The sequence below is a fragment of the Cetorhinus maximus genome, chromosome 6 (assembly GCF_964194155.1).
Source record: "Cetorhinus maximus chromosome 6, sCetMax3.hap1.1, whole genome shotgun sequence".
NCBI classification, from domain to species: Eukaryota; Metazoa; Chordata; class Chondrichthyes; order Lamniformes; family Cetorhinidae; genus Cetorhinus; species Cetorhinus maximus.
The window spans coordinates 125,982,938-126,055,026 of NC_135884.1; the positions used below are offsets into that span (position 1 = coordinate 125,982,938).

The following is a 72,089-nucleotide window of genomic DNA, read 5'->3' on the forward strand; positions in this document are numbered from 1 at the left end:
GGCCTTCGCCAGTCTGCATCCGTTTGGCGGCATCGTGTGCAGTCTTCTCCTGAAAAGGGGAGTGGAGCATTGATTAGTCCACCCTGTACATGGATTCCCATCATATCCCTGCCACCCCAACCTGAGTGGGTCATTGCAGGGCTCCAGTGATTCATCACCCCGCAGCTGCCACACACTCACACAAAGAAGCCAAGGCTGGCCTCCCTTGCCCACATGCTGTCGCAATCACATTTGGCGCCACATGGTCTAACCTTGCAAAGCAAGGAAGCAGAAGAATATGGAATGCCAAGGTCAGCAGATGGATTGGTGCCCCGCCACCTGGAAGCTCCCCTCTCAGCGTGTTAGCACCCTAACTTTGACATGTTTTGCAGTTCCAGCACTGCGCCTAGGTGCAGATCCTTGAGGTAGCCCCCAAAACAGTATTCTGGGTGTCAGTCTACCATATGCAGAGGGTGCAGAACCCAGCTCAGCACAACCCTCTCAGGGTGAACTAGGCATGGGCAATATCTGTTGGCCCACCCAGCGAGGGGAACATGCCGTGAATTATTCAATGCTGTAACTGCACTCAGAGTTGGCGGGGGGTGGCTGGGGGGAAAGCCTACCTGCTGCGTTAAGTGACCTCTGCCAACATGGTACTCACCCTTCCCCTGCGCAAGAGGTCGTTGAAACGCTTGCAGCACTGGACCCACCTGCGTTGCACCACATCAGGGGAGCTGACCATGTCTGCCGCCTCCTCCCAGGCACGTTTGGTTAGGTGGGGGGGCCTCCGCATCCCATTCCTCAGAACGAGGATCTCCCACCGTGGTGCCACCTCCTCCAGGAGGGCAGCTAGGCACTCGTCAGAAAACCAAGGGGCACACTGCCCCGCTGCCCTACCCTCCTGCCTGGCCTACTCTCCAGCAGCACTCTGGGGAGCCCTTCTGTTGGTCATGATGAACAGCCTTCGCAAGGCTGCCTGTGCTCGATTTGAACAGGCTGCTGGATTGCTATTGGACCCGGCGTTCATTGCACTCCCGCCGCTGCCCGCTATCCTTGGGAGCCGCGCTTCACACCGGGCGGGCCTTAAATGGCCCGTCCACGTAAAATGGCGGCTCCACGCACGCCTGCTCCACGGTGTTGCTCATGTCAGGTTGGAGAATGTGGTAGAAAAGCTGAGGGGTGAGAGTCAGTGAGGTAATAGGTAGAGATGAAGTTACTCGATTGACTTAAATTTGCCAGGAATCAAGCAGAAATCTTTTATTTGCGCTATGAATAGATTTAAAGTGTGGTGAGAACTAAATAAAAGACATTTATTGGTGTTTTTATCATATACCCCTTCCAAGAAGTTTCAGACATCCCCTGTGCCAATCCATGCCCCATCTCATCTGCTACTGAAACCCTCATCCATGCTTTTGTTAATCTCCATACTTAACTATTCCAAAGCTCTTTTGGTTGACCTCCTATCTTCCATCCTCCATAGACAAGTTCATCCAAAACTCAGTCCATTTCCCATCACTCCTGTGTTTACCAATCTACGTTGGTTACTAATCCACCATCTACTTTAAACTTCTCATCCTTAAACTCAAATCCCTCCCTGGCCTTTGCCCTTGCCTATCTCTGTAGCCTCCACCCAGCCTACAACATTCCAAGAACTCAGTTCCTCCAACTCCAGACTCTTGTGCATCCATTACTCTTGTCGCCCCATTACTGGAAGACGTGTTTTCAGCTGTCTGGTCCCAAGGTCTCCTAAAATTTATCTGCTTTCTGCCTCACTTTCCTCCTTTAAAACTCTCACTAAAACCTCAGGCTCTTAGTCACCTCTCCTCATATCTCCTTCTTTAATTCTGTGTCAAATTTTGGCTGATGCAATTCTGTGAAGTAATTTGGAACATTTTTAGCATTAAAGGTGCAATATAAATGCAAGTTATTGTTACTGTTATTTTAACTTTATCCCTTAAAATATTCAATGTTCTTGTAAGAAGGGCCACAGCTGCCATTTTTGGCATTCCTTTCTTTTTTTAAAAATCGGCTACAGGATGATAAAAAAAAATCACATCAATCTAGTATTGTACAACTGTACAAATGTCACAGTGACAGTAATAAGACTGGCTCTATTGACTCAAATGAAATAAACTGAACATATTTTTCTGATTATGGGGCCCATTAAAGCCCATATTGTATGTTTTCTGAGCATCACAAAAACAGCTGGACACCAAAATGAAATTAGAAAAGAGAGAAATGAAATGACCTGGTTGAGTTGGAGGGACAGGAAAATGTTGAAACAGATGACATAAAAACACTGTGCCAGGCAGGCATGTGATAGAGAGAAAAGTTTTACAAAGTTATTTGATGGAGAGTAGGTCATAAAGATACTGCTTTACTGTTATCGTTACTGATAACTGTTTAGGTCAGCAGTTCTTTGTCAGCAGAAAACAACAACTGTGTGACATTAGATTAGTTACCCACAGTACAGTATAAATTGCAGCACAGACATGTCTGGCACAATATTCTATTTTATGCAATAGCAGATAACGTGACAGGTTAGCTCAACGTTGATGTTATTGAATCCAAAGTATTGTTTGATTGTTATGATGCCAGTGCATCTGAAGCATCAGTGTGCTACACCACAGAGCGGTCGGCATAACTATGATTCACTACATATATTTTTCTCAATCTTACCCAAGCAGCTGTGCAAAGGTATTGAAAAGATGGCAAGCATCTTCTCAGAGAAGGAAAGGAAAGTCAAATAGAGCTAATAGCCAGGCACTCTTGCTAATTACCATGTGGCACGACAACATTGTTAGGGTTTTGGAGTAGCTCTGGCCTTCTCTGCATTAGAGGACATAAGTACCTCCAAAAAAAGAAGGCCCCATCCATGGTTAAATTAAAACGAAGTTTCTGATCAAGTCAATGTTACTTATGAATAAAGCATTTGTGCCACTCTATGTGAGCACATCTGTGATAATGGTGTCATTACCACAATTATACTCTTTCCTCAAAGAGATTTCTTTCTATGCTGTTAACGTGGGACTTTTTGGATGATTGTTTCAGATTATAGGAGGGAGGAGATTTCTGTAGATGTACTAACAGCAGGCCTGACCCATTACACTGAAATGGATTTTCTCTGGGTATTAACATTATTAAGAATATAGCAGCATTTAGAATTGCAACATATTCAGACTCCTACCCAGATCTCATATTCAGATGTGGTGTAAAATTATCCAATCTTGTTGCTTCAACTAAGCATGTCTAATTACATTTCCTGATGGCGAAAGAAACATCGACTGGTAAATGTTATGAAACCTAGGGCAACGCAGATGAAGCAACTTGCACTGATGTAAATGGTATTAAATCCAGATTCATTGTGTTGAATTTCCACAGAGCAGCAGAGGTGGATTTGGAGGCAGGCATGCCAGCAATTTCACACTACCAGTCAGTGTGCCAATCTGCTGGCATGTTCCTGTCTCTGGTGTATGTTCATTCTAGCTGCTTTGAGGGGTTGACAGTCACCCGCCTGCCAGAGGCAGGTGAACAATTAGACGAATTAAAGTGCCTATTGAGGGGACTCATCAAATGCCATTTGGAACCTTCCAGATGGCAGGTGGCCCCCTGCTGAGGTGGAAACCTGGCCGATGGACGGATGCAGTTTTCTCATGGCAGACCTTGGTGGGGGGGCCAGCAATGCCTCAATTAATCTCCCAAACCCCCGGCAGCTGCCATTGAGGCCACAGGCCTTCCTATGGGCGGGGCTCACCTTCCACAATGATGGCTGGCAGCTGTGGCCACATTCTATTTTTAACAACGAGAGATCTTGAGAGGCCATCCTCTCGTTCTCCCGCTAAGATTGGTAACACCCACCTCTGACAGTGGGGCTGCAGGTCTTTCATGCTGGATGGTCTCCAATTGGCCCTCCAGCCTCAGGACCCACCTGCTGTTCTTAATTGGGCTCGGTTGCTGCCACTTAGCTGACTGCCTTCTCCAAAATCTCCCTTGGAGTCCTGCCAATGACATTTCTGGTTTCCTGACCTGCATTTCGGACTGGGAGCTGGAAATGCAAATTCATCCCATTGAGTGGAATTTTCCAGCCTCTCCCCCCGCGGTGGGGCCGATGAGCCATTGAAATCCCCGATCATACTGGCGGAACTGGAAGATCCCACCGGCATGAAGGGGTGGGGGAAATCCACCCATTGTGTCTAGAATATGACGACACGTTATACAATCCCTTAATTTCATGATTTGAAGCTTCGAAAGAAGCGCAAAAAGAATTCAAACAGATGTATTTTTGGCACCTAGTCTCTCATTTTTCATGCACCATTTAATCAGTTGAACAATTTCACTAGCTGGCTGACATTATTGCAGATTTGTTCAGCTTTCTGCGCCAGAACTTACCGGTGCAAGGACGTGGCAGCTTCTGCAAGCTCAGGCAATTTGAGTTTATTAATTCAATTTATATTTTTTGTAGTGAGATGGGGTTTCCCATCTCAGGATTTTTCAGAATTATTGAGCATGGTGGTTTTTTTCACGCTTTTTGGATCTTTGATCCTGTCATGAAGTAAACAGCAGGAAAATAAAACTAATTTACCATTAAGACAGGAACAGACTCTACGTTATTCTAAACAGTTGCTCAATTTGATATGCTATAATAGGGCGGGATTTCCTGGTCCCACCCGAAGCCAATGGACCTTTCGCTGCTCCGTCAAATTTTCTGTCCCGCACATGATGATTCCTGCGGTGGGCAGGACCTGAAAATTTAGGCCATAGTTACAGCACAAATAGATTAAGGAATAAATGTATGATTTTTTTTTTCTCCAATTTACTTCCCTTTTTGTGATCCCCACACAGATGTTTGATTCAGCCTGGTGCTGTTGTATCCTAGCAACATTATATTTTGTCTTGTACTTCTATTAGACCTTGGGCCAACAACATTATTATTAACAGCACCGTGTTAGTGGTATACCGAAAATGTTGCATGACTATTCATCAGGGGTTTTGTTTTTGCCATGTTTGTCAGCTCCACAATCTGAGTATGTTGATTCCTATTTTAAACCTTCCTTTGTGGAGCACAGCTGCAACCACTGAAGCATTCCCAGGGTCCCTGTGCTAATATTGACATACTTTTGGAAAACCGCAAATACTGACGCACTGCGTGGGACACCACCCCCCAACCCTGCAAAAATGGACACATTCTCAGGGACTCCAAGAAAATATCAACATACTCCCAGCAAACAATTGCAAATGTTGCTCTATTCTGTGCCCCACACGATATTCCTTCCATTGATAAAAGCAAAGAACTGCGGATGCTGGAAATCCAAAACAAAAACAGAAACAAAAATACCTGGAAAAACTCAGCAGGTCTGGCAGCATCGGCGGAGAAGAGCACAGTTGACGTTTTGAGTCCTCATGACCCTTCAACAGAACTAAGTAAAAAAGATTAAGGAATAAATGTATGATTTTTTTTCTCCAATTTTTTGTGATTCCCTTTTTACTTAGTTCTGTTGAAGGGTCATGAGGACTCGAAACGTCAACTGCGCTCTTCTCCGCCAATGCTGCCAGACCTGCTGAGTTTTTCCAGGTATTTCTATTCCTTCCATTGACTTTAGTGAAAGGGAAAATCCGGTGGGCCATATATTAGATAGTCTATTTGAAATTGCCCGCTTTACACTACCAGCTATCAGGTTAATATAACTTCCAAATCATCTTAGAGAAGAGAAATTTGGAGTTGCTTCTGGTACCTGGCAGTAGTGGGGTGTCTGTAGACCTTGAGACTATCAAACCCTACTTGGCAATGAACTGCAAGGCCTTGTGTTCTTGGAGCACATTCAAAACCAGGGGATTTGAGACCACAGAGGTACTGGGGAGGCATGTGGGGAATGGGAAACAGTCTGTTATCTGGTGAGTACAAGGACATCAGAGGAAGAGTCAAGACTGTTGTGGAAGAAATCTCCAGACATCATTACTATAGTTACGAGCAAAAACATAAACCTCAGAAGTATGGATATTTTTAGAACTATCCCATCATTGCTGTGACTTCTAAAAATTGGTTAAAAATAAGCACTTAGCAGAGGAAAGACATTGACTGACTTAACTTTGAAGTCACATAGCCTCAGACATAATGAATCATGTTTATGTTTCTGTTTATTCAGTTACGTACTCTAGTGACTAAGTGGATCAAGTTATTTTGGAAACAGGCTGGGTTGTCTTTGCAGGTTGCTGGCGATGTCATCAGTCTTAGCTTACTGCAGCTCACCAGATTTCACTTCCTGTGCATACCTGGGTGGAACAAAATCTATCACATACATGTTGCTAAGCAATTTCTGAAATCTTCTAATTCCTGGTGGTAGCTGGGTTAAAAAGAGTGTTTCTGAAGCTATGATGGAATTGTAATTGGATCAAAGCATTCACTTTTACTTAATAGTACAGTAGCTTTGTGACCAAGTGGAGTGAGGAGTGTGTCAATCAGTATATTCTTTCATGGAGAGTACTGCTGGCTCAATGCTATCACCATGGCCTTCCTCCATTGTGCCTTCCCTTCTTCCACCAAAAAAAGCAATCTCATTATGGTCTTTAACAAGAGGAGGGGAGGAAAAACACCAGAAAACACAAACTAGATGGTAAAGCAGCAGCCAGCTGTGAGCAAAATATATATTCTTTTCAAAATAATTCAGAAATAAGACCCTTTAAAGCTATATTTTGTGTGGCAACAATGCGTGGCCATTTTACATGGGGGTGAATTACATGATAGAAAATGGGATGTGTGGCATCATCATGTCATTTCTGCCTCCATTCATTAGAAGTAAAATGGCTGTGAATTCAATTGAATGGCCACCCATTCTATTTCACCTTGCTCTTGCTCCAATGACATCTCCTTCAGCTTTAGCTAGCCGGTGATTATTTGACGGTGGTGCAATACCACATTGTTTTCTGCCTTTAAAAAATGCTGCTCCATATTTACTGATCCCATACCTGCTGTTAATTTTAGCATGATTAATTTGTGGCAATTTTAGGTTGATCAAGTTATCCTGTGGACTTTAGTAAATATCCAGAATTTACTGGTGTTGCTATAGGCTTTAGCCAGGAGGTCAAACTCTACAGCTTCCTGTCACTTGAGCTTTACTCCAGATAGGTGAATATTTTTATCCTTGTGGCATGGTCGCATTGCTTTCCTTTTGTTTAAAAGTGACTATTACCTCACTCCTGCTTAAACGACCACTGTTACGCTGGCCCGTACCTTCCGGTGAAGATGCAATTGAGTCGGATTGCCACGCCGCTTGTAAATACTTACCTTGAAATCCAGTCGCTCCTATCTCACCCGACCTTCCAATTCGGGCTGATCGAGATCTGTGTAGCGCAGTGGGTTCCCAAGGCCTAGAGTCGAGGGCAGCTCAGTCGAAGGTAAGTAAGCCACGCCCCCTTTCTTATAGCACCAGCTGCCATAAACCAGGTAAGTTTAAAGGTTCAGCCACTTTGACAAGCTAGAGGGAAGGTAAGTGTATAAGGTAAATGGACAGGATTTTGGGTGGCGGGGGTGGGGGGGGTTGGTTGGTCGGGTCGGACCTAGGGGGGGTGGGGGTCGCATCTTTCGATGGTTCTCAGTGCATGGCAAGTTCAACTTCCCAGACAATTGCCGTGCAATTCTTACCTGGGAGCTTATGGAGAGGGTTCCCCAGCGCATCTTTGGGGGTTCCCCCCAGGTACACTGCCCTGGAGCTGGGAAGCTATGGCCCATAATCATGAAATAGTATTGAAGGTGATTGCAGAGCAGACACTATTAAACTTCTAACAGCCAACTGATGAAGGAGGAGGAGACCAGAAGTCAACCTTTCTTCAGTTTTAGATTTATTCACACAGTGAAACATGACAAGTGCAAAACCCTACTCACCACCCCAATGTCAATACGTGCCTCTTTACATGTACTCAAATAATAAATGCCCTCCACCTGTTTATTCTTACCCTTAATTTAGACAATTAACAGATAGGGTTTCAGGCAGTCCTCTGTTCCTAAAAAACAACTTAAAGAAAACAACTTGTATTTATATGATGTCTTTAATAGCTAAAATGTCCCAAGGTGTTTCATCAGCATTATAAAACTAAACATGACACAGTCACATAAGGAGATATTAAGTGAGATGACCAAAAGCTTGGCCAAAAAAGTTAATACTTCAGGAGAGTGAGGGAGAGAGACAGACAGGTGTGGGGAGAGACTTCCAAAACTTAGGACACAGGCAGCTGAAGGCACGTCCACCAATGTTGGAGCAATTATGATTGGAATGCACAAGAGGCCAGAATTAGAGGAGTGCAAACATCTCAAGGGGTTGTGGGGCTGGTGATGATTGCAGAGATAGGAAGGGGCATGGCCATGGAGGGATCTGAAAACAAGAGAATTTTAAGACCAAGATGTTGCTTGACTGGGACCCACGGAGGTCAGCAAACACAGGGGTGATGGGTGCATGAAACTTGGTGAGAGTTAGAACATGAGTAGCAGAGATTTAGATGACCTCAAGTTTATGGAGGGTAAAATGTGGGAGACCAGCCAGCAGTGAGTTGGATTAGTCAAGTCTAGAATTGGAAAAGGGTTTCAGCAACAATTGAGCTGAGGTGGGGGGGAAGTCAGGCGATATTACAGAGTTGGAAATAGGGTCAAAAATGATATCAAGGTTGTGACCAGTCTGGTTTCGTCTCCACCAGGGAAAGAGTTGCAATGAGTAGCTATGGAATGGAGCTTGAAGCAGGGAAAGAAAGAAATGGCTTTGGTCTTAACAATTTTTAAAATTTCTGCTCATCTAGTAGCGGATGTTGAATAAGCAGTCTGACAATTTAGCAAGAGTTCAGAGAGATGATAGTGAGATTGAGCTGGGTGTTGTCAGCGTACATGTGAAAACTAATGGTCTGCTTTTGGATGTTGTTGTTGCGGGGCAACATGTAGACGAGAAATAGGAGGGGGGCCAAGGGTAGATCCTTGGGGGCACCAGAGGGAACGGGAGCAAGAAGAGAAGCCATTGCAATTAATTCTCTGGTTACGATTAGATAGATAAGAATGGAACCACATGAGAGCAGGTCCCACCCAACTGGATAACAGTGGTGAGCCATTGGAAGAGGATGGTGGGGTCAACCACCTCAAAGGCTGCAGAAAGTTTGCGAAGGACAAGGAGGGAATGTTTACCTTTGTCACAGTTACAAAGCGTGCCATTTGTGACTTCGATAAGAGCTGTTTCGGCATTATGGCTGGGTAGAAAGCTAATAAGAGGGATTCAAACATGATGTTCCAGAAAAATGGGCATGGATTTGGGAGGTGACAACATGTTTAAGGGCTTTGGAGGGGAAAGGGAGGTTGAAGAGGGTGTGGTATTTTGCAAGGATGATGGGATTAAGAATTGGTCTTTCTTTGAAGGAAAGGGATAATGATGGCAGATTTAAAGGAGAGGGAATCAACACCTAAAGAGCGAGAAATATTAACAATATCGACTGATATGGAAGACCAGGAGGGGAAGTTGGATGATCAGCAGTTTAGCGTGAATAGGGTCAACAGAGCAGGAGGTGATTCCCATGGATTCCCAGAGAGGGCATGAGGGGAGATAGGAGAGAAATTAGAGAAAGATGCCGGATCAGGTCTTGGGCAGGGGAGAGCTTTAGAGGAAGTTTGACCCATTGGGCTAGGGGAAGATAGGGACATGGCAGAACTGATTGGATGACCTTGATCTCAGTGACAAAGAGGTCTGTGAGCTCCTCACATTTAGTGTTGGAGGTGAGGGTGGAGGAGACAGGGGAGAGGGGTTTAAGAAGACTATTAGCAGTAGAGAAAAGAATCCGGGGTTATTTGTTTTTTTTTTTTGCCAGGATGATCCTGGAATAGCGAATAGTTTTAATTGATGAAAGCAGCACCAGATAGTTCTTTGTGTGGGTCCAGCCAGAGCTGGAAGACAATACATGGTGGCGAATGTCTGAAAAGATTAGCTTGAGCTTCGTGCCATTCCATTGGGTAAAGAGCTACTTGGAGTACAGCGAGAATGAAGCATATTCATGGCCATTGAGGGAAGAAGATTTCTGCAAATATGTAATTTTTCAGTGTTAAATGAGGAGCTACTTGAATAAAATTATAAACCCTGGACTTATCTCACCTGTTAAAGGATGCTGCTGGAGTCTTGACATGTTTGGTGCAATGGTATAATCTCTTCTCTTCCAGTTGCGCTATCTACGTGACTTTCGTTTGCACATCCACCTTTGCTGTACACAACAGCCTCTACTATCATGCCCACCTAATGCAAAGTTGCTACAGACATCATGGGTACAGTGAAGTATATTATAGATCTATAGAAGGCAAAGGTAGCTAACCAGGGCCATTACTCAAGATTTCCACTACTGCTACCATCTAGAAGGACGAGGACAGCAGGCACATGGGAACACCACTGTGCGGAAGTTCCCCTTCGAGTCACTCACCATCCTGACTTGGAAATATATCGCAGTTCCTTCACTGTCGCTGGATCAAAATCATGGAATTCCCTCCCTAACAGCACTGTGGGTATACCTACACCACAGAAACTGCAGCGGTTCAAGAAGGCAGCTCACCACCATCTTCGCAAGGGCAATTAGGAATGGGCAATAAATGCTGGCCTAGCCAGCAATGCCCACGTCCCATGAACGAATAAAAAAAAAGGATTGACATTTTGAGGGCTGCTAAGCAATACCTTTGTACCAAATACTGCACGAAAGAAAGATAATGCTTTTAGAAAATTTAGAAATTGTCAAATTTATGAAGGAAAATTGTTTGCTTCCACAGAACACATTAGAAAAGTACAGAACTTCATTGTTTCCTGGACTTAGATTTACACGAAGTGTTTTTGAAACCACTGTGGTACTGTTAGTCAGACTGTAACTAAAACATTGACTGGAATCCACGTATAGGCCCTGGGGGAGGAAAAAGTTCCTTTCTGATATTTTTGTGATCTAGCTTTTCAAATAACAATAAATGACAGAAATTGTATTCAATTGTCAGAAATTGACACAATGTACAATGTGGATGGAAATTGTAGTTGAAACCCTCACACCTGAATTAAAAGACTTACACATGCAAAACTTTTCATTAAATCTAATGGGTTTCCCCGAAGCCACAAAGTGGAACTTTGGTAACCAGTAAGGTAAAAGATTTATAGGTAAAACAAAGGTGAGGTGGGTGGGGAAACATTCTTATTTATGAAACAATACATCATAATTTTCTTTTCTGAAGAGTAGGCACAGCACTCTCATGTTATGTATGAGCTGATAATGAAATTGTGGGATGCACAGTTTTAAAATTTACAGCTTCTGAGAAGGTGACTTTGTGTCAGTGAAAAGATGGAACTATCCTTCAGCCCAATTTTCAGACAGCTAATAAAGTACAGACTCTCTTACTACAAATATAAAAACAATTTAAAAGTTCATCTGTTGAGTGCACAACACTTATATAAAGTGGTTTTCCAAAGATTAAGAAAAAGAGCAATTTAGCTGCCAGGTCCTGCTAGACTGAATCACTGCACTGAAAACGATCATTGCAGGAGGTCAGCTCCAAGGAAGGAATTAAAATTCACAAGAATTGGGAACAGCAGATTTACTGCATTGAGCTTTCATCTTTAATTGGCACTGCTGGGAGATACGGGGCCGAATTTAGAATCCCGCGGACGGGTGTAAAATTGCGTGAGAGGATGTCGGGCGAGCGTCCTGACGTCATCGCTCACTCGTGCGATATTTCGCTCAGTGGGCGCGCGCAAAAGTCGGAAGAGCACCCACTGGCAATTAAGCCCATTAATAGTGCAGTTGACTCAGGTTTTTTGTGGCCCACCCAACCTTCTGGTTGGCAGACGGGCGAATCGGCCAGGTGGCCTTTGCATTTTTCATCAAACTTCACCCAAGGGCGGGAAGAAATTTCCGTGATGAAATAAAAAATAAATTTGTGTGGACAGAATTTTATATTTTTAGGTGATTGAGTATGATGCTTGGGAGACTTTTTTCAGCTTTTAAAACTTTTATTTTAGCTTTTTCAAGTCTGCAGCTCCCTGAGACGGCTGTCTGTCTTTAGGCAGCTTTCTTGCAGCATTCACGGAAACGTCATCACCCGCCTTCTCCCCACCCCCACTCTGGCAGCGCTGAGCATTTGAGCAGGCGTTTCATCTGGCTGGTGTTAATTGGCCAGCCAGCGTGAGATCACGGTTGGCAGTCCATTTCCTGACCGCTCCCAGCCCGCCGACTGGACATGCCCGTCAAAGGTCAAATTCAGGGCATGGAGTTAGAAAGATCAGCTTGGGGTTGATACTAAGATTCTGAAGAGACTCGTTCAGCCTGATCCAATGGCTGGGGAAGGGATGAAATTGGTAGCAAAAAAAGGAGTCTGTGGAGGGGACCGCTGAAGGCAATGATTTTGATCAGTCCAATTATTTACTGGAGGAAATTACAGCTCATCCAATATTGGATATTGTGCAATCAGTCTGATGGCAATGAGGCAGGGCAGAGATCAAAAGGGTCATCGAGAGTGTCTCTTGTGTAGATGGGGAAGTTGGCTTTGTGACTTGAGAAGATATCATCAATAGGACATAGCTAAGCCAGTACACTTTGGCGAGCATGAAGGGCAGGGAGTTGCCCCAGAAAGCTGGTGACAGGGATTGCACCAGGGCCCTCCTGCATACTGTGGTGGTGGGGGGGAATTTGTAGTGGTCATGGAAGCAATGGAAGCACACCAAAGAAGATGGAAAAAAATATTTAAGATCCTACTCTACTCTTCCAGCTCCCACCGCTAGAATATCTTCAGGCTTTGGAGACTGTTGATTGTTGTTAAACTATTGCTTTCATCCCCTGATCGCAGTGCAAATTGCCTGGGTCATGGAAAACGTGGAAGGAGTCTTCCTTAGAGGGGCAACGCACCTTCAGTACGCTGCAGCAACCAGGTGCACTGTTGTGCCCAGAGAGGAAATTTCATAATCTTGAATTATAACCCAAAACCTCAATTCTAAAGGCGAGAGAGAGAGTGTGTCGCCAACTGAGACATGCTTTCACCTAAATTTCAAAGTTATTTTCAGAAATACATGATGACTGAATATTGTCTACCTTTTACAGATGTTTGCAATATTCATAGGTTAATAAAATGAATTAAAATTGAGACAAGCATTGGCCTTTCTGCAATTAGGACGTGAATACTTCTGACCAGAAACATATCCTTCAAGCCCTGGTTATAACAATGGAGAAAATCTGAATGCATTTTAGAGAATTTTATCTGAGTTCTCACTGAATTAGAATTCTAGGAGTATAATGTTATACTGTCTTTCATGAGGAATAATTCTCCTTTTGCTGCAACTAAAACACCTGTCTACATTTAACAGGACAAACTAAGTAGGTGATTAAATGGGAGAAATGAAAAGAAAAAACAACTAATATTAGGAATCTGAAATAAAATCAGTAGTTGCTGGAAATGTAAGACTGATTAGTCATCAGCTGTAAAGAGAAAAGATAGCTTACTGTTCTGGCTAGGTGTCTTTCTTCAGAACACTTCAGTGCTTTGCTAAATGGGAGGGCTCTTTAGTATCATTAATCCTACAAATTTATTCACATTGTGATAACTTCAATTATTTGCCCTGTTATGACCTGTGCCTGAAAGTCACCTTGTAATGAATTTATTCATCATCTGATTTATACATGAGAGGAGTCCTAGACTTTATCAGTGAACACAAGAGGGAAAAAAAAGCCCCACAATAATTCATGTGACACTTGAACATCAACAGCAGTAATTTTATTATAGGATTAATTCAAGATCGCATGTCAGGAAAAGCTGAAGTGAACTCACATTATGTATGAGAGGCATAATACGCTGAGTCATGCGGGCTGATCATTGAATGGTTTTGAAACCCACTGTTTGCATCACTCTCCACACGCATCTCCTTTCACCCTCCCAACCCTACTTCCTTCTGTGTTCCACCCCTACTGGAAAAACATATCCCTTAATTCACTTACAACCGCACTTTTAAAACCCCTACTGTCTACCCTTTGCCCTCTGTTCATCACAACATTTCTATATTACATTTCTATAACTACTGATCTCATCAACCAGACCCTCTTCTCCACTTTTGATGCCCTTGATTTCCAATAAAAGCATTCCACGGTAACGCTCTGGACATTTTTCCTTGTATAGCCCTCATCTCCACTCCCCTAAAGTCTAAAGGATGCAAGCTTGAATGGATATGGCAGGTAGCTGGATTAGCTGAACCTGGCCCTTCTCTCATCTCAGCTGCCAAAACTGCTCATTATTCCAGGATCATCCTGGAAAACAAGGATAATGCTGGCTCGACTGCAAACCGTCTTCTCTAGCCCTACAACCCTTTGAGATATTTGTGCTCCTCTAAATCCAGCCTAAGTTGAGCATGATTTCAATTGTTCCACTACAGGTGCTGTGCCTTTAGCTAGTTATAGTAGTTATAGAAATGTAATATAGGCCTTAAACTCTAGAATTCCCTCCCCAAACCTGTCTACCTCCACTTTTCTTTCCTCCCTTAATTACTCCGTAAAAACTTACCTCTTTGACCAAGCTTTCGATCATTTGCCCTTATGGCTGGAATTTGACCAACACTTTGGAGATGGGCTGTGAGGTGGGAAGGATAGTAAAATGGCAGTGGAAAGTGCAGGGAGGGAAGCCTGATGTGACCTCACTACCAGGAGACATTACCAAAGGCTGGAGTGGAAGTGGCTTGGCTGTCTGCTGACTGGAGGTGTGTGGCCCATCAATCCAATTAATTACCTGTTGGCAGCCATTTTACCAGGATTTTACGAACCTCTGAAGACCCCCCAGCATTGTTGTGAGTCCACCAGCTGCATTGATGCAACCTCTGAGCAGCTTCCTGGAGGGGAATGGGGGAGGAGGGGGAAAAAGAAGCCTGGCCCCAACATATTGATAACTCACTTACTGCCCCTTTGAAGGCATCTGAACATGGGGGCGCCCTCTCCTTTTCCTCTACCGGTGGCGCTGCTGAGGCTGCAGAGCTGTTGACTCTCTGAGTCGGCAGGTCAGAAAGGCAGGCCGGTGTCCTTAAGTGGCAGCTTGGAAGCTGCATGTTGTCCAAATATCAGGACCCATGGGGTGCTGGTAAGATTCCAGCATACGTTTCTTATGTGGCTCAGTGTCAAATTTTGCTATGTAACACGCTTATAAAGAGCTGTTTTACTGTGCTAAAGGTTTTATGTAAATACACAAGTTCTTGGTGTATTTCTATTTTTGAGTTTATACTTTCGTGTGATGCGTGGAGAGTTCATGCTGTGTTTAAACAGGAAGTCTCATTCACAGGGTGTGATTTCCTTCGCTGCAAATGGCAATAACTTTGAAAACACCATTATAAAAAACACCTCAACTAATGACTACAAAGGTAGCAACAAGAGAATATCTATCCCTTTTAATCAGTTCTACGAATCTTTCTGTTCTGTTCCCTATCTTGCAATCTGCTTTAGAAATCAAGAACTATTCCAAGGCTATTGTTAGGAGAGTTTCCAAGCTTTGCATTTTTGGGTTCTATAATATCATAGTTCAAGTGCAACTAAAGGCAAAATCCTGAAGATTTTGGAAATCAGAAATATTAACAGAAAAGGTCATAAATATTCAACATGTCAAACAGCATTTGTGGAAAGAAAATCAGGGCTAAAAGGATGGAATCCTCCTAAACTTGTGGGGGCAGATTTCAAGGCAAGATTGTGAAGACTACTGCTGCCTCCACAGGTATGGCCACCATGTACTATATTAAAATTCTTATCTCTTCTGAGGGGATCTCAAGAGTGAGGATTGTTGTGCTTTTATAAACAATGTAAGGGATTATGTAAACATGTTGTGGGTTCATTTATTGAGACTTGGCACATGGGACAGCTATACAATGGCATAAAGCTTCAAGAAACCAGGAGCAGAGCTGAATGGTGTGCGCTCTGCTGAAAAAGCAAAAGTGAAACTAAAACTGGGTCACATGACACACTTTCTATCTAGTGATGTCATGCTGCAATCCCTTGAAGGCATTTTACAAAATCCCCATTCTTTTTAAAGATATCGCCCCCCACAACTTCCAAAGAGGTACAACTATTTACAATACATGTTTATGTTTAGTTACCATTACATAAGTGTATAGGACTGGTGAATCTATGAGTCTCTAAAGCGTAAAGGTAATCTGCTGGTACGCCCAGATCTTGCAATGGTAACCTTGTCTGGAGGTGTCTTTAATTGTTCACTGTGACCTTTGGGATTGTCATACTTGGATGTTGTTCCTGGTTGCATTTGGGATCTAGTCCTCGATGAAATAGGACTGCATGGTAATTGATGATCTGGAATGGATCTGATTTATCCTCGGTTACACCTCACCATTGCACCTTTGTGTGTAATGACTTCATAGACCTTGATTCTGAACAAATCCTTGTCAACCTGGCTGGTTGTTACATACCTTCTGTGGATTCTGGATGCAAACTTGTTGTGCCAACTATAAACTTGGAAATTCTGTACCACATTTTTATTGTGCACATTGGTCAACTTCTCTTGTAGTTTTAAAAGTTGCTCTCTAGTTTCTGAGGGAGTAGAATGGGTAAGAGTAGATAAACTGGTATGCACTGGTCAGCAAACATGAGCTCTGCTGGTGATGGAATGATTTTAAAGATGTTGCTCTCAGATGCAACATTGCAATGTGTAGATCTTGCTTGGTACTGTCTACATTTGAGAATTAGGGATTTCACCCTGTGAATCATTCATTCAGCTAGGCGTTACATCCAGGGTAATAAGGAGAAGTAATGTGATCGATATTTCAATTCTCACACATATCCTGAAATGGCTTACCAATAAATTGTGGACCCTTATACGTGATGATCGCTCTAGGCACACCAAATAAATTGAAAATAGCACTTAAGAGTGTGCACAACATTTGTGCTTCACATATTGTGCAATTGCCAAATATAGGGGTATTTGGTAAAGCGGTCAATGCTGACAATAAAGTCAGCGCCATGGACATGAAAAAGGCAATTTTGAAAAGGATGGGTAGGAACTTCATGTGAAATCAGTGGTTCTTTGTGCCAACATGGCATATGCTCGTGACATGGCTTGCACTTCTTGACGACGTCTTCAATGTCATTGTTCATACCTGGCCAATAGACTGTCTCTCTTGAGAGGCTTCTCATCTGATCTATGCCCCGTTGTGAGTGATGAAGTTGTTGAAAAATATTAGATTGCAAAGATTCCAGTATGATGACCTACCTAACATTAAAAATGACTCCATGGGAGATGCCTAGCTCGTCCCAGTAAGGCCTAAATAGTTTCATGTGTTTGTGGACGTGCTGAATTGAAGCAGGCCAATATTCAATGATAGTTTCCATAGTTTTTCTAGCGCGGAATCTTTCATCATTTCTTATTGTAGCTGTTGGCATTTGTGTTGTGCAAAATTTACCAGATCAATTAGATGTTTTGCAATTTCCTGTGGGTGTAATGTGGCAGCTCCCTCGAAACCACCAAGTTCAATGAAAAAATTCTGGATATTTTGATGTTAGGCTATGAACTGAGGTGATAGAAGTAGATAGGACTAATTCCATTAGTGTGAGTTCATGGCACGCATGTAGACCTGGGATTACTGGGCCTTTAGTCTGCATGATGTAGAACACGTGTGACACCCAGGAGGATTGATTGTACTTGCGCTCCAGGACTATAGAACGTGCACATGAAATTAGAGAACCGTTGTAAGCTAAAAGTTTCACCTTAGTAGTTTTTGTCATGGTATCCATGTCTGTGCATACACGTCTTTTAGAATTTGCAGGGATAGTATGTTGGCACTTGCCCGTGTCAATCATGGCCAATAACGAATAGTTACCAACTTTCTTAGGGCAGACAATTCGAATCTTGGTAAACACTTCGGACGGTGAGATAGCATCTATGTTTTCCACGAGATTGACTGCGTGAAACACTTTTTCACCAATCTTCGTCTTGTCGTGTACTTCATCATTATTTTCTGGTTTGTCAGTCACCTCATGTATGTGTGTCTGACAGGATACCGGATGGTCATTCTTTATTGCTTGAAGGGACCTGTTGTGTATGGTCTGTTTGGATCAGTGCACAGATCTTTGTAGCTGCATCAGCCTTTGCCATAGTGCACTGCCAGTGCCAAAGGCCCTTTCTGCCACATGCTTTGCAGGATTTATGGAAAGCTGGGCATTTCCTTAGTGCATGCAGAAGGCCACATCTTCCATGTCTTGCTGAGTTTGGGTATTCTAGTAAATGCATCAACAATTGGGGTTGTACTTAGGACTTGTAAGCTTTGTCAACCTGCAAGGATTGCTTCGTACTTACCTCCATTCTTGAAGTGCTCTTCGAACCGATGCGTTTTGGGCTTGACTAGCAGATCCTTCTGGAATGCCTCCATGGTAGTGGATGTGATCACCAAATAAACAATTCTGTCTGCTAGCTCTGCGTTTGAAAAATCACAGTACATAACCTTTTCTGTGCTGACAAAGTGGTCTATGGATTCTGTAGGCTGTTGTCGAAATGACATGAAATCTAGTCGATGAATGCAGGAACTTAACCTGATTCTGAACCAGTCTTCCAATGTAGTCCATATCTTTTGGGAATCCTTCAGTTCTTCTGCTGTTACCCTGATATGTTCAGCCTATGTAGACCTTCATTCCCAATTGCTAGGAGAATTTTTATGGCTTGCTTGTCTGGTTCAGACACACCTGAATCAAGAAACTATAGCTCTGCACACTGTTTAAACATTTTGAATTTGATTAGTAGGTCAGCTGCATCCCAATTCAAACTGGGGAATTTTGTGGACATTCTGACAATATCCTTTTGACCTCCTTTCTCCTATTGTACCTGGGATGAGTGTCGCTGTAGCCGCTTTCGCGCACTGTTTCGAAGCTCCACCTGTATTAATCGCAACATTCTCTGGCCCCACTTTTATGACAGTTTTTTCTGTGTTTTTTGTTTGACTCTTCCTCACTTGCTATCGCTTCAGCCCATGCCCTGGTCACTTGCCGAGTGAGCTACCCCGGCGCTGGTCCTCTCGTCGCACTGTCCCAATTACTGAATGGACAGTTACAATCTCACCACAAGAGATCGGTAGGCTTACCAGCCCTTTACTTCAGCACTATCCTGGCCCATGTTTTCAAAGCTTTTCTGTGCAGTCACCAAGCTGCAACTTCAACACTCTCTGATGCTGTGGCTTTGTTGTGGTCCAATCAAGATCAAGGATTGTCTGTGCCATGTGGTATGCTCTACGACTGTTCACCATCTCATACCTGTACTGAATCTTGTTGCCAGGCTGAGCACCATGACGTTTAGAAGGAACCACTGCTGCACACCATGTTCTGTTTTTATAATGATATAATGGCCCCAATTGCTCACAGGGATTATGTAAACACTTTCTGGGTTTCTTTGTTACATACGAACATATGAACACACAAGGCAGGAGCAGGGGTAGTCCACTGGGCCCCTTGAGCCTTCTTCGCCATTCAATAAGATCATGGCTGATCTGATTGTGACCTCAACTCCACCAACTCCTGATAACCTTTCACCCTCTTGTTTATCAAGAATCTAGCTCTGCCTTAAAAATATTCAAAGACCCTGCTTCTATTGCCTTTCGAGGAAGAGAGTTCCAAATACTCACGACCTTCTGAGAGAAAACATTTCTCTTCGTCTCTGTCTTAAATGAGCAACCCTTTATTTTTAAACAGAGACCCCTAGTTCTAGAACCACCCACAAGAGGAAACATCCTCTCCACATCCACCCTGTCAAGACCCCTCAGGATCTTAAAGGCTTCAATCAAGTCGCCCTACTCTTCTAAACTCCAGTAGATACAAACCTAACCTGTCCAATCTTTCCTTATAAAACAACCCACCCATTCCTGGTATTAGTCTAGTAAACCTTCTCTGATCTGCTTCTAATGTGTTTACATCGTCCTTAAATAAGGAGACCAATACTGTACACAGTAATCGAGTACTACAGTGTCCTGTACAACTGAAGCATAACCTCCCTACTTTTGTATTCAATTCCCCTTGTAATAAACGATAACATTTTTTAATAACATTAATAACATTTAATAATGTTAGCTTTCCTAATTACTTACTGTACCTGCATTGTGGCCTTTTGTGATTCATGCACTAGGACACCCAAATCCCTCTGCATCTCAGAGCTCTGCAATCTCTCACCATTTAAAAAAATGCTTCTTTTTTATTCTTCCTGCCATAATGGGCAATTTCACATTTGCCCACATTATACTCCATTAGCCAAATCTTTTCCCACTCACTTAACGTATCTATCTCCCTTTGTAGCATCCTTATGACCTCTTCACAATTTACTTTCCCAACTACCTTTGTGTTATCAACAAATTTAACAACCATACCTTCAGACCCTTCATCCAAGTCAGTTATATAAATCGTAAAAAGTTGAGGCCCCAGAATTGATCCCTGTGGCACACCACTCGTTACACCCTGCCAACCAGAAAAAGATATATTTATGCTCATGTTGTAGGGACTAACATATTGGCATGGATAGAAGATTGGCTGGCTAACAGGAAACAGAGGGTAGCCATAAATGGGTCTGAACCAGACAAGCATAAATAAATTTAGCCCCTACAACATGAGCTTTTATTTTCCACAATAACCTTTGATGTGGCACCTTATCAAAAGCCTTCTGGAAATCTAAGTATAGTACATCCACTGGTTCCCCTTTATCCACAGTACGTGACTCCTTCAAAGAACTCCAATAAATTGGTTAAACATAATTTCCCTTTCACAAAACCATGTTGACTCTGCCAGATTGCCTTGAATTTTTCTAAGTGTTCTGCTAGAACATCTTTAATAATAACTTCTAACATTTTCCCTATGACAGATGGTAAGCTAACTGGCCAGTAGTTTTAGCTTTCTGTCTCCCTCCCTTTTTGAATAAAGGAGTAACATTTGCTGTTTTCCAACCTAAAACCTTCCCCGAATCTAGGGAATTTTGGAAAATTAAAACCAATGCATCAACTATCTCACTAGCCACTTCTTTTACGAACTGAGGATGAAGTCCATCAGAACCCAGGGATTTGTCAGCCCTCAGTTCCAATAATTTTCTCAACACCACTTCCCTGGTGATTGTAGTTTTCTTGAGTTCCTCCCATCCTTCCATTTCCTGGTTTACAGTTATTTCTGGGATGTTACATGTATCCTCTATAGTGAAGACCAACACAAAATCCTGTTCAATTCATCTGCCAACTCCTTATTTTCTTATTGAGACTAGCCACATGAGAACAGCTATACAAAGGTATAAAGCTTGAAGACACCAACAGCAGAGCTGACTGCTGTATGCTGTGCTGAAAAAGCAAAAGTAAAATCATAGCTGGATCACATGACACACTTCCTTTCTAGTAATGTCACACTGCAATCCTTTTAAGGCAAATTACAACAAGGATCCCTCACGTACTTCCTCCAACAGTAGCAGCAAGCCACTCTGACGATGGGGCTTCTGTCATTCCATAGCTGCATGTGCTCTCATTGAGCCTGCTGCTTCAGGGACCCACTCACTGCTCTTATTGAATGGGAATGTCTTGCAGGGTGGGCACCCTGATAGTCAAAACGGGGTCACGACCTGGAAATGGTCCCCATTCATGCTCATGATTCAAAGAGGACAAGATCCTGCCTAATGTTTCAGATCATGGCCTTTCGTCATAACTGATGAAAGGTCATAAGCCTGAAACATTAACTTTATTTCGCTCTCCATAGATACTGTTCGATTTGCCCAGTATTTCCACCAATTTCTCTTTTAGTTATTACAGTTGTTTTTGAAACCTCAGAGCCATTCTGCTAATTAACAGCTCAATGAAAGTTTGAGGAACAGCACCTCATCTTTCGAACAGCTTTTCAACAAGTGCAACAGTATCAGGTCATCACCATGGCTCCTATTTTTTCAGACAGAAGCTGCTAGTAATCATTCTGCTGTTGCCACTTACAGCTCCTCCAGACTATCTTTTGTTTGGTTACCTATCTCAAGCACTAAAAGAAGACGATAGGTTCATGTTGGGTCCATTCATCAGAACTGATTTTCATAGAGTTGCTGACAATACAGGCAAGGGGACTTCAACAAATGAGCAACACTGATGCATTAAGTACTTTCAGAAAAAGAGGGGATTAACAGGTCAAAGCCTGTAAATTGACTACATACAGGAAAAGAAATATAAATAGATGCACAATCGACCAAATCAACCTCGTGAGGCTAATGAACAGTCACCAGGAAGAGAATGAAATGAGCTAAAACCTCACAAATGTTAGGGGAAGTAATGGGACGTGAATGCAGAATTTCCTCAGAAAATTCACAGATTCAACCAAAGCTTTAGTTGGTTTAAATGGATTCAAAAAGGCGTGCCTGGTCCCATTTGATGCAAATCTGGAAATATTATCATAAAGATATTTGCGTAATTAGACTCTATTCCAGTACTTTGACACATAACTACTGCAGTTTCACTGATGGAAATTGGAGAGACATATTTTGGTGACAGACATTTGATTCATCGCATGGGTAGCAATAAAAATGACTACTGTAGCACGCCAGCTCAATGGAAGTATATCATGGCCAAGCCTCCTACAGAATGAGGAGGTAAATTCAAGCTAGAAGGACAGGCGTTGAAATTTAATAAAAATTCCACAAATTTGACATCCGCCTGCTCTGTGTAAGGAGCTTGAAATTAAAACTGATGCTTAATATGTTCTCTGGAAAAATAGCAGCGTTTAATGAAGTGAAGATGTCCAATACTCCACAGCAGTCTACAAGAGAGATCAATGTACTTTTACTGCGTTTATTCTGAGGTGGAGGAAGGCTAATGCTGACAACGCTGACTGTGTTTGAAACACTTGGCTAAAGGTGTTGCATTCTTGTTAATGGGCTGTTGTGTTTTTTCTACCCACCTGATAGAATTATAATGAGAAAGGCAGACAGAATGCCTTTGATAAGGGGCTAGAACCTATGGAAGAGTTTTGCATGTAAAATGGGAGAATATTTTTTTGTAACAAAGGTATTGTGGTCACCGTGCTTAGTGTTGAAGACCCACACTGTGTTCCATCACTGATTTGGGTTGTTAACTAGAACAGTTCAGGTTATTTCCACTAGTAAATGTTTTTGAACATTTTTGTTTACTGACACAGTTTGATGTTCTTTTCGGAGGCTGGGATGGGGGTTGAAACCACATTGACCTTATATTGCAATAAACTAAGGACCACGGGATTGTACTTGCAGTGACTTCCAAGACTAAAAGGCAGTGGAGTTTGTGGGTCAGTGGGAGGTCCCTCATTAACATTGAGACAGTGGGCAGAAGTATCGAGATGGTTTTTGTTGACCATGCTAGTGGAAATTCTGACAGCCACCTGCTCATGATGGAGGGCTTTCCAGGCTCTCACCCTGGCCACAACACTTCTCCAATCAGCCCGTCTTGCAAGTTGGTTGATGCAGGAATTGTTATCTCTTTGGACAGCCAGGCTTGGACCCAATTGATGGGTCCCACCCACATCATTAATGGACAAAAGTAGCACCCTCACAAAAAATCTGCAGAATAGAGGAGGCGAGTTTAATTTCACTCAAACCCAATGTGTAACACTTGACGTGTTCTGAGTTTTATCGGCCGCTGCACAGGCTAAGCTTGTGCATGTGCAGGGTACTTGAGTTTCATAAGAAATCAGATGCTTAATTGTCCCAAGTCATAGACCCCTAAACCTTGTTACCAGCCCCAGGGACAGCCCGATTAAGGCCTGCAACAGTATTAACCAGTCACCTAACAGAATGTGAAATCAGACTCTGGCCCTTTGCGAACACATAAGAGGCAATAAACTAAGAGGGCTGAATTTTCACTTTGGAGACAGAAAACAGGAGCTGTTCCTGTTTCCGGGTTCTGAACCCCACCCCCCACCCCCGAGGGCAAACAACTAATTGATTGGGATTTTGACCAGGGCACCCCCTTAAATGGAGGTAGACAGAATGCCTTTGATAAGGGGCTAGAACCTATGGAAGAGTTTTGCATGTAAAATGGGAGAATACTTTTTTGTAACAAAGATATTGTGGTGACTGTGCTTAGTGTTAAAGACCCACACTCTGTTCCATCAGAGATTTTGGGTTGTTGACTAGAACAGCAGACAAGTTGTAGCTCACAGCTGAAGAGCCAGAGGGCATCCAGCTTCAGAGGAGCAACCAGCAGCAATGAATACTAAGTAACTGAGAAAGCGATTCAATTTGAAGGTGCTTGCTCAGCCACTTTTTAAAAGAACGTGATTTAAGAAGAAAGAGAAAGCAGCCATGGCACAAACCGGGGGGGGTGGGGAAGGTCGGGGGGTGGTGGTGGGGAAGGTGTGGGAGGGGACTCCCTCTCCAGGGCAGACCTTGTCTGCACACCCATCCAGGTAGGGAGGCCTGAAGTCCTGCCTAAAGCTCTGGCCACCCTGGCTTGCTGTCCACCTCCAGGAGGTTGATCTGCCCCCCTCCTATCACGTTAGGAAACTGGAGGTTGCCTGGAAACTGAGTCAGCCTCTGTAACTTACCTCTAGCGAGGTTCTTAATGAGTCTAATTGGCTGCCTGGCCTCGTGGGGATGGTCAGCCCTGAACCCACTTTGGCTAAAATGGACGACACTGAGAGCGGGGTTGGGAGAGCAGCTGGTTCCGCTATGTTCGGACCACATCAAGCTCCCTTCCCGACCTCGAAAATCCAGTCCGGAGTATTTTTTTCAGCAGGATTTGTAAAACTGGAATGAAATTGGTATTGAGCCATAATGAAAAACTGATGACAACAAACTGGCAGCCCATTTTATGCCTTCATCAATTTTCTTTTCCATTATAGGGAGGGTGAAATTGCTCCATCTTTATAATATCAATTTGATTATACGCTGGTTTTATGCCAAATTCAAGGTAAATTTAGTAGCAAGTTGATCATGAAACAAAATAATTTGCATTCAGTGCATCAGCACTGCTCAATGATTCACCATCCCGAGGCAACGTCCACTGGAGACATAAAAATGAGGTGTTTCTTCCTTTATATCGTTAGGATGTCTTTTCGCTATCTGCTATTCTGAGATCTTAAATGAAGTGAATAAAATTTGAGGTGCAAGGTACCCTGGAACTAAGTATATTTTTCAGTCCTCTATTAAAATAAGTGTGCTTTAGCTTATCACACATGTTCTCAATTAACTTCTATTGTTTCACAAGTTTATGCCAAATGTTCCAATTAACTATAGCAGAAAGCACTGCTACATCAGTTAATTTTAATAATTAAGAACCAACAAGGCAGCTCCTGACTATATACAGTGTGAGCTCTGCTGGAATGGTTGAGAACGTTAATCCAATTTTGTTCTAGATTTTAACTTTAGTTTATTGTGCAAGTTTCTAGTCAGTGGGAGTACAGGCAGTCTGAACTGAATGCACTTTCAATTGTTTCCTAGACTCAGATCTTCACAGGTACTGAGGATCTAATCATTGTGGAGGACTAGAAGATAGCTCATATTTGGGGTTTAAAAACAATCTCCAGTTTTTCAATCCAGCTCTGATCTGATTTTAAAAGGTTTTAAAAGTAAGACAGCATTGTGGAACCAAGAATGAACCCTGATAATGTGACATCTTGCTCTGACGAACGTCATGATAAAATAGCAAGCCAGCACTTTTTGCCAAACACTGAGGACCTGTGGTTTGGTAGGGTTGAGTGATGGAAGTCACTAGGGCACGAGTCACTGTTGTTAGGTAACAAAGGGAAAATACTGGTGAAACACCACTAAAAGGGAGAAAGTTTCAATTGAACCCATAATAGATCTTTCCTTCCAGTGTGAAAAAGTTTGACTTCCTGTTACCAAGATATAAAAAAACTTGAGCACAGCCCACAGCAGCTGTTCACTCACAGCAAGCAGTCCAAGTCATGGCTAATCTAGATGTGACATTGCGGTACTCAGGCATCAACTTTCCGGGACACCTGCATTCAATGCAGTCTATGCAATTTGCCGAGGGGTTCAAGTTTCATGACAGTGACACATTGATTGTTACATACCCCAAATCAGGTAGGAGCAGCTGTATATTCCTGTATCTCAATGCTCATTAATACTTTATGTATTAGTTTCCAAAAGCACTGAATTCATGATATATGTACAGTAAAATTCTTTATGCATCTTTTATAATGAGATATTTTAATTCACAGAGGTCTACCGTCACAAACAACGTTTTCGCCATGAGGTTTTCACATCGGTGTTATGTATTTATTTAGTATGAATTGTGTGTGTGTTTCAGGATGTAAGGGAGGTATCCTTCTCCTTAATCCAATTTTGTTCTAGATTTTAACTTTAGTTTATTGTGCAAGTTTCTAGTCAGTGGGAGTACAGGCAGTCTGAACTGAATGCACTCTCAATTGTTTCCTAGATTCAGGTCTTCACAGGTACTGGGGATCTAATCATTGTGGAGGACTAGAAGATGGTTTATATCTGGGGTTTAAAAATAATCCCCACTTTTTCAATGATCTGATTATTAGAGTTCAAGGTTTTTAAAAGTAACACAACATTGTGGAACCAAGAATGAACCCTGACAAATGTTATGCTGTATATTATATGATCTTCTTGTCAAACAGCATTGAGAGAAATAAGGAGTACCTGCGTATATTGAAGGAGTGATGATTCTAATATGGTTAAGAATTTACAAAGTAAAATGGAGACATCTAATTGTAGACAGTTGGTGTTAGCTCATTCTCTAATGTGCCAGATTCCTGAAAACTGATCAGAGGCAAAGTTCTAGAATCCTAAAATTTAACAACATGGACCAAAGCTGAAACAAAATCAGGAACCCGAAGTCTACAACTCTATTCAGCTTAGTCAGTGGCAGCCTTTCTACACTCAGCATTGCATCATTTTAGTAACAGGTTTAGCTGCTGCAACCATTTCATTTATAAAAGGTGATCCTGGTAGGCTTTGTGCTCCATGACTGGTGTAGTACAATAACTCAATTGGTTTACCTTTCATAGGTACAACATGGATGCAGGAGATTCTCACACTTATTTATAGTGATGGAAACCAGGAACCAGCCAAAACCATCCCAAATTGGATTCGAACTCCATGGATTGAGCATTATTATTGTGAGGATATTCTGCTGGGCAAAGCAGACCATCGAATTATCACCACGCACCTTCCCTATCACATCCTCTCCAAGTCCCTCAAACAATCTAACACAAAGGTATGCAAACTCACAGCAACCAATCGATAATATAGGCTGTTTCAAAACTGTAACTTGACACTTCATTTATAAAAATCAGTCAAATTTCACTGCAGTAAAAGCCAGCCTGACTTTGCACTTTGGCACTGTTTTTAAACTTCATGCAGAGTGTGGGTGAGATAATAGCAATAAAACCAACCTTTTGCTTTGTTGTTGTGCCATACAAAACATGAAAAAAAACTTTGAAGCTAAATTCTGTTGAAAAAAAAGACAACATAGCAACCAAAGCACAGCTTTCGCCAGAATGCAGTGCAAGAGGGAGGAACAATGGCATTCTGCTTAAGTAGTGTGTATTCTAGGTTAATTTTTCGCAACATAAAAGATTGAGCAACTTGCGTTTGAGAGTTAGCTTGGTAGAATTTCACTTTGGCAAGAACGATTGTTAGATTGCAAGGCACTTGTCTTAGTGGCTAGTTTTGCAAAAATACTACAGACCGTGAGTGTTGGTTTCAGAATAAACCATTTTTAGAGAGCCTGGTTTTGGCTTGCAAAAAGGATGTTGTGCTTTAAAGATCATGTGATGGATTTCCTAGCAGCGAGTACTTCCTGTATTTCTTGGAGCTATTATCATCTGATATTTTTTAACCGTGTAGCTAGTGAGCAGTTAAATATGTTCCAAAAGCAAAATTGAACTTGGTTGAGGCAGCCCAACATCACAGTATAGAATGGGATCTTTAAAAAAAAATGGTGATGTTTTATTAAGAATATCAATGCTGGGAAATTAAACATTTACTCAGTCTTGTCACCGTGCTTCAGAGTCAAGCACACCCAGATTAGATATAGCACTACACATCCCTTACTTTGTCCCATACCAGAAGAACATTACTAAACCATATGAATATTTCCATTTCTTATACCAGCCATCACAATTAAGCTGAGTGTTCATACATGCTAGTTTTATACCATTTGCCACTAGGAACTAATTAACATTTGCCAAGTGCATTTCAGACAAAGCACTTAAGTAACAGGTTGGGCTGAATTTGATGGGGATGCCAAGCCATCCTCACAGAACAGAATTGAAGTCAACTATTCTTACAAGAAGCAGTCTTCATTTAACCTATTTTCCCTATTCCATTGAAATAGGAAAATTCAAAACATTGGTACTATTTTTGGCTGTTGTATGAAAATTGGTTTCTAATTTGCTGAACACTTCATTCTCTCCCCATGATACAGGTGATTTATGTTGCAAGAAATCCAATGGATATAATCGTTTCATTTTATCATTTCCACAAAATGGCAAACTTCCTGCCAGATCCAGGTACTTTTGGGGAATTTCTGGAGAAATTTTTACTTGGAAAAGGTGCGCATTTTTGATCTTGTTTACTTTCAAAAGTCTTGGGGTATATGGAGATTTCTATAGCTGACATTTTAACCCTTCACCAATGTAATAAGAATTCCATCTTTTAAAGCAAGCTGTTTAATCAGTGATGCTTTCCACCATGATGATTTACACATTTCCTCAAGAATGCGGGGAAGTAATATCATTTGTACTCATCATTTTTAATTAACTAGAAAGCACAGGGAGGAAGTGATATCTTTTGTGTCCTTGTGTAATAAAATTCCGATTTTACATTGCTTCGTATGCCACGGAAATGTGTGTGGGGAGGGGCAGGAAATACAAGTCAAATTTTCTGTACTTACAACAAATAATTACAACAGATACTGGAACAGAACTGCACTGTCCTCAAAATTATGAGAATGTGGTTCATGAGCAAGGTTTACGTTGTAATAAACCACTGGCATATCAAAGCAATCCTATTAGGAAGAGGAGGGATTCTGAAGATTTGATTCAAGATTTTCTTGTTCAGCAACCAGTTATTTGAAAGTCAAAGTTATACAGCACAGAAACAAGCCCTTCGGCCCATCGTGTCCATGCCGGCCATCAAGCACCTATCTATTCTAATCCCATTTTCCAGCACTTTTCCCATGGCCCTGCATGTTCATCTAAATACTTCTTAAATGTTGTGAGGGTTCCTGCCTCTACCACCCCATCAGGCAGTGTGTTCCAGGTTTCCGCCGCCCTCTGGGTGAAAAAAGTTTTCCACAAATCCCCTCTAAACCTCCCGCCCCTTACCTTAAGTCTATGCCCCCTGGTTATTGACCCCCCCACTTTTGTCAAAAGACAGTTTGATTTCCTTATTAGCTTCCTTACCCTTTGAGTTGGAAGGTGATGCATTCAAAGCCCCCCTCTGACTTAAGCACATTAGGCTGGATTTTACCCTGAGCTTTGGGACCCTGATGTCAGGGTACAAAGTGGCAGTGGGACCAGCTCCACAACTTTACCGCCTCCAAAGTGGCCACCTGAGAGCCCACAGTCCAATTCAGGGTGTCGGGCAGACTCTCTATGCTGCCATCAGCTCCGAGCTGGCACTGCTGAGGCAGGGAGGAGAGAGAGAGTGCAAGAGAGAGCACGAGAGGGGGAGCGAGAGAACACACAGGGGGCTGCCTTCCCTACTTGCAGCCCCCTCTTGGGCCATGGAGTATCTGGCTCTGATTCCCACCCTCCACCAACCCCCCAGCTGCCTCTATGAATCTGGCAATCTCCGCACGCATGGGGGAGAAATATCACTCTGCTGTCGGCAAAATGCTGGTGGTCCTGTAGTGGCCCCTATTTGGCCATTAAATTAGCTGCCCACCTCCTTGAAAAACTCCCTGGAGGTGGAACTGAAGCAGGGTGCAGTCCTGTGTAGGCTTCCACTATTTTGCCAGATCCCGGTCTTCCACTCCAGGACTGGTAAAATTCCACCCATGATAGACAGACAGTACTATAGTGTTGACTTTGGATAAAGATTAATGGGAGTATGATCATTGAAGTAGACATTACAAGATCTTTACTACTTGATGACCAGCAGGGATATCACCTAGTGTCCTGGCTATCATTCCTCTTCTAACTAAAAATAGTTTAATTGCTGTTTGTGGGATCATGCTGTGCACAATAGGCTAGCACATTTGCCTTCATAAAGAACAATATCAGAATTCATTGGGTTTAAAGTGCTCCAAAATTTGTGGAAATATGTTAAGGCATTAAGTATAAAAATGTAATAAGTTCTAAAGAGATTCATGTTTTGAGATAACAAGATTTCATTGAATTAAGGGAGAACATATGTAATCAGAATTTAAAATAGCTTTTCCTTTTAAATAATGGTTGGAGAACTTCAGATAATTGAACTATTCCCCAGTTTCCAAGCATGTGGGCGGGTGCTGTAATATCAACAAACAACCACCTATTAATGTTTTCTTTTAAATGTACACAGACAGAAATTTACCAAGGATATATGTTCCAGAATCAATATAAACTTGAAAAAATAAAAGCTCAATTCCATAGCACAATTTAGTTTTAGAATGCTACAGTTTGAAACATCGAGCCATAACATTAATAGTACAGTGTAATAAAAATACAAGGCTATAGGCACATTTTCATGGACAGAATTTCAAGATAACCTTCAGTAATATTTTACCTTCAAATTGCTTGAAAAATTAGAATAACATTTTGTTCCACAAGCTCTAAGAACTTAAAAAGTCAAATCCAATCTTAATTCTTCTAATTTCAGTGCATTTTGGATCATGGTTTGAACACATAAAAGACTGGCTAAGTCACAGAGAAGAATTTAACTTCTTCTTCATAACCTATGAAGAGCTGAAGAAGGTAGGAATTAGGTTTGATATAGTTGATGTCAGTGAAAAACAATTGCTCTATTACATTTGAATGATAATTTTTTTGCAGACCTTATAACAAGTAAATGAATAGAGTTTTCTGTATCTCAAACTTTATACATTCAGTTTCACAGAAAGAATCAGAAGCATCACAGCACAGGAGTCCATTTGACCAGTCATTTCATGACAACTCTCTTCCCCCATAACCCTGCAAATTGTCTCCGGGTGCTTATCCGGTGCTCTTTTGAAAGCCTCAATTAAATCTTCCTCTACCACACTCTAAAGCAATGCATGCCAGATCATACCCATTGCTGTGTGAACAGATTTTCCTCATGTTGCCAAAGGTTCTTTGCAAATCACTAATCAGTATCTCCTGGTTCTCAACCCTTCTATCTACTCTGTCTAGTCCCCTCATCATGTAGAGATCTCCACCAAATCTCCTCTTAACCAAGGAGAACAAGAACTTCTCCATTCTATCCATTTAAATGAAGAACCTCATGCTTAGGACCATTCGCATAAATCTTTCCTGCACCTTCACTAAAGCCTTCACATCCTTCCTAAAGTCCACAATACTCCAGTTGAGGCCAAACCAGTTTTATAGAGGTTTATCATAAGTCCTTTTGTACTCTCTTCCTCTGTTTATAAATCCCAGGAGCCCAGATGGAATGTCGTGGTTCAAGGCAGCAGCTCACTACCACCTTCAAGAGCAATTAAGGATTAGCAATAAGTGCTAACCTAGCCAGCAATGCCCACATTATGTGAAAGAATAAATAAAAAGCCTTTTTAACTACTTTCCCAATCTACCCTGCAGGTCAACAATTTGTCATGATAGTCCCCCAGGTTCCCTGTTCCTGCACCCTGTTTTAGATGGGGCCTCTCCTCATTCTTCCTACCAAAATGTATCACTTCTCATTTCTTTACATTAAATTTCAGCTGCCATACCTCTTGCCTAATCCACCAGCCTGTCTATATCCTCTTGAAATCATGACCATCTTTCTTATGGTAGCAAATACTTGCAAGTTTTGTGTTATCTATAAATTTAAAGGTTAGCTTTGTTAGTTGGATGTTTTTCGCTATGTTTACTCTCAATGGTCTAACAGTTGTCCCATAAGCAGATGTGTGTCCCCTTTGATCTGGGAACTTTACTGTAATCTGTCTTTGTAGAAATACCTACCTGAAAGACCAACAAACATTGTTGGCAGTAACATGATTACTGGATTTAACAGTTTTCATGGCCCTAATTCTTTTTGAAATGACAAACATTGCCACATTAAAAAAAAGTGTTTACAAACTAAAGCAACAGCAGAGGCTAAAGTGACGAGTAGGTTTATTTTATAAGCCAATATTAGTTTAGTGCATAATAATCGACAAATGTTACATGACAAGCACAACTAGAACATAAATCCAGGAGCCCGAGACAAAGTTGGTTAGCTAACATTTTGGTTAAGGATTGGAGTGGTGCATGAAAAGACTCGAGGACTTAGGAAAACTAAGAAGAAGTTTTAAAAAAACATCTGTAGTATTTTCTTGGACTCTTCATTTTCATTTGTTATCTCTCACAGGATCTTAGACATTCTGTCGAAAAACTGTGCAATTTTTTGGAACGTTCTCTTTTACCAGAGACTATAGACGCAATTGTACGGCATTGCAATTTCACAGCCATGAAGGATAATCAGATGATCAACTACACACTCATTCCCAATGAAATTATGGATCACCAAAGAGGAAAATTCATGAGAAAAGGTTAGTTGAAATAACAGGACTAAATCACCTAGAATATTATTATTCCCTTTGCCCTCATCATGATGGTCCTGTCGCTCGTCTTTATTTAGGTGCAGTTGGAGACTGGAAGGAACATTTCACAGATGAACAGAAGCAGCTTTTTGAGAAGATTTTCCAGGACAAAATGAGAGATTTCAAATTTCGGTTTATCTGGACTTTGTAGCTCTTACCTTCAAGACAGACAATTGTCATTTAAGCCAGCTTAATAGATAAGAATCCAAAACACAATCATGTATAGTTCCTTTGAAAAAGCTCCAGTGAATTAAAAGGAATAAAAGTACACAGCTGTTGGGACAATGTATAACAATGCACTGCACAGATATAACATGCTAAGTAGATTAAGGTACTTTAATTTTATTTGATTTGCCCTTCCATAATATGGATGACCATATGAAACAAATCAAAATCAATATTTGTTATGGAAGCATCTAACAACATTGAGGAATAACAAATTCTTGCAGATCTGTTTATCTTTTATCTCAATACAGTGAAACAAATGTTTTATTCAGAACAAAAAAAATGACTACATCTCTGTAAATAGAACACAGCTGGCGAACTGTAGAATGTTGCAAGTCAGTAACATCTTAAGTGAGCCTAATTCAAGAGCGAACTGGGATTTACTAAATAATTGTTGTAGATTTGAGCAGCTATCCAGCTCAGTTAAAAAAAAAATCTGCAAAAGCAAACTATTGTGAAGTAATGATCAACAGATGTTTCCATCTCTTTTTAATGGTCACCATCAAGAATGACTTTGGTACATTTGTGTGAGCATGGGTCATTAATGTTAATAGGGTTCAGTAGGCAAATGCATCACATGGTACACACTAGATGAGAAAGATCCTAGTTTCTACCATTACTCTATGCTGAGCTGGTTGATCTCAGTCCAAGGGCTCTACTGAGGAGGAGAAAGACAAATCATCTAAGATTACTGTCCGTTTGTGATGCCTCTATGGTGACCTGTTGACAGCTGTGAGCATTTGGTCTTCAATCAATACACCTTGCACTCAAGTTTGAATAACCTTTTAACATTAATACTCCATGTTCACACAAAGGATGACCTCTTGCAATAAGTACCAGAAAACTGCCAGCATAGGCCACTGATTTCAAAATAGGGGAAGAGGATGGATCTGGGGAAAAGAGAAGTAGGAAGGGGTGGTGGGATGGGGAGAGCAGAGGCTGAAAGCAGAGTCAAATGAAGGGTCAGGCAGAAAGATGTGGAGGGAAGAAGGGAGATCGATGTACATTTCATGAACTACCACCCATTTATACAGGGTGTTAAGAATTCCATTTACATGGATGGAAAAAACAAGGTACAGTTTTTTAAAAATGGAACAATTTTTTTTGGCAGTACGAATAAGCTTCTGGAAATGATGACTGATGCTGAAGGACTTGAGATTAAGTTGCCTTCATTGTATGTCAAATTGCTGTATAATTACTGTGAAATTAGATATATTTTAATAAAAAATTCTTGGAACTCATGTTTCTGCTGTACTTGTTCCCCAAATATGGGATTTGGAGGTCTGTAAATGAAATGAATGTATATGGATGACATTTTTTAAGCACATAATTGCAACTTATGTTATTAAACTATTTGGATTCTGCTTTTCTTCATCAGAATCCCTGTCGCTTTGAAAAATGTATGTAGATGTTTAGACAGCTTGGCTCTAAACTTGGAAGATTGAAATAAACTAACCAACTATTCCAGCACTTGACCTTTGACCAAATTAAGACAAAGTCAAGTTTCTTTTATAAAAAGAGTAAGTTTACATTTTTACACTGTCACAGTGTCACAAAAATTGCAGAAAGTTTACTTTTTTTATTAACTGGTAACTTAATAGAATGATGCTTCTTTCACTCAGCATACATAAGTGCATCATACAACAATATTAACCATCGGGAGATTTGATTATTTAATGCCAAATGAAAGGTCAGAGACCATTTGCAGCATTACTTTCCCTTGAACATAAATGAAAAAAAATCATAATTTATGTTGAAAAGTGTTAAATGTTATAGAAATAACAAGGATTCTCTTGAGGCATCATAGCTTTATTTTCAGATATATTAATTGTTTTATTAACACAATCTATGAAAAAGTGTTTAACTTTAGGTTACTAATTCTTACATATAGATCCTAAGAGAGCAATGCACAGACAAAAATAAAACTATTCAACATGGCACAAGACTAAGTGAGCATCAACAAATGGGCGCATTGCACATAAATGTTAAGAATCTAACTCTTTCCCCACCCCCCACCCCAAAAAAAGTTTTAAAACACAACATCAAGGAATTGAAAAGATTTTCTTCCAAGCTTTTCCAGTAATGAGACTCTGATATTTTTGTACAATGCAGGAGCTTCTACTAGCTCTAGTTTCCTTGTTGTAACATGTCTTACTTGTACACATCAAGACAGCACCATTAAGTGTAATTTCAAAGCTCAATTTTTAGCTTGCAAGATTGGTTCCTTTTTTTTTGGAAGCTGAAGGATCTGTTCAGAAAGCCAACCTCTGACTGATGTGACGCATTTTAAATTTGACACTGGGCACCTGAACTAACAATGCAATGTTCTGATAATCCCAAGAATTCAAAAAATTTATGTCAGACAGAAGGGTAATTGTAAAGAAATTAATCTTAAATTTTCAATCATCACTTTTTTTTAATAAAAAAGTTAAATTCACTTGTAAAAGTAACTGATTTCCAAAACTATTATATAATACATTAAAATCGTTTATTTTAAAAGTTACTTTTCTATTAAAAATTGTTGCAAATTTTGTTCATGTTCATTTAATACCAACCTATGACTGTCAGTTATAGGGATTAGTGTTCTAAAGTGTTGATTATTGAGTTACCATTCGCTAATAAGCTGGTCTGAAGTTTAAAAAAAGCTTCAAGTCAGCATGACAGCAGGTACTTGTTTTGCAGGAGAACAAAGGATTGCCACTCACCCAATTTGGATGACTGGAGATGGTGAAAAATGCAACTACACCAGTCTAATTTTGGTGAACTTTATATCAGAAAAGAAAACTGCAAGCTTTCTAAATTGTGAAGATGAACAAATGCAAAGCACATTTAAGCTCTACTGAATTGATCACTTTCATGGTGACACCTCAGGTGCTTCTAACCAACCATCCTAAACCTTTCTATTCTTTCCTGAGTGACATAAGGCTACTTAGACAGTCAGAATCACTGGATAGCTGAACAGTTCTATTACTAGCACTATCAAATACAATAAAGTGAAGAAATAACGTGGTGAAAAAGTCCACTGATTTACAGTTAATGAATAAATTATTCCATTTATATTAGGTAGGATTATTGGATTTTTACCCATGTTTTGGGGATTGGATTCCATGATTGCCATTTTTAATCAAATAGAAACTGTAAATCAATGGTCTTTGTTAAAACCCATAAGTCAGAGCTTACGTTCTTATACTGGATGTAGGCCTGTAAAGTTTCCACTGTTGATCTAATGCCCATACATTGTGCATTGAACATACCGTGTTATCAATTGGTTTAAACCGATTTTAAATTTGACACTGCACTTGAACTAAAAATGCAAAGTTCTGCTAATCCAAAAAATTCAAAAGTTTGTCATGCACAAGGATAATTGTGAAGAAATTCAACTTCAACTTTCATCATTTCATTATTTACAGTATGTAAAATATAATTTGAATTGCATTGGTTATTTCATCATAGATATTGCCATGGAAAATAAAAACGTGGGCCAGCCATTTTGATTTGGTGCAACATAATGTCTCAACCAGAAACTCACCAATTTATCAGCTACTCAGGAACGCAAAATCTCACTATTGAGACTTACCCCCAGTACAGTAGCTACATTGTGATCATTTTTCAGGGTGAAACTTAACCAGGAACCAACCTAATCTAAAAATAAGCCAAGCAGATTTTTGACATTTGACAGCTCTAAGATGACAAAGTATAATTGACTAACTAATAAATTCATATGATCAAACACTGAAAAACAAAATCAACATTGCTTGAGACAAACAATTCTACCAAATTATTTTCTAGATCTCATCACTCGAGTCGCATCTGAGCGAAAGATCAAGCTGGGATAAATTTCCACCAGCCCAAATGTGCATACTTTACTTCTAGTTTCTATTATATTAAAGGGAACAGTTACATAAATAATGCTTCAAAGGACAAGTTTCCCCACTCAAAAGGTCTGTTTACACAGCTTCCTGCTGGGCCACAACCAAGATAAATGTTACTTTTACAATAAATAGTTCTTTCTTTCACAGTACAGAGGTCTTTTTACAATCTGATGTCTCTTTTCATATTTACAGTCTATATATTTGATCAAATGGTTTCACTGCTGGAGGATACCAAATTACAAGTGGATGCGATGCTGCAAGTCCTTGGTGCTGTATCACTATGCTCTTTCCAAACTTTGATGATTACGTTTCCATTAGGAACTTGTGAAATTGAACCATCTTGGGCAAAAAAGCACTTGGGCCAGCAGACATTTTGCCCCATTTCCTGGAACTTTTTCCTGAAACTTCTGTTCAACCAGAAGTATACAATGCAGTTGAAGAAACCATTTCCACATGGTAACCACAGGGCAATGAATTCCAACCACTCTGGCGCCCTCTGCTGTGTTAGAGCTGAATTGTAAGTACAATTAGCAATGGGTTAGATTCCACGTAATTCAAGGCACAGGAAATTGAGTTATTGCCTACTTGAAATAAGTAGGCAATTCAAATTATATCACTATCCGTAAATCTCTACCTGAATATTAAATCAGCAATTTAAGTCACCTGTATAACAGTTCCGACTAAATGGGGATTTTTTTGAAATAACTAACATTTAATTCATCCTATCAAAGTTAAAAGTGGAGTTAAGCTCCCTTACCCAGACCCAAAACTGAAGACCCCTACTGCAATATTTTCCAATTTCCATATTAACCATCTCATGGTCTCTGAAAGAAGCTATTTGGTGTCAAGTTAGGGGCAGTTATATGCTGTGGGTCCACACCCTTTGGGGACTGGATTAAGACTGCCCGGCAATTTCAGATAGGCCCTCTACAACCAAACATGAGATTTTATGGCTGACCTTGAACTGTAATTTCAGAGCTGAAAGATTGATATTTAACCCATTGCATCACCCAACCATTCTTCATTTTTGATGTGTTTATAAACCATTCCTAGTTTACTGATTAAGCAGTGAATGCTTCTATTGGAGGGAAGAGTCCCCTCACCCAAACTATGACTATTAAGACAATACTTTTTTTGTTATATATAGTATAACCTGGACTTGTGTATAGCGAGTACAATTTTGAAGTTTACAGATGATACAAAACTTGGCAATGTGGTAAACAATAAGCAGGATAATAACAGACTTCAAGAGAACATAGATACACTGGTGAAACAGGCAGGCACATGCCAGGTGCAACCAAATGTTGATAAGTGTGAAATGGCATGCTTTGGACAAACCAGCATGGAGAGGCAGTATAATCTAAATGATACCAATTTGAGTGGGGTGCAAGAGGAAGGGGATCTGGAGGTGCATATTTACAAAACTTTGAAGGTGGCAGAGTGACTCAAAGCAGTTAAGAAAGCAGATGGGTTGTTTGGTTTTGAAAATAGGGGCAATGAATACAAAAACAAGGAAGAGTGTTTTTAATAGGGGTCTCAATAGGGAGATAAGCAAACTGGCTCATGTTAGAAAGGTAATGAATCTCCTCACTATGTTCAAGATACTTTGCTGCACCAATGACTGGAATTTGCAATAAGACTAATGGCAATCAGAGCTCCTGGAGAAAATCTGACAGAAACTTCTGGGGTACACACATGCACAGTTAAACATGGAAAGCTAGAAGCTGCTGTCAGGATACCCTGCTTTGGGTGCTGCAGATCTTGCAGTTATTTCAATCCGAGTCTATTGGCACCAGTGTGAACTTCTGGTACTTGCCCACTAACTCTACACCAAACACAGTTGAAAAATTTAGAGTAGGTATTTTTAGTAGTGAGTGAGGTTTTAAAATTGCCTCTGAAAAATTAATTTTACATCCCTGGTGTCTCATTCACTCAGTACAAAATTAGTGGAGATTTTTAAAAACAAAAAAGAAAATTTTTTTAACTCTGTACATATTTTGTCTCTCTCCCCTTAAGTATTTCCCAATCCTTATTACACTTTCTGTACATGATTTAAATTTCCCGGTTCTGAATCTGCATGATTCATTGAGGATTCTTCAATCAGATTGATTGAAGAATTTTCCTATATCTTGCCTGCTCTTGGACATTACAGATCCCCTATAGAGGGTGTAGAGGAGGTTGTAAAGTGTGTTGAACTGAACCAGACCATGGATAAGGGGGAAATCATCGCTGATAAGTCACAAAATATCTCTGGGCTGTGCGAATAGCAAACGCCATTCCTTTGACAGAGTAAAATCCTGGCTAATATGCTCTAGAAACAAGGAGGAAGCAGGCCCTATTAGATTTAATTGAGTAATGAGCCAATTTAATTAACAACCCAACAGTGTGTGAACATTTTTCTAATAGTGATCATATGATTGAGTTCAATGTTGTGCTTGGAAGGGGTTAAATGCAAAACAGCTACTAAATTTGTAGATTTAGGCAAGGCTGACTTCAATGGGATAAGACAATCTGTCCACAGTAAACTAGGAAATGTGTTAATGGGCAAATTGACAGAAATTCAGTGGGGGATGCTCAAGAAGAATTTGTGATACAGAACTAGTTTATATCCCTAACTAGCAAGACTTCCACTTTCCAAAAAAAAAGCCATGTACAATTAAGCAGGTAAGTGACTATGCAAAACTAAAACAAAAGCATATAACAATGGGAAAAAAAGTCACAGACCTGAAACAATAACCATTTCTTCCTCCACAGATGCTGCCAGAGCTGCTGTGTATTCCCAGCATTTTCTATGTTGAACATATACTTTGCATCAGTATTTAGTGGAAGAGGTCAGCATGCATGCTAGACACCCCAGGGAATTAATACTGAACCAGGGACTCAAGGACTCAATTAATGAAAGCAAAATCACAATAATGAAGAACACACTAAAGATTGACAAATTCCCTGGTTCTAGACTCTCCCACAAGGGTAAATATCCTCTCAGCACCCACCCTGTCAAGTCCCCTCAGGATTTTATATACTTCAATCAGGTCACCTCTTATTCTTCTAAACTCCAAGGGGTATAGGCCCAACCTGCTGAGCCATTCTTCATAAGACAGTTCCTTCACAATTAGTCAAGTGGACCTTTTCTAAACCACTTCTAAAGCATTTATATCCTTTAAGTAAGGAGACCAAGACTGTAAACAAGACTCCAGATGCAGTTCAACTAAGGCCCTGTACAGCTTCAGCAACACTTCCTTGCTTTTATACTTGATCCCCATGTAACAAACACCAGCATTCCATTTGCCTTCCTAATCAATTGCTATACCTAAATAATTTTTTTACAATTCATGTACCAGGATCCCTCTGTACCATAGAGTTCTGAAGTCTTTCTCTATTTAAATAGTATACTGCTTTTCTATTCTTTCTGCAAAAGTGGACACGTCCACATTTTCCCACATTATACTGCATGTCAAATGCTTGCCCACTCATTTGACCTATCTAAATTCCTCTGTAGACTATGTCCTCTTGACAACTTACTTCCCTACCTATCTTGGTGTCATCAGCAAATTTCGCTACCATACATTTGTTCCTTCATCGAAGTCTTTGAAATGGATTGTAAATAGTTGAGGTGCCAGCACCAATCCGTGGCACTTCACGAACAGCTTGCCAACCTGAAAATGATCCATTAATCCATACGGTTTGCTTCCTGTTAGCTAACCAATCCTCTATCCATGCTAATATGTTACCCCTACGTCATGAGCTCATTTTGTGAAGTAATCTTTGATGTGGCACCCTGCTGAATGCTTTTTAAAACAAATCCAATTACACCACATCTGCAGGTTCCCCCTTATCCACCTTGTTTCTTCCTCAACAAATTCCAATAAATTAGTCAAACACAATTCCCAAGACTCTGCCTGATTATATTATTATTTTCTAAATGTCCTGCTGTTACCTCCTTAATAATGGATTCTAGCATTTATCCCATGTCAGACATTAGGCTAACTGGCCTATAGTTTCCTGCTTTCTGTCTCGTTCCTTTCTTGAATAGAGGTAATTAGCAATTTTCCAATCCACTGGGACCTTACTGGAATCTTGGGAATTTTGGAAAAAACACAACCAATGCATCTACTATCTCCACAGCCACTTTGAGGCCCTAGGGTAAAAGCCATCAGGTCCAGGGGACTTGTCAACCTTCAGTTCTAATAGTTTTCCCAGTATCTTTTTCCCTAGTGGTTTATGTTCCTCCCTCCCTCCCTTTTTTCCTATTGGTTTTCAAGCATCCTTGGTATGTTTCTTGTCTTCTACAGTGAAGACAGATGCAAAATACCTGTTCAACGCTTCCACCATTTCCTCATTTCCCATTAGGAATTCTCCAGCTTCCCCCTCTAGGAGGCAACACTCACTTTAGTTACTCGTTCTTTTTAAATAGTTGTAGAAGCTTTTACTATGTTTTTATATTTCTGTACAGCTTTCTCATACTCTTAATTTCTCCCTCAATATTTTTAGTCATTCTTGGCTGATTTATAAAATTTGCCCAATCTTTTGACCTACCACTAATTCACAGTATTGTATGTTTTTTCTTTCAATTTGATACTATCCTAACTCCCTTAGTTAACCATGGATGACACATCCTTCTCAGAGCCTTTCTTTGCTGAGAGTTATGAAATATCTCAAATGTCTGCCACTGTTTCTCTGCTGTTGTACCCTTCAACCTATTTTCCCAGTTCACTAACTCTATCCTCAAACTTAAATAATGGCAATTACAAGATTAAGACATCTGTCTTTGACCCACACTTTTCACTCAAATTGAATGTGAAATTCCATCACTGTTGCCTAGAGTGTCATTTACTATGAGATCATTAATTAATCCTGTCTTGTTCCAGATTACCATCTAAAATAGCCTGCTTTCTGGTTAGCACTAGAATGTACTGCTCTAAGAAATTGCCCTGAATACACTATGAATTAATCTTTCAGACTATCTTTGCCAAACTGATTTGTCCAATCTACATGAAAATTAAAATCATCTATGATTATTACAGCACCCTTCTTTTATACTCTGTCCTACAGTGTAGCTACTGTTAGGGGCCATAAACGACTCCCACAAGTGATATCTTACCATTGCTATTTCTTATCTTTACCTGAAGTGGAAAATTGCATGTGTCACTCCACTGTTTGTAAAAAAAAAAAGAGGGGGGGAAAAAAAAAATCAGGGAATTATAGGCCAGCTAGCCTAACATCTGATGTCAGGGAATTACTATAATTAAGGATAATCAAAGATAGACTGAGCACCTTGAAAACTTTCAGCCAGAGATTTCCCAAAATTTGGCAACATAGCAAACCTGCACTTGTAATGAGTAGATCATGCCTGATGATCCAGATATCTTTTTGAGGAGGTGACTAAAGTAGTGGACAAGGGAATGTCTGTAGATATTGTTTATATGGACTTCGCAGAAGGCATTCAATAAAGCCCCTCACGTGAGGCTATTGGCTAAAATTGAAACTCATGGAATTGAAGGGAAATTATTGACCTGGTTGGAAGTTGGCTGAGAGGTATGAGGCAGAGAGTAGAGATAGTGGGCAGGGACTCAGATTTTCAGAATGTGACTAGTGGTCTCCCACAGGGATCTGTATTGGGCCTCAACTAATCACAATATTCAGCAATGGCTTAGATAATAGGATAGAAAGCCACCTAGACAATTTGCCAATTACACAAGATATTAGCAGTGTAGACGAAAACATAAAATTAATGGATTAAGTCCACTTTGGGCCTAAAAGGATAAATCGGTGTGCTTTCCATATGGTAAAAAGCTGGAAACTCGGGAGGGGCTGAGAGAGATTTAGGAGCCTAGATATGTAGATTAAAATGTCATATACAGGTACATAAAATAACCAGAAAGGCTAATGGAATGCTGGTCTTTATATCTGGAGGACCAGAATACAAGTGGGTAGAAGTTATGTTACAGCTACACGTGGCCCTAGGTCGTCCTCACCTTGAATACTGTGTTCAGTTCTGGGTGCCACGCCCAGGGAGGATATATTGGCCATGTGGGTATGTAGATTAGATTTACCAGAATGATACCTGGACACCTAGTGGTTAAATGATGAGGTCTAGGCTCATGAAGCTAGGGCTGTACTCCCTGGAATTTAGAATGTTAATTTGATTGATGTTTTCAAATTTTTAAGGGGAGCTAAGTCTAGGACTAGGGGACATAGCTTAAAAAAATGGAGCCAGATCTTCCAGGGGTGAAAGGGGGAGGGGGAGAAAGATGGGGAAGAAGAGAAAGATAAATAAATTATTTCAACCAAATAAAAGCTAGTCACCAAGGTCGTGTCTTTTACTTTCTGAATACTCACCCTGGTAGATCATGTTACAGACACAAGGGCTCCAGCAGATATAATAGACTATAACCACAGGTACCAGGATTCTGGAAGCGGCATCGTGCCTCCTGTTCACCTTTGACAGTTTAAATCGGTCCTTCTGTCTCCTGGCTACAAACCAGAGGCGGAAATTAGCAAAAGTCATGATGAGCGAGCAGGGGAAGAAGATGAACGCGGTCAGCGCGAAGGAATAGGCGACGTTGCTGGAGAAATCCAGGTTACAGATCAAGGACGCCCTGGAGAAGTAAACTTTGACAATCCCACGCGGGATGGATATGGGGAATGAGAGGATGGGCGGCAAGAGCCAGACAAGAGCAATGAGGGCTTTGATTCTGCAGTTGGTCATGACGGTGTTGTACCGGAGGGGCAGGAAGACGGCGATGTAGCGCTCGATGCTGATAGTGGCTAGAGAATAGATGGAAGAAGTGAGGATGCTGGCGTCTAGAAATACCACCAGGTGACAGAAGGGCGAGTCCACCTGGGTTCGGAGCTGCCGCACGCTGTTGCCATATAGATTCAGAGGGATGACTATCAATGCGAGAGCGGCGTCTGCCCCGGTCAGTGATATCAGCACCAGGCGGCTGTTCTTAGACCAGCCCGAGACTGGCGAGGAGATAACCAACAGCACCGCCGTGTTCCCCAGGATGATCAAACCACACAAAACCCCAATGATACAAATTTTCACCATGTCATCTGTCTCTTCCACAGATCTGGTCAGCCCAATGCCGGTTATATTGGCTTCAACCATGCTCCCATTCTCTGTGACAAGCTCCACCAAGGAGAGGTTCCTCCCTGTTAACACTCTGCTGCTCACGAACATCTTGTTGGGCGTTTTAAAAAACTCAAGTTGCTTAAACCAGAGCCCATTCAGAACCAACTTTTCCACTGCAATTTGGAAAATCAGCCTTGGCCCATTCGTAACCTTTATCACCTGGTAAACAGGCAAAAAAAAAACAATCCTCGTGCAAGGGGGTTTAATTTTATTTAAATGTGATTAAAAAAAGACACGTGTCTGCATGGTTGAAGCCAAGTGGGAAAGCTGGGGGTGTATTGGATAATTCTGCATGAAAACTGTTGCATTGGATTTCCACGTCACATGTGTCAGGTTGTGTTTGTGTTGAAGAAGTGTCCTTTTCTTGGGAAAAGTCCTGTTCCACATTCCACACGCCTTGTCCACGATTATAGATGTGATGTGACAGATAAAAAGTTTCACTTTAATACAGAAAATCGTGCTGTATATAACTCCATCTCCCAAACAGGGTTAACTGGTCTGGAATAATCAAATTTGCGCCAGATGGATGAGGTTGCCTTTATTGTCTACTTCCCACCTCACAGTTACTCCTTCCCTTTGCCGACTCTTTAATTTTTTCTCTATTTATTCCCCTTGCTCACTTTGTCCCCTTTTGCTTTTCCTCATCTTTCAGTTTAGGCGGTGTTTATAGACTACGTGGAGGTTAGTGATTTTTTTTTAAAAAAAAACTTCCTTATAGCAGAATGTTAAACAAACCACCTGACCTGCCAGGCTTGTTCCATTTCACAGTCAACATAGGTTCTATCATGGATCCTCTCAACACAATAAAGGCAAGATTTCCAGGGTTCTGCAGAAAATGTCTGTGCTGTGTTGAGAGGATCTAGGGTAATTATTGGCCAATAGTGGGGTTTCCACCCATTTTCTTTTTGACCATGAACATTTCCTGTAGAACTGACAGCAAACACTGGCCCAATTCTGAGTGTCACAGAAATGGAGTGATAGGCAGCACCTTTTCCCATCAGGGCTTCATTTCCAGTGATTGACAAAACCGTAATCTGTTAGTGTGAGGCACAACTGCAAACAGGTTGGAGAACCTTTAAAGCGAGAACAGTAAACTGAATGTCCCGAGGAAACTTTCTAAGACAAGCTCTTTTGTTTTGCAACTGATTATTGCCTTGACGTGAACCTTGGTCTACTGCTACAGGAGGAGCCATGAGGTTTGTTGGAAATGTTCCTGCATTTGCTCATCTTGGAGTAAGAAGTGGAGGAATAATCGAGAAGATAGTTTGGTTTTTACTAGGAATCTGGTACCTGCCTGTGAGTACGGCCAGAACAATAACCTCAGGATTGCTACTTGCAACTAGCCCAGGAGCACTGCTTCAACTTGTATTTATATGTTATCATCATCATAATATGTCCCAAGTAGCTGAGGCAGGGGTGGGGTCGGGCAATGTTACACATGTGGAAATAGGTGGTCTTAGTGATGGTGCAGATGGTGATGTGGTCAGAATCTGGGTCAAATATAACACTAGGCTGTGAACTTTCTGGGAAGATTTCAATGAGTTATGCTGCATCCTAAACTTTACTACAGGTATAAAATGTAATTGAACCCAAGTATCTAATGAGGCAAGGAGCCTGAACCAAACCATTACATCACATCTGAGGTTTTCTCTTTGTGGGGTTGAGGTCTTTACGTAAGGCAGTGAGGGAAGGAGGAGTTAGATAGGCTGATTAATTAATACTGTAAAGGCCAGAGCAGACATTCATGCTTATTATTGGTTATCTGGTAGCCCTTTCAACACAGCGAGGGGAAAGTGTTTGTAAGTAGTCCACTTGCCTTAGTACACAGCATTCTTTTTAAAGTTACTGCTGATTCCTCTTGCATTGCTTAAGCTGGTCAGCTCTTTTAAAAACATTTTTTCGGCTCTAAGTAACTATATCAAGAGGAGGGAGGGTTAAGGAATGGCACTTGAAGCTCCCTCCACAGTGCCTGAGCTGTTTGCCTAACAAACCTGGTCCTCTGTAATTTGAACAGAATGTTCCTCTTCTACATGCCAACTCTGTAATGCAGTGTTAAAGTTAGCAGCTCACTCTCTAGAAGCTGGCCAGCCTGGCATTTGTATTGCTCCTCCACAGTTCACAATGCAATTCCTCCAATGAGGCCTGGCCTTTGAGCTTCTACAGGTGTTTAAATCCTGCAGCAGCATTTCATTCTCATTTCCCCAGTGGCCACTCCCAAATCATTAACTGGCTTTTCTATTTGGCTACTTGTTCAATTTTATTCTAATAAATTGACCACAGAAAAATTGGTTGGTGTCAGTAATAGCTTTGTGTGGTGGGTGGCCATTTCAAGTGATGTGTGACTTGGAGGGGAACTACAAGTTCCCTTCATCCCACCACAATGCTTCAAACTTTAACATTGGACTTTTCCATATTGTCTCCTCTCTGCCCTCTGCTGACATCCAAGACATAGCTTCCTAAATCTCTTCCTTGACAATACAAACCCAAATTCCCTTTGTCCATTCACGTGTGAATTTTGGCTTCACCTCTGACCTGAGCCTATTATTCTATTTCCATTTTATTCTCTTTGTTCATTCAGCATCTCTCTTGTCTCCTCCCTTTTTTGCCACTTTTGCATCTATCCCCTCTCAGGAACTTTTCTCCCCATCCCCATCGGTATCCCAATCCACTCCTTCCATCCCACTCACCTCAGACTCTGCCAATAAATCAGTGATTACCACCACCTTCCACATTTCCCTCCAGAATGATGTTGCCATCAAGAACATATGGTGGATAATTGCATTGACATTGTGGGCTTTGACTGAAACTTGGCCACAGTTGGCAATATCTTGCCCTTTACTGAAGCCAAACTGCCTGGTTATATTCTCTATCACCTGCCCTGCTCAAGCTATTCCAGTGATAGTGTTGCCCATATCACCAATTACACCTTGCCTGTTACCTCAGCTAGCTTCACTCCTCAAGCCTCCTTTAAAACTCACATTTTCTACTGAGTTTCCCCAAAGCCCCATTCCAATTTTCTCCATCAGTTGCCTTTCCTCCCTCAGCTTCTGCACTGAGCAACGTTTCATCCTTAGTGGCTTCTAGGTTCACCTGGAGTCCCTTTGTCCTCTCTTTTGAATTTACTTTCCATTGACCTCCCTAAACCTATACCTCCATTACCTCCTCTATCTACTATTGATGTCCACCCCCAAACCTACTTATCTTCCATGGCCTCTTTACTCCCAAGTCTCAAAGCCATTTCCAGTCTTGTATGTCTCACCCTCCTACTGGCTAGCTCTTACTGAAGATTGTTATGGGTTGCTCCATTATTGGAGCAGCTGTGAATCAAGCTGAACACCATCCAATAATTAACAAATATCCCCAATTCTACAGGACCTGCAGGAATGAGCATAAAGGCTGAGCCCAATCCTGGCTGCATCTGACATCCATGCCCTGCCAGTATGAGTTTCTGGAGAGCCATTGGAAGCTGGGACAGCATTTGCAGGTACATGTTGAGTTATTCCAATTATAACCTGGTGAGATGGTGAAATAGATATACAGTTATATTTGGATTATGCAAGAGTCAATTTATTCAGAATTGTGTGTTTTGGATGAGTTTGGCAATATAACTGTGTTATGACACAGCAGTTGGTAAAGGGTGAGTTGTTTAAATCCCAGAGGGAAACTTGAACAACTGTCATAACCTATATTTTCTATTGTATTACTAGGTTTTTAAAAATTTTACCTCTCCTAACAATAAACCCTTTCATTCCACCAATTTCATTAGTAAACTGAAAAAAAATAAACTCATTGCTTGGCGTCTTCTAGCTAGGTGTAAGCTTTTGAATGGCTTATTCAACAAATGCAAATGTACACTTTACCTTTTCCTCCTTATGTTTATTTAATTAGCATCTCAAAACTACTATACATCAAAGCACCCAGACTAGCTGGCTTTAATCCAGTTCAGACACACAAAGACACAGACAGACACCGCTAAAGTCTATTTTAAAAATAATTTCCAATAACATTATAGACATTAATTTCTCTTCATGACAACCAGAGCCATGGACAACTGGTGGCAGTATAGCACCAAACATAGCTCAGATGTTAAAGTTGCTGCTCACAAGATTCAAAATAATGCTCAGCTGAAAGCATGTAAGCCTAGGGATGCTGGTTTTCTAGCAGATTTTGTGTCAGGAATGTGCTCAAAGATTTTCTCTGCTTGCTCCTGTCTTCCTTTTCCAGAGGGCAGGCCTGACAGCATAAAATAAAATCACAATGAGCTGTTTAGATTTTTTCAGCGTTGAATGCTGCTATGAACTGTTAGCTTGTGGTGTTCAAATGTCACAGGATATGGGGTTTTACCAGGGAAGGGGTTTGTGCAATCACTCTCGGTCTGCTGCCATGCAAAGGTCCAAATGTAATCTTATATAAAAAATCAAGATTTTTTTCAGAAATTTGGAGGGTATCCTTTTTGCCTTCTGTGGTAGACCTCCAAGGTTCTATACAGTTGGCTTCCATATGCCTCAGCTGTGGAGGCAAGGAGCCCCCTGGAGGCAAATGACTGAGCATGAAGGTTGTCTGGTACCAAGGTAGTTGTTTCTGTGGCTGACAGAAGTCCTCCCCACTGGTGATGCCCCCAGTCAGAGAGCCTAGGCCATACACTGCCCAGAGATCTTTAGAAGGTTAAGGGGGTTATTATTGGTGCAGAATTTGCCATTGAAATGATGGCATAACAGTCAGTATTCACCATTAATATTGTGTAAAATTGACAGCAACTTCTGGCATCCGCACATACGTAGTTAAATGCATAAAAATGGAAGTTTCTGTCAGGGACATCCTGCTCCTCCACAGGGTGCAGTGCTGCAGTTCTCACAGATGCAATCAATATAGAATCAGTCACTTGACGTAGGGTGTAACTGTGTTTTGACAACATACTAAGTCATAATTACTTTTGAATATGTTGAGTCTGGAAGGCTGTAAATTGCCTATTGAAAGATGAGGTGCTGCTCCTCGAGCTTGCATTGAGCTTCATTGGAACACTGCAGGTCAATGACAGGGAGGTCAGCACGAGAGCAAGGTGGACCAGAATGAGAGGCCTGTGGACTGAATGGAGGTGTTCTGCAAAGTGGCCACCCATTCTGAACCTAGCCTCCCTGATGCAGAGCGTCCACACTGTGCACAGTGAATATGGTAAACTAAATTGAAAAAAGTCGATGTAAATGGCCTGGAAGGATTACCTAGGGCCCTGGATGGCATGGAAAGAGGAATCAAAATGGCAGGCACCGTACCTTTTATGTACGCATGGGGTTGTTTGAGGTGACTGAGGAATGGACAAGTGTATCGTGGAGGCAATGGTCCCTTCAGAATATTGAAAGGAGGGGGGAAGAGGCATCTGGTAGTGGCATCACACTGGAGGTAGGCAGAAACAATGGAGGATGATCTAAGTCTGGTGGGATGGAAAGTGAGGACATGGGGAACCCTATCACGGCTTTGGGAGCATGGGGAGGAAGGGATGAGATCAGAAGTATAGGAAATGGGATGGATATGGCCGAGGCACCGTCAACCACACTGGGTGGGGTGGGGGTTGGGGGGATCCCCAGCCGAGGGAAAAGCGCCAGTACCTTTCAGAAGGTTCCTGGATCCAGACACTGGTTCATGACCATCATGAGTAGCCTGGCACCATGAAAATTGTTGGGGGATCGTGGTGTTGGAGATATGTACCCCCAGAGTTGGGAATGCAGGTGCAGGCTTGCTACCTGTACCCTTATACTGTGCTGGTGAAAGTTGTTGGTACCGGAACTGGGAGTGGGAATCCCAGGATTGGGATCCCCCCACCACCCGCCATTTTTAAATGGCTCCCAAGTTGTCCGGCTCCAAAGTCCTAGGAAGGTGTTGGGAATGTCAGTTTTTCTAAGTGTTTGTACTTTAAACTGTTTATTTAGTTTCAAGATAGAATGAATTTGGGAGTCTGAAGGATAACTAATTAGCATTTCTGCCTGGATGCAAGGCCCCTGTGATTCATGTTGCCATGGAGATGTGCTTTGAAAGGGGGCACATCCATAAAAAGCCATTGTGCAATTGGCTTGCAGGGCGTTTTCCCTGAATCGCACAGGTATTGTCAGTCTGCAAAGATCTGAGAGTGCAGAGAGTTAGAGACACCACGTCTCTATGGTTCATGATGCAAGAATGCGGGCTGGAACTTGTGCTTAGATTCAAGAGACTGTGCTCGTGAGGATTTAAACAGGATTGGAAGAATCGTTTAGTCTTAGCTAGAGGGAAGAATCTCCAATTCATCCCTTACTGTAAAATTCAGTTCGTGGTGTAGGAATTACCTGGCTGAGAAAGGAAAGAAACGAAGCAATCCCTCAGGTGCTGAGAATCACTTTGGACTGGTTCCAAGAGAATAGAGTATCTACTTAAAGCACAGAGTAAGAATAACTATGAATGGAGATTTTCAGTTGTTTAAATGGGGGACTTTTTCTGTAGTTTGGAGTACAAGATGCCTATTGAAATAGTGTTTAATTAATGTGGCTTTTAGTTTGTGTGTTACAGTAAAAGTCTTAAACTTGAAATCTTGTTTTGTGATCCTTTCAGCCATCCATTGAAAGGTTGAATTTCTTTTTAAATGTTTTTGGTCTATGGGGATCAGAACAAATCTTTCTGCTATACGTATGGTGTTATTAACACATAGAAAACCAAAGGAAATCTTCCTCCTGTGTCATAGATTTAAATGGAAGCATTTTAAGGGAAGCAGTTATTGGGAGGATAAAGATTATTTTTCTGTAACAATTTGTAAATATTTGATTTGATTTTTAATTATTTATCAGACTTTTGCCTTTTCCTGAGGAGTACATGCACGTGTGGCATTGATGGGCAGCCCTGGGGCAGAGAATTGGCACTCAGTGCCACCTCCTCCCATGTGATATGAGTGATATTCCTGATAGGTTTGTTGGCACAGCCACCTAGAATGGTTTGTAGATCCAAATCAGTATAATGCAGTGTTCTACTGTGCCCATTTAACTGGCCCTGCTGCCTTGTTTGGTTGCTTGCTCCAGAGAGTCCTGGTGTGAGTATTCTTTAAAACTATGAGATTGAAGAGACCTGCAGTAAAGTTATCTGAGAGTCAGGTGAGTGAGCCAAATACTGTTCCTTCCTTATCCAACAATCATCCAAGCTAAGGGACTGTATTCTTAAAGGCTGCACTCCATCAGCTTGCACTGGTTTTACACGAGACCTATGGCAATCACTACTCCAGTGGCCATTGTGTAAATATTTCTCTTGTCCACTGATGGATACAATTTTTTTTTTAACAGCCTACCAGCAATGCAACATGGGAATTCACCCCATTTAGTTTTAAGTATGAAATGTGAATTAGATTTGTCAGGTTTGTTTCGTGGGTTGTGCATTTGCCTTCACAGTTCTGAACGGATAGCAAATCGCTCACTGATCAGAGTTAATGTTACATCTTCAAGTTGGTTCAAAATCATTTCCCTAATTGCTTTTAAAAGCATTTTTGATGGATATTATTGCTGGGAAAAATTCAAAATATTTCTAAATATACCCACAGCCCATCTAAGGTGCAATTCATGGCAGCTCTCTCTCATTTTCTAAATCCGTTCCCATGGTACTGTGGAGTGCATTTCAGGAAATGGTGCGGGAAGCAGTACCTGACCTCCTGTCTATTATGATTGGAAGTTTTAGGGAGCAAATCTATGATTTCCCGATATGTGCTTCTCCTAGCAGCCAGGGCTCTTGGATGGGAGAATGCATTCAGAAAATTGGCCTCAATGTACATTAATAAAGCTAAACCCAAAAGCTGAGGCAAATTCCTGAATCCTCAACTGGATTGTATGTATTTGGGGAGATTAATGTCAATTACTGATTAGCCACTAGAGGATTATTACTGCAGGTTTGTTTTAATTGGTTGACGTTGCATCTTTGCCTTTTTATTAATTTTTTTTTGCAGGAAATGTAAGTTGCGTTCTAGTTACAAGTTTGATTCATGAAAAAGCAGAAACCTTGCATTTTTCATGAAGATAGAAATTTCACGCTCTAGATTGGAAAAAAACCATCTGAATGCAATTTTGGCTGAGATAAATTAGTAATGCCTTGGAATTAAACATCAGGTTTTAATCTGTGTGTGTTTCCTTTTACATGGCATCCAAAGACTTGCCTTTTCTCCATGCTTATCCACAGACAACAGTGATTCTGGAATAAATAAACCAACTGCAATTATATTGGTTGAACTGGGTCCAGTTTGATCTAACCCAACTGATCATTTCAAACCTTTTTATTTTCAGCACACTCGCTACTAAAGGCCTCCGTGTTCATAGATCCTTTATAGTCATTATTGTGCTCACCCCCGTTAGTGTAGAGATGGCCCCTTTTGTGCAAGGTGTAGTGATATGGATCGAGAAACCAGCTAGGCAGAGTTGTGCTACAATGTTTCACGGGCTAAGAAAAATATCAGGCAAAAGAGGGTTGCTCTGGTAGCCAGTCTCAACCCCATTGTCAAATTCTAATTATAGGAATCGGGCCCTATGTTGAATTTCATACACTTTTTGGGCACGTTTTGTCCCCAGCACTTACTCTGTATAAAGATTGTGTGTGACTTATCAATCAACCTAGCTTGCTAAAGTTAGATTCTTAAACCTAGATTTCTGCTGAAAAGGCTGATAGTAAGCAAATGTCCCGCCAGCACTCCTCATTCTAATTTCCACAGTAGTACACACTGCTGGCGTGAGTCAGCATGGAGTGCAATGCTACCACAAGGAAATTGCTGCTAGGGCAGCTTTGAGGCCCATCTAGGGGTTGAGATTTGGATTCTAGCCTCAAAAAAATCTGCCACTTTGCCATTGAAAAGGAGACCAACTGGGCCTAATTGAATAATTAAGATGGTGGTGTCAGATGCTGCATTAGCACCAGACCAACACTTTTTTTTCCTGACACTCCCTGGCCATTCTCTAGTTGGCACCCAAGATGCACCCACATTAAAGCAGATGCCCTATTACTGTATTGTTAGGAAATATGGTTTAAGTATGTTGCATTTGTATTTGTGGGTGTTAGGAATGAGTTTTAACTTTAAAGTTTAAGTTTGATTTGTATTTCTGTATCTCTGTGTTAAGAAAGGTCAAATGGAGTTTTATTTTCTAATGAGAAGTTTAAAAACCCTTTAAAGTAAAAGTAAACACATGAGTAGAAAGAATAGTGCTGTTGCCTAGCAACGGGGCGGGGGGGCGGGGGGGGGGAGTGGGGAGGTGTGGGGAACAGATAGGCAGGTTCCTTCCACAGACATAAACAGAACTAAAGAAACAGCAGTTTTGGTTCAACTGAAGCCAGGGCCTCAGATATACTGGACACTGGGAGAGGGAGCTGCAGATTTCCCAAAAGGTCCCAAGTGAAGAAAAACCCCAAAAATCCAGGAGAGTAGAAGAGGGCAAAGTCCAAAGGAGACTTTGTAGTCAAAGAAAGGACAGGAACCTGGGAAAAGGTCTTGTTAAGAGTGAGGGGCAGAGGGAAAGCCTCCAAGCTTCGGATTTAAAGTAAGAGCAGCTTGCAAGAAGGTTCAAAAAGACAACTGAAGGCCTGTAATTCTTTGCTATGGGCATGTGAAGCAGTGATGTACTGTTAAGGCTGAGTTGGTGAGAGAGAGTGCATGGAGGACAGCTTGAGTGCATGTGGTGACCCAGGGAAGAGGAACATCAGAAGGAGAGTTTGAAACCCTGGAGGTGAACCCTTGTGGAAGGTGTCTGAGAGAAAACATCAGTTTGGGAGAAGATTCCAAGGTGAGATTTTGAAGAATGGAGATTGGAAACCCTCGTGCGAAGGATGGAATTCAGTGAGACTGGTTGGCTCATGGTGTGACAAGCGTTTGGGGGGATTTGAGGAGAGATCCATAGCACCTGGTTGAGGTGACATCTGTTACTTGGTTTCAGAGTGTGGTGTGTCTGACCACAGGGTGCCATAGGTTTACATGGACTGTGTACATTAAAGTACAAGATAGCTTTTGTGACTTGTGTTACCCTTACAAATCTGTATATATCTGTAAAGGTATAGTTGTGGGTGAAGGAGTATTGTAATATAGTTCATCTTGTTGAATAAATGTTTCATTCTTTTGTAAAAAGTTCATCAGCTGATTCCTGTGACTCTGTTCAGTAGCTACACCACACGTATCTAAACAAATAAATAAAAGTTAGGATCTATCAGGCTGGGTTCCACCCTGGGATCAGGCTTGTCCAGGGGTAACCCCAGCAGGGAATCAAAACAGTATTACTTGGGATTTTCATCACTCTACCATTGGTTGTAAAGCCTTCAGCTGCCTAGGTCATTAAGCTCTGGAATTTCATCCATAAATTTTTTGCCTCTCTCTCCTCCTTTAAGACTCTCCTTAAAACCTACCCCTTTGACCAAGCTTTTTGTCACCTGTCCTAATATCTCCTTATGTGACTTGATGTCTCCTTTCATCTGATAACACTCCTGTGAAATGCTTTGGGAGATTTTATTATGCCAAGGGCACTATATATATTCAATGTTTTTGTGGCCTGCTGCTAATGCTAAATATTCCACTAGGGTCAGGAATGCTTGGCCTAGCTGCCACACTTCTGTTGGTAAACCAGGGCTGAGGACTTTAGGGCCCATATTTCTTTTCTATATAAAAGCAATGATGTTTATTCATATATTACTTCCTGAATTAGTTTCTGTTGTTGTGAAAGACACCATTTTCTGTATACTTTCTCAACTGATGACGCTTGCTGCTGCAATTGAAGTTGTAACTAATAAACTGCAGAGAATTGTAATTCCTTTGGAACTCTCCATAGTGCCCCATAGTCTAGATGAGGAAGAGAAGTTTGTGAGGGGTCGTTAATACAGGTACAAACTCCCCTATGTCCACACACTTCAGTACTCCATAAGCCACATTCATCGACATCAATAATCCTTAGGCGTCACAGGGAACATCTGATGGATCAACCAATCTGCAATCTGTAAGTGCATCAACCCAAATCACAAGGACGTTGTTTGCTATTGTATAAGGATCTGGCACATACAGGGTTAATGTGAGATTGAGCACTGTACCGCTCACACAGTTGTTAAGAAGGCACATGATCCAGACCCAGGGGTCAGTGTGGTGTTGAGCAGAGATGTGTAAAGACCTAATCATGGAGATAGCTCTTAGCCTGTACCCTTTACTATACAGGTGTAAATAATTCTAGTTAATAAAGACTTAGTTAACCTGCTGAAGACTATGAATTCTTCTTAAGAAATACCGTTCGGTATCCAACATCTTCCCAACATGGTAGCAGCTGGGGATCAAAAACCCTCAACTTTTCTGGAAGACTAAGAAAAACTTCAACAAAAATTCTGACCTGAGAGAAACTCCCAACAGAAGCTGAATGTGCAGGGAAAATTTGCCAGAAAACACTCCAGAGGAAAGGCCTGGAAACTGAAGGCAGAGATTTTTACTGCAGCAGAAGCCACCACTCAGTCTCCTTTGGAAGTCCAGCTTCAGAATGCAGAGTCCACAGAGCCTGCAAAGGTGAACTAAATCCTTTAAAAAGTTCCAGGCTGCAGCCAGCCCTGAGAACCTTTCCCTAATCCAGTGTCGGAGGTGCTGTTGAAGGAACGCCCCGTCACTAAAACCCGATTTCCCCAGTCAGAGCCCAATACATGGCTTCCAAATTCGTAAGAAAAAATAATTTATTATTTAAATCTCTCAGGAGCATCGTGACTGTCCTGCTTGGAAAACAGCAAGCATAACTTTAAACTCAAAAATGCCTCATTACTCATCATAGCAAACCGTGGAACTAAAGAAGTTGGCATACAGCTGATCCAGGGAGCCATTGTTAAGAGGCTTCTTCAAGGGCAATTATAGAGGTATGAAGAAAGTGTTGTCTAAAGTGGGCTGGGAAAATAGACTAAGGGGATGAGCAGTGGTAGACATTTTAAGCAGATATTTCATAAAGCTCAGCAAAAATTTATCCCGGCCAAAAAGAAGGACTCGATGAGAAGGATGAACCACCCGTGGTTAACAAAGGTGGTCAAGGACAGTATCCAATCAAAAACTAAGGCATACAAAGAGTCAAACTAGTAAACTAGTGGTAGGCCAGAAGATTGGGAATTTTTTACAAACTGGCAGTGGATGACTAAAAAACTAATAAAGAGGGAGAAAATTGATAATGAAAGTAAATTGCCAAGAAATATAAAAACAAACAGCAAGAGCTTCTATGGGTATATAAAAAGAAAGAGAATGACTAAAGTGAGCATGGGACCCATGGAGGATGAAACTGGAGAATTGATAATGGGGAACAGGGAAATGGCAGATAATTTAAACCAATATTTTGCATCCGTCTTCACAATGGAGGACCTATAAACATCCCAAAGATATCAGATAAGCAAGGAGCTAATGGGAGGAAAGATCTTGTAACAGTTTCTGTCACAAGGGACAAAGTATTGGAGAAACTAATGGGACTAAAGGCAGACACGTCACCAGGACCTGATGGCCTGCATCCAAGGGTTTTAAAGGAAATGGCTGCAGAGATAGTGGAGACATTGGTCGAAATATTCCAGAACTCACTGGATTCCAGGAGGGTCTCAGCGGATTGAAAAACCACTAATGTGATACCCCTGTTCAAGAAGGGGATGGGGGGGAGACAAAAAGCAGAAAACTATAGGACAGTCAGCCTAACATCTGTTATTGGGAAAATGCTGGAGTCCATTATTAAGTAAGAAATAGCTTAATGCAATCAAAAAGTGTCAACATGGTTTTGTGAAAGGGAAATCATGCTTGACAAATTTTGCTAGAGTTCTTTGAGGATAGAACGAGCAGAGTTGATAAAAGGGAATCGGTAGATGTAGTGTATTTGGATTTCCAGAAGACATTTGATAAGGTGCCACAAAAGGTTATTGCACAAGATAGGAGCTCACGGTATTGGGGTTAATGTATTAGCATGGATTTAGAATTGGTTAATACACTAAAGACAGAGTTCGTAATGGGTCTTTTTCAGGTTGGAAAGACATAACTACTGGAATGCCACAAGGATCAGTCCTGGAGCCTCAATTATTTATGATCTATATTAATGACTTGGAGGAGGGGACAAAGTGTAATGTATCCAAATTTGCTGATGATACAAAAATAGGTGGAAGGGCATGTTGTGATGAGGACATAAGGAATCTGCAAGGGGATATAGACAGGTTGAGTGAGTAGGCAAAAATTTGGCAGATGGATTTAATGTAGGAAAGTGTGAGGTCATGCACTTTGGTAGGAAAAATCAAAAGGCAGACTATTAAATGGAGAGAGACTCCAAAAAGTGCAGCACAAAGGGATCTGGGTGTTCTTGTGCATGAAACACCAAAATGTTAGCATGCAGGTGCAGCAATTACTAAGAAGGTAAATGGAATTTTGGCCTGTATTGCTAGGAGGTTGGAGTTTAAAAATAGAGAAGTCTTGTTACAACTGTAAAGGGTGTTGCTGAGGCTGCACCTGGAGTACTGTGTATAGCTTTGGTCCCCATATTTAAGAAAGCATATACAGGCATTGAAGGCAGTTCAAAAGAGATTCATTAGGCTGATTCCTGGGATGAAGGGGTTGACTTATCAAGAATGGCTAAACAGATTAGGCCTTTATTCATTAGGGTTTAGAAGAATGAGGGTTGATCTTATTGAAACGTTCAAGATCCTGAGGGGGCTTGACAGGGTAGATGTTGAGAAGATGTTTCCACTAGTGGGGGAATCTCAAACTAGGGCACATAGTTACAGAATAAGGGACACTCATTTAATACTGAGATGCGAAGGAATTTCTTCTCTGAGGGTTGTGAATGTCTGGAATTCTCTACCTCAGAGTTGTGGAGGCTGGATCACTGAAAGTATTTAAAGAGGAGATAGATAGATTTTTGAAATATTGGGGAGTTGAGGGCTCTAAGGAGCTGGCACGAAAGAGGAGTTGAGGCCTGGGGCAAATCAGCCATGATTTTATTGAATGGTGGGGCAGGCTTGAGGGGCCGAATTGCCTACACCTCCTACTTATGTTCTAAGAAGCGTGCCATCGCTGTTTTGTGGAGCCTGCCAAAACCAGCGCAGGAAACCCCTTTGTCTCGGAGTCAACAGCAACATCATCTTGAAAGCCTGTAAGCTCTTAAAGCGGCACATAGAATCAAAAAAATTTCAACAAGGATCACAGTTCAACACTTCCAACTCAACCTGGACTAACTCAAGGATCAGACCAATCACAAAATTGGGATTTTGTTTGAATAACTTTCTGATAGAATTGCTTCACATTTAAACAAATAGTCTGCAGACCTACAAGTTAAAGAAGATCTAACCATGGACAAGGCAATCTAGATGGTTAGACTGTCTGAACTCCGTGAGCAGCATAGAGCAATTTTAAGGGGAGAGAATAAAACATGGGCAGAAGCCAACTCTCAGTCCAGCTCATTAGGCCACAAAGACACAGACATTCCAAGTCTGGGAAAGCAATTCCCAAACCGTCCAGCAGAGTGTCCTTGCCAGTGCTGCGGTGTGAAGCACCCTCACAGGAGAGATCAGTGTCCTGTGGGTACAGCCCAAAGCTTCCACTGAAATAGGATTGGACGCTATGGCAAACTGCAGTCAAAACCCCAGAAACTCACAGAAGGCCCAAAAGTAACCCATGAGGTTGAGACCGAAAGCCCAGAAGAGACACAGCCATGCTTCTTGGGTGAGATCAAGGATTGTGGTTTCTCATTCTGGAATGCAGACATCTTTGTTTATTTAATTTATCTATTAAATTTGAAATTAGAATCAGGTGTCAGCATGACAGGCCTGTCGGACAAGGAACCATGGCTCAAAGACCTCTGGCTTCGGACAGTGGACACCACTTTACAGACAGGAAGAATCCAACTTCCTGTCATTGGCATGACCCTGGAACCACTGAGATATGGTCTTTGAGCTGATGTACATCATCCATAATCAGACTTTCTCTCTCCTGAGCAGAGATGCCTGCGTAGCCTTGGCTCTCTTACAGATGGCAGAGGATGTCAAGACAGTCACTGTCATTAGCCAATAGAACTGCAAACACTAAAGTGCATTCAGACTCGGTCTTCAGCTCCGAACTCTCTTCTCTCTTTGCAGAGCAGGTTTGCCCATTCTCATTGCAGGTTCCAGAGATCCCCCAGTGGTCAGACCAGCCTACCATCCATGAGATATCCATGATGCCTCCTGTGGCATTGGTATCAGAATGATCAGCAGTCCAAGAAGCCTTTACCTCCAACTACGACGATGGTGCAGCTGGTAAACACAGCAACCACCGTGCACACACTGCAGCTTCCAGCCAGCATGTCACGACCACAAGGGATGCTGGAACCTGAGAGCTGTCTCCCACAATCGACAATGAAAGGCAGAGGTGAGCGTATTGCTAAACTTTCTTCTCGCCACAGGAATGGCCTTCCTCAGCCAGAGGGCATGGAGATGGCCTACACGCAGAAAGGAGGAAAGAAAGAAGTGAAATGGAGATGAGCACAATGTTTGTCCAGCCCGCAAGAAACAATTTAGAGTAGCAGCAACCACTGATTAACACAGCAGCCGAGCTGACCAAGTGCAGTTCACCATGAAAGAATGGAAGAAAAGATTGAAAGGATACCCAAATGCCAGTCCAACCTCCAAGCTAACAGGAAGAACCAGAAACAACAGAGCCTATCACTTCTTCGACAGAACGGCAAATGAGATCCGGAAGTGTTATAAGGCCTCCAGACCACCTGAACCTGTAAATTCAAGGACTGGAAGGGGGTTGAATGTTGTAACAATGCTAATACTGTAATAGTAATAACGAGAATGTTGTAATAATGCTAATACTGTAATAGTAATAACGTAGTAATAGTAATAATGTTGTAACAGCAATGAAAATGCATGAGACTGATAACAAGGTAAGACATGAATTAAAGTAGTGTAACTCTATATCCATTGGACAAAGACTTGGGGGAGGTATAATATAAGGGTCTGGCACATACAGGGTTAATGTGGAACTGAGTACAGTACTGCCCACACAGTGATACAAGAAGGCACATGACCCAGACTCAGGGGTCAGTGTGATGTTGAGCAGAGATGTGTAAAGACCTAAACATGGAGATAGCTCTTAGCCTATACCCTTTATTGTACATGTATAAATAGTCCAACTAATTAATAAAGACTTACAGTTAACCTACTGAAGGCCCTGAAGATGACTTTAAGACATGCCATTCTGTCACGAACATTTGCCATTGCGAACTTCATCACTGTTCTGACAGAAAGAAGGCATTATCTGAACACAGCCCACAGTATAGTAAATGGTGCCCATATGACCATCAGGCTTTCCATATTAACACCATTCCTTACATGAACAAAATGTAGAAATGACTTCTAGTCGATTAATAAACAAGTGATATCTGTGGTGTTGTAAAGCAAAAATTGTAATACAAATGAATGTCCATTATCCAGGAACTACTCATGATATTTTCATTAGGCACAGTCTACTCTTCCTCCAATTATTAGAAGGCTCACATAGGCAAATGGCTGCTGAGCGACCAGGACTTTCTGTGCAGTAATGTTTAATTCCCATTTAGAATCCACCAAACCACAGAGGAAGATAAATACCATTATACTTGTATTTCAACCAAATTTATTCTTGATCCATTATTATGATGCAAGGATCATTCAGATGGAGAATTTATGCTATTGCGTCTGGCTCTGTCCTCCTGTTGCTTGGGTTCCTCTGCAGATAGCCACGAATTTGTTATGCATTGCTGCTGTGAGGTCAGAAGTGCACTGCTGTAAATCCTGCACGGTAATGAGTGCAATCTTAAAAAAATTACAATTGTTCACTCTTCTTAAATTCCTCTTGTCTACCTCAATTATGTGGAGTGCTTGTAGAAAGCTGGTACTTGCTTTAATTGTCTGAAAGGGGTATAGTGGCTGATAAACAGCAGATCCACCTCATTTCAAAGTCCCAGTTTAATGCTCTATAACTGATCCTACAGTATTTGATGAAGTACAACTGACGTGGAATGAATTCTTCGAATAGCTGTGACAACTGGGAAATTCTAATAGCCGAGATGAAATTGCTAATCTTAATGTTCCCTGCTTTGGTGCAGAAGGAACATTGTGATATTCCTTTCATAATAGTGTAATCATTCTTTTGAGTAAGAAGTAGTTCTAAACCTTATCTGGCTTCAACAGTAAAGAAGAATAAACCAGATAATTTTAAGACCTTGCCTATGACATAATTACTTAAGGTGACCTTCTTGACCGGTAGTCAAATCCCGTGGCCTGCAGTTACTGGTGGGGCCTGGGGCCTGGAGTTTGCTGCTGGAGCCTGGGGCCTGGAGTTTGCTGCTGGGGCCTAGGGCCTGGAGTTTGCTGCTGGGGCCTGGGGCCTGGAGTTTGCTGCTGGGGCCTGGGGCCCATGGCCTGCAGTTTGCTGGTGGGGCCTGCAGTCTGGAGTTTGGTGGCGGGGGCGCTGAGATAGTTTACACCCTGAGACTGGAGGGTGTTGGGGTGGGGGGCTGGAAATTTGGGCTCCGAGACTGGAGGGAGGTGGTAGGTGGACGGCGAGTTTAGACTCTGAGCCTTGACGGGGGGTTGGAGGGGGGGGTGGTGTGGGGGGAGTTAAGAGGGTGTAGAGAGGGTTTAGACCCTGAGACTGAGGACAGGGAGAGGGGGAAGGAGAGTTTAGACCCTGAGATTGGGGGTGGGGAAGGGGGAGGGAGAGTTTAGACCCTGAGACTGGGGTGGGGGTGGGGGGGAGGGAGAGGTTAGACCCTGTGACTAGGGGTGGGGGGAAGGGAGGGAGAGTTTAGACCCTGACACTGGGGGTGGGGGGTAGGTGTGGAGGGGGAGTTTAGACCATGAGACTAGGGGTTGGGGTGGATGTAGTTTAGACCCTGAAACTGGAGGTGAGTGGTTGGAGGGTGGGTTTTAGATCCTGAGGCTAAAGTGAATTAAGAACTGTTGGGGATCTGGTGGTGCTCTTGAGCATGTATGATGGAAAGATTTTTTGGACTAAACAAAAGAACTGAATAAATTCCAATATGATTTAAGTAATTTATTTTCTTGCATTTTTTAGTGCAGGTTGCTGAGCACATTTGATAGGTTTGACTACCTTTTGCCATTTGATCGCATTTGATTATCAAAGATGGCAAAAAGCTGTTGACTGCATGCAAAACTCATTCCAAATGAGAACGTTTGATGCCAAATGACCGCTGATCATTTTTGAGTGCATTCGAATGCAAAAATGATGTCATAAGTTTCAGCTAGGGATGTGCTGGGCTCCCCCCATCATTGAGGATGGGGATACTTGTGGAGCCTCCTCCTCCAGTGAGTTGTGTAATTGTTCGCCATTGTTCAGGACTGAATGTGGCTGGACTCAGACCTCCTGATTTGATCCATTGGTTGCGGGATTGCTCAGCTCTGTCTGCGCCTGCTGCTTCCGCTGTTCAGTATGCAGTCTTGTGTTGTAGATTCACCAGGTTTGCGCCAAGCTCATTTTTAAATATGCCTGCTGCTGCTCCTGGCATGCTCTCCGGCAATCCTCATTGAACCGGGGTTGGCCCACTGGCCTGATGTTAATGGTAGAGTGAGGGATATGGTCGGGGCCATGAGGTTACAGACTGTATATGTGCTGAGGAGCATGTGATTATGCTGAGCTTTAATATTGCTATAAAGCCTTTAATTTTTTGGGTGAAAGCTTCTTTTACCCATTTTACACTTCCCCATCTTTGAAACTGTTGACCTGCTGCATCCTGAGGGGAGACCCAGCAATTGGCTGGGCCCCCACTGATTACCAACCCCAGCCCATTCTCCATCGCGGTAACAATCAGAAATCTAATACAATAATAATCATAATCGCTTAATTAATGGAAGTAGAGGTACATTAGAACTTACAGCAGCCTGACCCAGACATAGTCCTTGCAGATTCAGCTTCAAAACTCTGCTAGCAAATATGATGATTATCAACATAACCATTCTTCGATTTAGAGCAATTATAAATTTTAAAATATGAATTCACTGCAGTGTAAGTGGACTGTGCAATTTAATAAAATAAAAACAAAAAACTACTGTGGATGCTGGAAATCCAAAACAAAAACAGAATTACCTGGAAAAACTCAGCAGGTCTGGCAGCATCGGCAGAGAAGAAAAGAGTTGACGTTTCGAGTCCTCATAACCCTTCAACAGAACTAAGTAAAAATAGGAGAGGGGTGAAATATAAGCTGGTTTAAGGTTGGGTGGGGGGGGTGGGGGTGGGGAGAGAAGTTGGGGGTGGGGGTGGGGTGGTTGTAGGGACAAGAAAGCAGTGATAGGAGCAGATAATCAAAAGATGTCACAGATAAAGGAACAAAGAGGTGTTGAAGGTGGTGATATTATCTAAGAGAATGTGCTAATTAAGAATGGATGGCAGGACACACAAGGTACAGCTCTAGTGGGGGTGGGGTGGAAAGACTGACAGGGCATTACAGGTATAGATTTAAAAATAATGGAAATAGGTGGGAAAAGAAAAATCTATATAAATTATTGGAAAAGACAAAAGGGAGGGGGAAGAAACGGAAAGGGGGTGGGGATGGACGAGGGAGCTCAAGATCTAAAGTTGTTGAATTCAATAGTCCAGAAGGCTGTAAAGTGCCTAGTCGGAAGATGAGGTGCTGTTCCTCCAGTTTGCGTTGGGCTTCACTGGAACAATGCAGCAAGCCAAGGACAGACATGTGGGCAAGAGAGCAGGGTGGAGTGTTAAAATGGCAAGCGACAGGGAGGTTTGGGTCTTTCTTGCGGACAGACGGCAGATGTTCTGCAAAGCGGTCGCCCAGTTTACGTTTGGTCTCTCCAATGTAGAGGAGACCGCATTGGGAGCAACAAATGCAGTAGACTAAGTTAGGGGAAATGCAAGTGAAATGCTGCTTCACTTGAAAGGAGTGTTTGGGCCCTTGGACGGTGAAGAGAGAGGAAGTAAAGGGGCAGGTGTTGCATCTTTTGCGTGAGCATGGGGAGGTGCCATAGGTGGGGTTGAGGAGTGGGGGGTGATGGAGGAGTGGACCAGGGTGTCCCGGAGGGAACGATCCCTACGGAATGCCGCCAGGGGGGGTGATGGGAAGATGTGTTTGGTGGTGGCATCATGCTGGAGTTGGTGGAAATGGCGGAGGATGATCCTTTGAATGCGGAGGCTGTTGGGGTGATAAGTGAGGACAAGGGGGACCCTATCATGTTTCTGGGAGGGAGGAGAAGGTGTGAGGGCGGATGCGCGGGAGATGGGCCGGAGACAGTTGAGGGCCCTGTCAACGACGGTGGGTGGAAAACCTCGGTTAAGGAAGAAGGAGGACATGTCAGAGGAACTGTTTTTGAAAGTGGCATCATCAGAACAGATGCGACGGAGGCGAAGGAACTGAGAGAATAGGATGGAGTCCTTACAGGAAGCGGGGTGTGAGGAGCTGTAGTCGAGGTAGCTGTGGGAGTCGGTGGGCTTGTAATGGATATTGGTGGACAGTCTATCACCAGAAATTGAGACAGAGAGGTCAAGGAAAGGAAGGGAAGTGTCAGAGATGGACCACGTGAAAATGATGGAGGGGCGGAGATTGGAAGCAAAATTAATAAATTAATAAATTAAAATTTAATAAAATGACAGATATCAGCGATTGATTTTCTCTTTTGATCTGTATTTTCAGCGGGTTCCTACCTTTTTAGGCTGCACCACGCTGATCCTTGTTAACTGGCTCGCATTGAATTGCAAGATAAATGGGGAAAGTTGTGGTCATTAGCAACCATCTGACAGATTGAACTCTACGTCTGTTCTGTGGTTGCAAAGCGGATGCAGAGAGCAAGACACTTATGATGGTTCATTGTTCTGTCTAAAATGAACACGGGTAGGCTTTTCGCAATAGTTTTTTGTTTTTATTACGGGTAGGCTTTTGATCAACTTGCATACTGTTCAATACCCACAAGGGGGCAGAGGGTCAACACTAAATATGACAACTTGTTCTGCTGAAGTCTCAGCATGTTGAGTTGTTTACAGCTGGAAACAATATCAATACAAAGTATTAACACAATTAGAATAGAAATAAACAGCAATGGCATTAGTTGGATGCAAATTAATATAAGATGTGATAAGGCAATGTGGCAAAAACACTGCAGAGATCAGATTCCATCAGTACCTGGTTATTTTGAACTTTGATTTAATTGAAAATCTGGTCAAACTTTTCAATGCCTGCTAAACACACACCCATGATATCCAGGGACGTAATATGTATATGCAAGATGCAAAGTGGTCCTGAAAATCCATGAGGCCATTTATGCAAGCGTGTTCCGCACAGGCACTTCCACTTGCACAATTGTCTCCAGTGCAGACCTGTAAACTGTGGGGTCAGTTCACTTACATAACCTTTGACAATGACTGAAAGCAACTCCCATGTCACATGGGAGTACAACACTGGAGATGGAAATTGACTGGAATGGAGGTGGATGCAGCACACAAGTAGCCGATGCTTTGAAATAATGAGATAAATAGCAGGCATGTGGGTGGTAGAAGGTTCACGTGAGATTTTGTGGTACTTTCTTGCATTTCTTCAAGTGGGAAAATTGGCAGAAGTCCCCAAAAGAAGGAAAGGATTTTGAAAGGAGGTAGAAATGAAGAACATAAAATGTCAATGACCACAATATACAAACTCTTCTGGGTGTGATGCAGTAAAGCAGAGAAAGCCTGATGAGTGTTAATGGGAGGAAGCCACAATTCAAAGAAGTATTTTGTGCGCCGTGTTGCATGAGGTGACAGAAGTGCTGAGCACCCCCTCTTTCACCCCCAGAGCTGCAGACTCGTGCATGACCAAAATTCAATGGGAAAAGTAAAACACCAACCAGTCGCTGGACTGGTAATCCAGAGACCCAGGGTAAAGCTCTGGGGACCTGGGTTCAAATCCCACCACGGCAGATGGTGGAATTTGAATACAATAAAAAACCTGGATTTAAAAGTCTAATGATGACCATGAAACCATTGTCGATTGTCATTAAAAAAGAAGCCCATCTTGTTCACTAATGTCCTTTAGGGAAGGAAATCTGCCGTCCTTACCTGGTCTGGTCTACATGTGACTCCAGACCCACAGCAATGTGGTTGACTCTTAAATGCCCTCTAAACAAGGGCAATTAGGGATGGGCAATAAATGCTGGCCTAGCCAGGGACGCCTACATCCCATGAATGAATAAAAAAAAAACAACTGCTAAACATATTTTTCCTTAGGCACAAGCACACTCTTCACTCTGTAAAATTAATAGTTGCATAAACCTTTTTTTGAGTCTGGACTTTAATGAGTGAAGTGCATTTTTTGCATTAAACTTCACATTAGAAATGGTTAGGCAGAAACTTGAAAATTTAATTTATTATGGATTTCTTCAAGTCATCCGCTTCCACGGTGTCTGAGAAAGCAGCATCAGATAGTGAAAAGATAATTGTGATAGGGAATGGGGTTGGTTCCAAGTAGAGTTTTACGCTGCTTATTATGCCAGAAATTTGCAACTTTGTATTCAGAAAACAGCAGGAGGTTTCCCATTTCTGTGCCTACCATTCACTTCACTGGGCAGGGAATTGTGGACAAACGATGAAGTGGGAAACACTGATCAATATTTAACCTCCAATCAACAAGTAGTGCATGGAACCAAAGTAAAACAATTTTAAAAATATATCCCTTTAGTGAAGTTGTGTTAAGAATAACTTGTGTTAAATAACAATATTGCACGGTTGCTACAAGCATCAATAGTGAGCTCCAAGTAATCAGAATTGCTGACAAGATCTCCGTCACTGCGTTCAGTTAACTATAATGCAAATTTTTTCTTTAAGCCTTGAATATCTCGTTAATAAATGCACTTGTAAGTATGTACAGAAAGGAAGTCATGTTTAAATTATGTCCAATTTGAAATTGATATGTTGCCCAGGGTCAAAAACAGCAACCCATGTTAACGTGGAACCAACTGCAATAATATCCCAACAAATTACTTTTGATGGAATATGATAATTGTAGCTTTAATATTACCATGACTTCCCACCAAGGGAAATGATGATTATCTTAATTTACAGGCTGATTGAACATCATCAGGTGTCTTAAGTGTGTTTGTTTCTCTTATTTTGCGGTTAATTGAATCCTCTCTTCATAAACACACTGCTAGTTAAATCCCTAATGCATTCATACCTGGAAGAACAGCAGAGAGCTGAAAGGACGAAGGAATATCTAGGAGATTTCAGTGGAAGGATGCTTGGAAATAAATTCCCTGCCAATTCTGTTGTAATGTTCCAATATTATCACAGCTTCCACCATGTTGCACACGGCTGTCAGAATATTTGTTTGGTAAATTTGTTCTACGTTCTGGATTTGGTTTTAATGTATATCTTTGTAGTGAAGCGAGGGCAAGACCTGTGGGTCTGGAATGAAGGATGGCAATCAGATAGTGGTTGTAAGGAATAAAAACAGAAAATGCTGGAAAAACTCAGCAGGTCTGGCAGCATCTGTGGAGAGAGTAATAGAGTTAATTTTTCAAGTCCGTTATGACTTCTTCAGATGTTAACTCTGTTTCTATTTCCACAGATGTTACCAGCCTGTTGAGCTTTTCTAGCATTTTCTGCTTTTGTTTTTGTTTCAGATTTCCAGCATCCACAGTATTTTGCTTTTACCTTAGTAGTTGTAAGGGAAGTGGTACGGTTGAGGAACTGTTGGGGATGGGGAATAGGAGGGATAATTTAGGAAAGTGCTCCTCATGAGCTTAGCACTGAGATCTCTGGCAGGTGGGGTCACAGGTCATCACTATTTATTTTTTCCCTCATCTCTTCCCCTTCTCAAAGAGCTGTTCCCCTTGACATAGGTGTATCAGGTAGATCACTGAGATTCTCTATGTACTACAAACTGAGAAATGTGGCTCAAGTTGCATGTTGCAGCTGAAAGGAGCCCATGGCATAGGTGGTGGTGAAGTAGAGCAGGGTGTTGTTAGTGCTTATGTGCAAACTGATACTATGTTTCTGGATGATGTTGCCGAGGGTCAACATGTGGATGAGAAATAGGAGGGAGCCGGTGGGGGGGCGGTGGGGGGGGCACCAGAGGTAACAGTGCAGGAACAAGAAGAGAAACAATTGCAAATGATACCCTGGCCTTTTTTTTACTTTTTCATGAGCTGCGATTGGATAGACAAGAATAGAACCAGGTGAAAGCCTGGTCCTATGCAGCTGGACAATGGTGGACAGGTATTGGAGAAGGATGGTACGGTTAACCATGTCAAAGGCTGCAGACGGGTCGAGAAGGATAAGGAAGGAACGTTTATCATCTTTGTCATGGTTACATAGAATGTCATTTGGGCTGGGGGAATAGAAGGAAGTAGTGGATGCAGCTGATTGGGTGATCTTAATCGTATCGTGAGAAAGAACTTCATGAGCTCCTCATAGTTAAAGAGTGGAGGAGACAAGGGAGTGGGGTTTAAAAAGACTGTTTACAATCAAGGACAGAAGCTGGGGGTTATCTTTGCTTTCCAGGATAATCCAGGAACAGTGAGCAGTTTTGGCAGATCTGACCAGATCCCGATATTGTCCGCCATACCCAGTCAAGTTTGTGTTCCTTGGAATTAAGGCAGTTGAGTTGAAGGCAATATCGGGGGAATGACCAGGTTGAGCATGCAATGATTTAATTGGGGAAAAAGGCATCAAAGGTGGAGGTGAGGGTGCGGTTGAGCAGATCAGTAGCTGCAGAAATGTCGTGGTGAACTGAGGGCGAAAGGCTAGATGGTTGGGATTTTGAAACGCATCATAAGAATTGAATATCATCCAGTTAATATAGAAAAATGAAAGATATCTGATCAAAAACTCAAATATTGACATTTACTTATTTAATCAGTATTAATAATCTTTTATTAATATCTACATCTTATCAGCAAATTTGAGTTCTCTGGAGAGGAAGCTGTACATTTTCATTCAATAATGTATGAAGTGGTTGTTACTTTGAACTATAGATTTTAATTATTTATTTATGAAATATACGTGTTTATACAGTGGCACAGTCCTGCACCACATACGTGTTTATACAGTGGCACAGTCCTGCACCACATACGTGTTTATACAGTGGCACAGTCCTGCATCACATATGTGTTTATAGAGTGGCACAGTCCTGCACCACATACGTGTTTATACAGTGGCACAGTCCTGCACCACACACGTGTTTATACAGTGGCACAGTCCTGCACCACATACGTGTTTATACAGTGGCACAGTCCTGCATCACATACATGTTTATACAGTGGCACAGTCCTGCACCACATACGTGTTTATACAGTGGCACAGTCCTGCACCACATACGTGTTTATACAGTGGCACAGTCCTGCACCACATACGTGTTTATACAGTGGCACAGTCCTGCATCACAAACGTGTTTATAGAGTGGCACAGTCCTGCATTACATACTCAGTTCACACCGCAGTACTGAAACTTTGGACAGCTTTGTCTTGTTGCTAAGTAACACTGAAATCCAGTTGCTTCGTTCACAATTAACCTTGTCAGCCCTCAGCTGGCAAGGGTCTTGCCACCTGGGGGAAACTTGACATCCAGAACATTTCACCCATGACAGGTGCCTGCTGCAGACTGATACACAGAATAGCATTGGTTAGGAATATGCAATATCCTTCAGTCTCTTTTATCCTGTCATCTCCATTAGAGGGTTTTGGATGGAGTGAAAACACAATAGAGTTAGTGGAAAATTCAATATTTATTGTATTAATAGAATCATCTAAGTAGAAAGACTGAAAGACAGAAGCTCAGAAAGACTGGACAGATAGTTAGATGGATATAGAGCCTCATGACTTCAGGGTGTCCCAAAGCATTTTACTGCCAATGGAGTGCTTTAAAGTGTATTCGCTGTCGTAATGTATAAAATAGGGCAACCAGATTGTGCACACACAGCTCCTACAGATAGCAATGTGATATAGATCATCAGTCACAGATATGCTTCTGATAATTATTGTACAGCGTTCAAAAACATCAATGATGCCAGAGATGCACATTGAATGTATCTGGCTATTATTAGCAAAATCTTTTATTGCACACTAACTACTTTTAATTTAAATTTTTTATTGTTCTTCAATTGAATAATTAATAATATAAAGAGGATGATTTTTATTTTTATTGGTTGGAAAAAAGGTGGCCAATAATATTGCTGTTTTACACCCTACCCAATCTTTATCCTCATTGAAAACAAATAAAAATATCCCCCAAGGAATGATAGTCTTCATCAACAAATGAATGATAAATGCAGTGCTGTATAATGGCCCAGATCTGCTGGTCTCCGGATCATTGGAGACCCAAAGTACAATCCAAGGTATGAGTCTGAACACCGCAGAAGTGCTGATGCTCTAACCTCTGAGGGTATTGCCTGGGAAGTTTGAACTTCCGATGGGCAATTCTTCTGCTCCCCAGGACCCTCCGGAAAAGTTTCTTATTCAGAGACTTTGGACAGTTCTGATGTACTTACCTAAAGTTAGACAGAAAAATCCTAGTCTAACTTCTGGGTAACTACAGAACTGATCCCCCAATCACTCACACTGAACACCCGACTCCTCCCTCAACCCCCGACTCCCTCCTTGAACTCCGACCACCCTCGACCTAACCTGACCAACCCCCCCAAACCACCGACTATGCCCTGACCTCCCAACTACCCCACCGAACCAACCCAACTACCACTCGAGCTGACCCCCTGACTACCCCGGGAACGCCGGACCAAACGCTGAACCGACCCGACTACCCCTGATCAGACTGAGTAACCCCAACCTGACTACCCCTCCCAACCTGACCTGACTACCTCTGACCCTCCTACCCACTCAGCAACCTACTCACCTGACCCACTTACCAGTCTGCCCACTTACCACCCTGCCTACTTATCCACTCACTCCACCAACCTAACCACACTACCCCCCCGACCCATTCACTTATTCATCCACTCACCCATGCACCCATTCACTAACATTCATACCGGATATTTAAACTTACCTACAGCAGCTAGTGCCATAAAAAGGATGCCTGTCCATCTCTCTCTCCACCCCCCGCCACCCAGTGCTACTCCACAGCGATGGACTGTACGCTCCACATTTCTGGAGAAGCCGGGCTTGGATGACTCAGCCAGAAATGTGGAGCTGCATTAGGGCACAGAAAGGTACAGTCAGAGCGACAATCTGATGGAGACTGCCGCTTCACAGAAGATCCGGGCTAATATCCCAGAAATATTACCAGCATTTCTCATCCAATAAATTACTTTTTGAAGAGGATAAACATGGCAGACAATTTTGTGCACAGCACCTACGGATGATCCATGCTATCTGATAGACCTAGAAGAAGGTGAGGAAGACAACGATAACCACATAGTGGTAAGAGTAAACAGTGACAAATGAGTAATAATGCAAAACACGACCAATTTGTCATGCTGAGTGTGTGACTGAGTGAAAGACTAGAGTAGAAGGAGAAAAGGAAGGGAAAATGTTTAACATCCTATTATGCGGGTGATATCAGCTGAGGCTCAGTTGGTAACACTTTCACCTCTGAATCAGAAAGTTGTGAGTTCAAGTCCCACTCCAGGACCTCTGACATTCCCAGTTGAATATGGGTGGAGTGCTACACAGTTGGAGCTGCCAGGTAGAACCTTGTGGAGGTGACAGGGGTTTTGATGGCCAGCACAGAGTTCCCTGTTGCCTCTTTCCAAGTAGGTAGGTCCACTGCATTTAGTTCCACTCAGGCACCTGACAGGCCAGTGGTGGGCCATCCCCTGGGATCAAGGACCCCGGGGGTGGAAATACCACCACCATGAGCTGCTGTTGAATCAAAGGTCGGCGGCTCTCTATGGAATGGTAGCGCCACCAAGGAGGCCAAGGCTGCTGCTGGCACTGCACCCACCCAAGACCCAAAATTATCACTGGATCCCAGGCCAGGGGTGAGTGATGGTGGGAGGGGTTCCCTGGGTGGGGATAGAGGGGGAGGTGGAGCAACAGCAGGGCAGGGATGGGTTCTCAGCTTCCCAATATCAGGTCCCTCGATCAGGCACTGAGAGTGCCTTTGAAGAAGGGTCCCCCATGGTAGCCCGCAAGCAACAGTGCCAGGGTCTGCTTGTCATGCTCTCCGCAACACAACCCCCTCCCTGAAACACCTGCTGCTGGGTTAATACTGACAGTGAGAGGATGAGACCCTTAAGTGGGCATTAATTAGTGACGGGATGGGAAGGCTGTCCTTGGGCCTTC

At 41.9% G+C, this 72,089-nt stretch overlaps 2 protein-coding genes across 4 annotated transcripts; one reads left to right on the top strand and one right to left on the bottom strand.

Annotated features, from left to right (window-relative positions):
• The first annotated feature begins 15,552 nt into the window (after nucleotides 1-15,552).
• On the top strand, nucleotides 15,553-34,111 carry sult5a1 (sulfotransferase family 5A, member 1). 3 transcript variants are annotated; one of them, XM_078544454.1, is made up of 6 exons: nucleotides 15,553-15,700; nucleotides 26,950-27,158; nucleotides 28,371-28,497; nucleotides 30,749-30,843; nucleotides 32,414-32,594; nucleotides 32,684-34,111. In XM_078544454.1, exons 2-6 carry the CDS (start codon nucleotides 26,961-26,963, stop codon nucleotides 32,794-32,796), a joined length of 714 nt encoding a protein of 237 aa, XP_078400580.1. In that variant the 5' UTR covers nucleotides 15,553-15,700; nucleotides 26,950-26,960; the 3' UTR covers nucleotides 32,797-34,111. The 3 variants fall into 3 exon arrangements, with proteins under 3 accessions (XP_078400580.1, XP_078400578.1, XP_078400579.1); XM_078544452.1 differs by lacking the exon at nucleotides 15,553-15,700 and adding an exon at nucleotides 25,840-25,999; XM_078544453.1 differs by lacking the exon at nucleotides 15,553-15,700 and adding an exon at nucleotides 25,840-25,999 and having other exon boundaries at nucleotides 28,371-28,455.
• Nucleotides 34,112-37,121: 3,010 nt separating this feature from the next.
• On the bottom strand, nucleotides 37,122-43,925 carry LOC144682311 (adenosine receptor A2b; the record flags this gene model as incomplete). Its single annotated transcript, XM_078544785.1, has 2 exons — nucleotides 43,082-43,925; nucleotides 37,122-37,252 (listed from the first exon to the last, which is right to left on the bottom strand). Coding segments are annotated over exons 1-2 (975 nt in total), but the record flags the coding sequence as incomplete, so codon positions are not given.
• Nucleotides 43,926-72,089: the final 28,164 nt, after the last annotated feature.

Bases quoted from the DNA above. Each gene is read 5' to 3' on its own strand.
- sult5a1 (XM_078544452.1), top strand. From the start codon at position 25,861: ATGGCTAATCTAGATGTGACATTGCGGTACTCAGGCATCAACTTTCCG. The intron at 30,844-32,413 runs GTAGGAATTAGG...TATCTCTCACAG, and splicing joins CCTATGAAGAGCTGAAGAAG to GATCTTAGACATTCTGTCGA. The intron at 32,595-32,683 runs GTTAGTTGAAAT...GTCTTTATTTAG, and splicing joins AGGAAAATTCATGAGAAAAG to GTGCAGTTGGAGACTGGAAG.